Source organism: Glycine max, chromosome 1 (genome assembly GCF_000004515.6).
Source record: "Glycine max cultivar Williams 82 chromosome 1, Glycine_max_v4.0, whole genome shotgun sequence".
Lineage (NCBI taxonomy): Eukaryota > Viridiplantae > Streptophyta > Magnoliopsida > Fabales > Fabaceae > Glycine > Glycine max.
Window position 1 is genome coordinate 25,603,593 of NC_016088.4, and position 72,089 is coordinate 25,675,681.

Sequence of the window (72,089 nt, forward strand, 5' to 3'; positions counted from 1 at the left end):
GAAGACAACATCAGAATGAAGTTGTACCAAATTCAACATTAGAATGGTGTAATAAAGAACTCTTAAGAAGGAAAACATCATAATGATGTTCTAAAGATGAAACTAGAATCAAGATGGAGAGAGACTCTAAGGTGATCACGTCGAATAGTGTGTTATGTTTAAGATCATGAAGGATCTATGAATCAAAATGATGAAGCAAACATGTCTTCCATATGAAGTCACAAATAATGAAGGCTCATCAGAAGACTAGAGTTAGCAACATCAAAATTAGATACGAAGAAATATAATGTGTTCCATATGCAATCACATTCATAGAGGGCTCATAAGAAGACTAAGGTTGACAACATCACATCTTCCATATACAGCCACACACACTTAGGGCTCATTAGAAAAACGATGTTAATTGCATTTGAAGATACAACATGTTGAAAGTTGAGATATGTCCCTGAGAGAATCTGATTGGAACACCATACTGAAGATTCAAGAAACTTTGTGAAATTTGATTTATATATGATTGAGCGTATTGTGTTATTCTTCTTCTTTGAAAAAAATTTCTTTGTATGAAAGAAGTTAATCTTTTTCTTCTTTTAATATGACATTATTCCTTTTCTTCTTCTCTAAAAATGGCAACACATACTTAATTTTATTTTTAACTAATAAAAAATATTACTCCCACACATATAATTTTTCTCATGCATTGGACAAGCACATCACTAGTTACTCTTAGTTATACTTTATGTTAATTTTATTAGAGTTTAAAATAAATTCTTAAGATCAAAATCACATAACTATCAAAATGTCTCTATACCAAACAACACACAGTAAAATGATAAATAAGAGTTGTAAATTTTCAGGGTGTTACAATGTAGATGTAAACTTAAAAACTTTTTTTTCTCAAAGATGGTTGTATTCTCAAAACAGATTTCACAAAGGACTTAGAAAACAAGATAAACCACAAACCATATAATGTTGAAAAAATAGTTTCACAAAAACTAGGTTTTAATAGGTATCATCCAACAGCTTAAAACAATTTTCACAAAACATATTTTTGTAATAGACTTGTGCATCCACGATGTTTAGAAATAAGCACAAGAGAAAACAAGTATAAGTTGAAAAAAGAAAGTATGAACACTTAATTTATACTAGTTCACTCAAACTTTTGTGCTATGTTCAATTCTCCTTCAAACCCTTGAAAGATTCACTAATCAAAATCTAATTACAAAGTATTCTACCCTGTCACTTCTGGCTACAACAAATATTCTCTAGATCACTTTTGTTACACCTTTAATCTCCTCCTGAGATTAAAGAACAACCAAGTATTCTTAGTCACTAAGCTAGTCCTAGTTTTCCAAACAACAGTTTGAATGAATATAAATTATTCAACTCTCAAGGAGAGGGTATACAATTAAGATCACAATAAGTTTTGCTAACCAAATAATAACTTTCTAAGTTCAATTGTATTAATTGTTCAGTATATTCAATAGAGTTTCAAACCTTCGGAATTCTCATAATACTTCATTCTTTTTTATGTGCTCTGATCTTTTATCTATAGACTTCAGAAAGATATTCGTTGTAGGATCAATGCCTTCTAAAAGTTTAATGTTATCTTGTAGCTAGAAAAAAGTTCATACATGGTAGCTTGGGATAGAGAGAAAAAGGGGACAATAGTTTTCTATGTAGCAAATTTCTTGTCTCCACTACTTGTACTAAGGCGCCTTGGCAAAGAATATATTCCTTTTGTGTTTGTTGGGTACACTCTATAAATTCAAATGTTAGCACTTCCAAATAACAAGAGGAAAATACAAATAATTTAGATATTTTAGACCATGTATCAACCTCATTTTGTGCACATTTTTATGAACTCATTAATGGACGTTAACTAACTTAAATATATAACTTTAGTGCAAGTTAGTTAGCTCATTTTGGACATTCAAAGAGACATGACATATATGATGCTGATTTTCACAAAGTTTTGGATGCTTGTTTATATACAACAGTTTGAACGTAGGTTTGTTCTTTGATAGAACAAGTTCCAATGCTTTGGACGCTTAGAGATGTTATCATATGAAGGGATAGAGTTCAAATTTCATTACCAACTTTGGTTTGGATGATTGGTTTCCTAGAAAGCTTAATGAAATCCATTAGTCTATAAGAACTTATGTTTCAAAACCATAGATATTTTAAGGGTTTGACATCATCCAATGTATTTGGTTCTAACAAAATGGATTGAGTAGAGGTATCATACTCTTCAGCGCTTGATGATCAAAAGCAACATGTGGTTTGAGAGTGTGCTACAAAGATATCATTTAAGCCCTTAGATATTCATGTGTAATGCATGGTCCATGAGATAGGGTTCTTTCTGCTTATGGTTTCTCTTTATAAATTTTAATTATAGACCATGAAACACCAACAATAGGAACTTAGATAACCCATGCAACAATTTGTAGTTTGAATTCAACCTCCAACGGCTAGCTTCAGAACTCTATATAATGATAAAATTCAAAGGAGAAATTTGCAAGAAAGGAATGCCAAAAAGAGAGGGTAAGGTAAAAAAAGAGTCATATCTGTAGAAGTGTATGTAAGCACCTTCATACAAGAAGCCTTAGTAAAAGGTATCCCAAAAGGTGTAGCAACAATCCCCTAGATTAGAGTGAACAAAGCAGGTGTTATGTGAGTCTAGTAGTAATTGCTACAAAAGGTGTAGAGCCTGGAGAGGCTTTTTGAAAGAATGCTCAGATAAAGCATGAAGACGCTTTTCAAAAGAATACTTAGAGAATGTTGAAGTGAGCATGTAGAGGCTTAGAGAATACTAAGTGAAACTTGCAGAGGCATAGAATATTGGTTGGGTGTTACCTGTATAGGCAATTAAAGAATAATGAGTGGTTAGAATACTGAGGTTGTAGGAGCCTACAGAGGCTTTAGGAGAGAAATAATTCCTTAGTCGATTGCTTGGTATTAGTGGAGAAATGCTATATATGTAGGTACAGTACATAGCCCGAGTTGGAGTAAACCAATATAAATCCTTCGTGTGATGTGTCCTTTATTATTGCTTCTCATTAGTTTTAGTTGTTGCATGCATGCTTAGTTATTTTTTTTGGAAAACCTTATTTACGAAAGATATACTCTGATATTTTATTAAAAAAAATTTACAAAAGAAATATTAAGAGAAAAATGAAAACCAGCTTCTGTTATACAACAAAATATGATATTTTAAGAGTAACTTTTGGAACAATAATATTTAAGTTTACTTGAAAGTTTTACTTTGATTTATCATTTTATCCAAGTACTTAAGAATGAAAAACCTTGCTCCATAGTATTTTTCTGATTCCCAAGTAAGAAGCTTAAGAAACAAAAATAAAAAAACAAGCATGTTTTGTGCAATCCCTTGTCATCGTTCAAACTCTCTTCTAGTGACCAACTAATCCACTTACTACCATCATGACGTAATTGGATTCTTTTCGTGCCTACTATATAACAGATCTATTATTTCCCTTGTTTGCATAATAGCCAACTTGGAAGGTTCGTTCGCCCTTGCATTCCTTTCTCTTGGAATATGGCAAAACTTGACTACCTTGAACCTACTTTCCATAGCTTTCACTTCTGTCAGATATTTTTGCAACAACGACTCCTCGACCTGGTACATGCCATTTACCTACGACACTACAAGTTTAGATCACTACACACCTTGATCCTTCTTGCCCTAAATTCTTCCACCATGGACATTCTAGCATATTCGGCTTGGTTATTTCAAGTTGGAAACGTAAAAGTGAGAGTCTGCTTTGCCACCAAGTCATCTGATGATTCCGAAAGTATTCTTGCTCCACTACTCTTGTTGTGAGTCAATCCATCCACGTAAAAGGGTTAAATTGACTTCTTGTCAATGTTCTCAGGTGTTAATTCTACAACAAATTTGGCTGACCTTGTGCGTTCATGGCTTGTTGAGGTTTGTAAATAACTTCGTCTTCTAACTATTTTATTGGCAATGCAACCATTCTTCCGATGAGGTCTTGTCTATGAAAAATTTGTCGGATCGGTCGATCCTAACAATAATCTGGTGGGATTGAAAATATTGTCTCAACTTTCTTATTGTTGTGATTAAAACAAATTTGCTCACACTGCTTGTTTTTCATGATCATGTCATCGACATACACCTCTAAGTTCCCACCAATTTGCTTCTCAAAAATGTCATTCATCATGCTTCATGCATTGGTTCGTGGCACCCATGTTCTTCAACCCGAATGACATTAGTTTACAACAATGATTGGCCTTTTCCATCATATAAGTTGTTTTCTCTTCATCCTTTGGATACATAGGAATCTGGTTGTAATCCGAATAGCAACCATAAATTAAAGTAATTGGAATCGTGACAATTTGTCAAACAATTGATCAATGTTAGGTAGAGGATAGGAATCCTTTGGACTTTTAAGTCCATATGTCTACAAATCCTCCATTTCTGAACTGTTTTTAACTTTATACTAGGACCACGTTCACCAGCCAAGTCATGTATTTAATTTCTCAGATAAATCCTGCTTAAAGCAAGTCTGAAACCTGTTTCTTGATCTCCTGTCACCTTTCCAATTCCATTTTTCATCGTTTGTGGCATACCGGTTTAGCTTCAAGGTCAACTATCAACATATGATTGAAAAGATTTGGGTCAATTCCTAGCATATCAACGGATTTGATTCAACACAACTATACTCAATTTCTAAACGATCAATCCACCACACATCCCAATTACCTTCTACAGCTCCAATATTTATTAAAATCAATTCTACCCAACTTTAAAATCAACATGTTCAAAATAACTTTTTAACATACTCTAAATATAAATTGCTGAAGAAATCAAACGAACATTTTACCGTTAGTCTGAACCTATCAATTTGTGACATGAATTGTTAGCTAAATACTTGTGATTGGACGCTAGGACATTTTAGCACAGATGTTCCATGTTCATACAAATGCCATAACATTATAAACAACTAGCTTCCAAAAATATACCCTCCGTTAGATGTGGGGAAACTAATCAAAAATTGAGTTAACTCATGAAGCCCCGAAACTTATCAAAAATTGAGTTAACTCATGAAGCCCCCTCCACCGATGTTTGTTGCTCCTTGTGATGAAACTTGTCCCTGAGAAACCAGCTGTGACCGCCCAGGGCCTTGACCAAAGGCTTGACCCATTCCTGCCCCAACCATCTGTTGCTGCTGTGGCTGCAGTTGCTGCAACTGCGGAAGCTGCTGCTGTTGCTGTAGTTGTGGGAGTTGTTGAAGTTGAGGCAGCTGCTGCTGTTGCTGGAGTTGCGGAAGCTGCTGCTGCTGGAGCTGTTGCTGCTGTTGTAGCTGAGGAAGTTGCTGCTGCTGTTGCAGCTGAGGAAGCTGCTGCTGCTGCTGCAGCTGAGGAAGTTGTTGTTGCTGCATGTGAGGTAGCTGCTGCTGTTGTTGCAACTGCGGAAGATGTTGCTGTTGGTTTTGCATCTGCTGGTGCTGTTGCTGCTGCTGACTCGACAATTGCGGCTTAAATACGACCATATCCTGCTTGCATTCAAGGCTTCGAGTAAATAGGCAAGGTATAATTGATCCATAATTATAAAAGAGCCAAAAAACAGCAACCAAATGTTACCCCAGGAAAAAGCATCCCAATCAAGCGGAAGGCTTTGTCAGAAACAGATAGTAGCAATGTCTGTGATGGTAATTGAATAACTGCACACTGAAATCGAACAACTAATTCAGTACCACAAAAAAATACCTCCTTGCAAGAAATGAAATCAATGGTCCGCAGGCAGAGAAATTTTTCATATAACAGTGTTACAAAGAAATTAAAAAATTATAAGGGTAAGACCCAACAGTCATTAAGTATTTCTACAGATAAGTGTTACAGGAATCTAAATGAAAACCGGAAATTTGTAAATATACTATGTCCAAGATGTAACTAGATATCTACGAATACTTCAACTGATATGAAAATGGTCCTTCCTAGAGCTTATGTCTGTTGCCAACACTTTATGATGAATTGTTAAGATGCACTCAAAATTCCTTCTATAGGTGAGGCTATAACATATTTGAAGGACACATTGATAAGGGATTATTAATTGCAGGTTTCAGCATTGTTACTATAGCTTACACCTTTTTTATCTTGAAATTTTTCATGTTGTATAATTTCTAGACAAATCATAAACGTGGAAAAATAGTTGACTTTTATCTGTTTCACCTCCCCAAAAAAAATGATTAAACTAATATCTGGCTTCTATATATTTCACAGGTAATCAAGGAGGGGGCAGGTGAAACAGATAAAAAAAATTCACAACACCTGCTGAAATCTGTGTTTGAAACTAGACTAATTCTAAGGTGCACAAGTAAGATGGATCTTGTATGGTGCACAAGTAATGTGAGCCATTGGATTTATCGAATCTTTATTACCATACCATAAAGCTCCTTTACAGGATTATTTCTTCTTCCAATACTTTCTCTTTTGCCTTCACCTTCTTCTTCCCTCACCACCCCCGCCATTGCTACTACCATGTCGTCTAGTCCCCTGAAAAGCCACCACTGTGGACTCCATCGACTTTGGTCTCTCCCCGCTGACAGCCTCTAGTGCGGCCAAAACACATGATTCATAACAGTCTGAGAACGAGTCGCGCGTTTCAACAATGCCACCACCAAGTTTCTGAACTGGCATTACAAGGCCTGGCTCCTCCCAAGTTTGGACTTCACCACTGGTTCTCTCTCCGCCACCATATGACTGTTCAGATCCACAACCATCCACCTCTCTCAGAACTCACTGCCCACGAAAGATTGTGTTCGATTTCTGATTGCACAACATCCCCGATCATGTCTCCGATGCGGTGATGCATGTGTAAGTCAACGTCACATACTTCCAAATGAACTCGAATAATACCTTCAATGCTACCTAGATCGTATAAATCTGTTTGCAATTACTTATTGTTGTTTACCATCAAAACATAGACACTTCTATCTTCAATTTAGTTATTTTTAATATAATTTTTTAATCCCCCATATTTTTGAAACAGAAACATTGATTAATTTCTACTTCCTTTTGTGTTCAAAGATTGAAGTGTATTGAATGAAAATAAGATACAAATATTTTGTTCAATTGCTACTGCTGCTGGCTGCTGCCTAATTGGTTTAGTTTGGTTCACTCTTGCATCTTTTGGTTTAGAAATTATGAATGATGTTGTTGAAAGACCACTTAACGGAGAAGGAGAAGATGGTGGAGGCAAGCCAGAGATAGAGAAAGGGTATCAGTCTCACCCACTCTGACAAAGCTATGTATGTCATCCTTTTTTTTTTGGTCAGCAAACTTAATAATATATATTAATTGAGTACCAGAGGTACTAACAGTACAAGTATCAATCCAGAATTGAGCTTAACATAGTTTGGCCAATCTGGAAAAACATTTAAATAATACAGAAACATGCACTGCTATTCTATCCTGTTCTATTTAGGAACCCTGCTCTGATGTTAGAAGACCAGTAGTTGTAGTGCATATTAAATCCCTTCTCCAAATTTGTAAGCCACGTCCATAGTAGGAAAATTGCGTCATCTAGAATTCCATTGACATTTAGTGAGCCATTTGAGAAGATAATATTATTCCTGTGCTTCCAAATGGTCCATGTCAGTGCCATCCACCACCATTTCCATCTACTAGATCTCATTCCTTCTGTCATTCCATAGATGTGTTGAAGAAAGTGTTGGCTTGGTTGGTTTGGGAAAACTCCCGATACGTTCACCCATGACAAAGATTCCTACCATATTGGGAGGATCTTGCTGCAAAAGAAGAATAAATGACCTGCACTTTCTTCCTCAATTCTGCAGAATGGACATCTTGAATCTCCAAGCTGAATGTGACGCCTCCTCAAGTTTTCTCTAATTGGTAGTCTGTCTCTTATGAGTCTCCATGCAAATATGATAATTTTAGACGGAAGCTTGAGCTTCCACAGCTCCTCATACACTCCATCTTGTTGCTGATCAAATGAATCCCCCCTACACACTTCGTAAGCAGATTTAGCCGTGTACTGTCCATCCGGTTCCACCTTCCACACCCATTGATCTGATTTGTGAGGTTGAATTGGGTGGCTTGTAACAGCTGATAAAAATGACACCGCCAAATCTACTTCGCTATCAAATAATGGTCTTCTCCACCTAAAGTCCCATTCCCAACCTTCTTCTTTGAAATCCCCCATCTGCTGAATTCTTTTATGCTGATGATTAGAAATGCTGTACAGCCTAGGAAACCTTTCAAGTAAAGACTCCTCTCCCCCCGTCCATACATCCTCCCAAAATTTGAACTTATCTCCACAACCAACCCTCCATTCAGTTGTATTCTTCCATATCTCTCCATTATGCGATTGATTAAACACTAGCTTTAGGTCCCTCCACCATACCGATTCACCCTTCCCTCTAGATATTTCACTTAAACCCCTCCAACCTCCATATTTCGATTCTAGTACCCTAGTCCACAACTCCCCTTGACTATGAAATAAGTTCCACTTCCACTTGCCCAGCAGTGATGCATTAAATACATTGATGTCTTTAACTCCTAGTCCCCCATGTTCCTTTGGCAAACAAACGGTTTCCCATTTGACCCAAGCTATTTTGTGTTGCTCCTGGTCTCCTCCCCATAGAAACCTTCTTTGCATTCTGACTAACTTATCCACGACCTTGTTTGGTACCCTGAAAAAAGAGAAAAAGTAAATAGGAATGGACGTTAGCACTGACTTTATAAGAGTCACTCTCCCCCCAAAAGACAAGTGTCTTTGCTTCCATTTCGCTAACTTTCTCTCGCACTTAGAAATAATAGGGACCCATGTCTGATATGATCTCGGATTTGCTCCAATAGGAACACCAAGGTATGTGAAAGGGAACGTCAACATGCTACAATTGAGGTACTCAGCTGCATCATGCTTCCATGAGTCCGACACCCCAAAAGCACCAAAACCACTCTTAGCAAAGTTAATTTTGAGGCCCGATACTAACTCGAAAGTCCTCAGCATTGCTTTAATTGCTCGCACATTCTCCATTGATGCCTCTCCAAAGAAAATAGTGTCGTCCGCATACTGGAGAAGACTAACTTCCACCATGTTTTTACCATTGTTTGCGAAGAGAGAGAAAGACAGGCCTGACTGATTTGCTTTTTTTTTAATATTATAAAATCTCACTTTGATCAAAAGGAAGTGCATGTGAGTAACTTTTTAATGACTAAAAACTTAGAATCAAGTGTGCCTGAGAACATGTAGACCATATATTCATCCCAGCCACCCATTTGAATCCAACGGCTCATGTTACTTGTGCATGGTACAAGAGCCATCTTACTTGTGCACCCTAGAATCAGTCTTGAAACTAATATCTGGCTTCTATATGTTACCGCTGCACCAGGTCTCACCCTCATAAATAATGTATAAAAAGAGAAAGCTAGAGTATTGAGTATCCAAATTGATAACAGTGAGGAGAAAAAGACGTGCTGAAATCTGTGTTTGAATTACACAATAGGGGCTGGATCATATAGAGTTTTTGAAATAAATATAGAGATCACAAATATCCTAACCAAGGTTATAAAATCAAGATTTAAATTGTGAATTACCAACATAATTTGACTCATTAATCAGAATTTGTATCAAATCAAATCGCATAAAAAATAACTTAAAATATACCATATATATGATTTATGTTCAATGCAATAGTTTTAAACAAGAAATAGCTAAAGCAACTTAACTATAAGTCTCATGAAACAAAATTATTGGTTATATCTAAGTTTGTGAAGACTTTATTTTGGAAGAATGGAAAGAAAGCAATGAGATAATCAAAATATCAAATAAAGTGCACACAATGAATGAGTGACAAATAAAATAATGGAATAATCAAATAGAATAAATTTAGCAGTGTTCATTCAATTTCTTTTCTTTTGACAATCTAAGCTTATACGACTTTTCAATCAGGGCTGTCCTAAGCATAAGGCGGCACAAGCCCTTGCTTTTAGCACCCCCCAATAAAAGTTATTTAGTATTAGTATTGATAAATTATATTAATATCTTGTCCAGTGTAGTGGAAACTAGGAGTGTTTTTTATCTCGGTGAATGGGGTTTGAACCCTGTTAGAGGAAAAAAGCATTTTATTTTTTGTATGATTCCTAATTTTTTCTGTATTCTCTCTCACTTAAAAAAATAATTACTCATTAATTTCAATTAAATAGGCTGTCTCTTAATATATCAACTGTCACCAAATTTGGCCCATAAAACATTGCTAGATTGGCTATATCCAAACTCACTCTCTTTGTGCATCTTCAATACATCGTTGACACACATCTAACATATTTGTTATCAAATTACTCATCACGCATCTCAATATCTCATCATCTTCCTTGTTAGACAATTGACACCAGTATTTTTAAATTTAGCATGGATCAGCTAATTGAACCGGTCTGACCAGAAACCAGATCTATAAGTGATTTGGTTTAGTAGCTGGATCAAATATGTATGTGACTCGATAATAATGATAGGAATCTGCCCAATACTGGGAAACCTCTGAAGGTTTACACACGTAGGCCCCAAGAGGGCAACAGAGTCCGTTCAGAATTAGTGTTGCAGTGCTTTGTGAGTGGGGGGAATCAAGTTAGTTAGAGGAGTGAGAAATCAAAAGGGGAATTCAGTTACATGGGAAAGGGGAAATCATTGTGGGAATAGGGAAGATTTGGAATGAAATTGGTAGTCTAGAGAACAATTCTCTGACTTGGGGAAGCTTTGCATTTATTTTATTTTGTGCTTTGATACTTTCATACTCTTTGTTGCATTGACCTCTGATACAATACGTATCAAATAACGTGATCAAACCAGTAACCACTGCATTTTTCATCCAAGTAGACTGGGAGTACTCATTTCTCGACACATTCCAAAATTTGTTGCAGTGGGAAGCTACGCAGTTAGTCACATTTCGCTGCAGTGGGTCATGATTTCTAAGTTCACTGTAGTGGGAAGGTGTATCAGCCACATTTTTCACTTTCCAAGTTCACTCTGCAGTGAAAAGGTGTCACGTGAATCCGGAGTACGAAGCTTGGGAAGTTCAAGACCAAACGCTCCTTGTTTGGCTCCAATCCATTCTTTCAAAGTTTGTTCTCTCACATGGCTCGAATCACTCCTATCAGGTTTGGGAGAAGAATCACGAGTATTTCAGCCTTCACACCAAATCGATGGATGAATACTACCTTCGTAAGATCAAAGGTTACGTTGATGAACTCGCCGGTGTTGGGAGTTCCGATTCGCCATGAGGAATATGTTGACACACTTCTGGAAGGTCTCCCGTCTGATTATGCGCCAGTGATCTCGGTGATCGAAAGCAAAAAACGGACTTTGTCCAATGCTGAAATTGAAGCTCTGCTTTACGGTCACAAGACTCGTCTTGTTCACTACAACAGAGACACTCAAGTGCTCACTTCTCCATCCTTGAATTACACTCAAGGTTATTTGCACTCAAATTCATACAAATCTGGTGATTCTAGCGGCTCTAGGGGAGTGTATGGCTGCAGCAATGGTGGACTTGGCAATCCTTCTGACCGTGGTGTTGGTCACAGTGGTTCCGGTAGGGGTTGCAGTGGTGGCCGATTTGCCAACTTCCACTGCCAAATCTATCTCAAATATAGACATACTGCAAATGTCTGTCATTTTCAATCACTTACTTTCTTTGATCCTACCACACTTCAACCCATTCCTCATTTGTCTATTTCGACTAGATCTCCAAACACTTGGATTAATCCTAATTCCAAGACTGTTGCTCAACCAACCAATCAACCCAGTGCTATGCTTACAAACTCATCCTCTTATGGCAATGGTCAAGCTAGTTCCACCTGGATTCCAGATTTTGGAGCTAGCTTCCATGTGACTGGTGAATCACAACATATCAAACAGTTTGCACACTTTGATGGACCTGACCAAATCTTCATAGGAAATGGTGAAGGATTAAGTATCTCTAGTGTTGGTTCCTCCTCCTTTGTGTCTCCTAATGACTCTCATATAACTTTCAAACTTCACAAGTTATTACATGTTCCTTCAATTTCGAAAAATTTGTTAAGTGTGAGTCAGTTTGCTAAAGATAACTTTGTTTTCTTTGAATTTCATCCTTACTTATGTCTTGTGAAATCTCAGATGACCAATAAGATCCTTCTTCAAAGTGTTGTTGGTGTTGATGGCCTCTATTCATTTCATAACATTAGGCTTCAAGATCACTCTCCTCAGTTGTTGTCAACCTCCATCTCTACTTCAATCCCAGCTCCTACTGTTAATAAAAATTCTAGTGTAGCTTCCAGTTCTGTTATTTCTCCTCCTAGCACTGTTAGTCTTTGGCATGCTAGGTTAGGCCATCCCAATAGTCAAGTAATGAAGCTAGTCTTCAACCAGTGTAATATTTCTTCATCTAATAAATTTTTTTCAGACTTTTATGCTTCCTGTTGCATGGGAAAGTCTCATAGGCTACCCTCTCATTCTGGTTTCAAGTATTATGTATCTTTTATTGATGCTTTTTCCAGATACACTTGGATATTTCCTATTAAAACTAAGGCTGAAACTACTTCTGTTTTTCAAACTTTTAAATCCTTGGTTGAACTGCAGCTTAATACTAAAATTAAGAGTGTTCAGTCTGATTGGGAGGGGGGGGGGGGTGAAAACAGACCCTTTTTTGCTCTCTTAACCTCCTATGGTATTTCTCAAAGACTGATTTGTCCCCAAACTCATCATCAAAATGGTGTGGTTTAAAGAAAACACAGGCATATAGTTGATTTGGGCCTTACCTTGTTACATCATGCATCTTTACCTTTTACAGTTTTGGGACTATGCCTTCACTATTGCTGTCTATTTAATTAATAGACGTCCTACTGCTTCCCTCAACTTTGATATTCACTTTGTCACTCTTTTCAACAAGGATCTTGATTTCCAATTCCTTAAAACCTTTGGATGTGCCTGCTTTCCCTTGTTGAGGCCTTATCATACTCAAACTTAATCTTCGTTCTCAAGAGTGTCTGTTTTTGGGGTACTCCTCATCTCATAAAGGTTACAAATGTTTGTCTTCAACTGGGAGAATTTATATCTCCAAAGATGTTTTGTTCAATGAGCTGAGATATCCTTATTTTGATCTATTTCCCTCTTCTTCTAGCTCAGTACAAAACCTTGACTCCTATTTCAGTCTTGATCGTGACCTGTCTCCTCCATTTGTAGCTCCTACACCCCAACCTTCTCAAGTGTCTTCCTCTCACTCACCATCTGTTCCCTCTATTCCTCCTGGTTTTTCTTCTATCTCACGTCAACCCTCATCTGAGTCTACTTCTATTCATCCTCAATCATCAAATACAAGGTCTCACAGTGAGTCTGTACCAGCACCAACATCAATCCCTACTAACACTCATCCTATGCAAACTAGGTCCAAGTCTGGAATTCATAATCCTAGCCTACATCCTTCACTGTTCCTTGCTCATTTTGAACCCAAGACTGTCAAAGAGGCCCTGGAAAATTCAGATTGGTCTACAGCTATGCAAGAGGAGTATGATGCTTTACTGTAAAACAGAACTCGGGACTTGGTTCCCCTACCTCCTAATAGGCAAGCTATTGGGTGCAAATGGCTTTTCAGAGTAAAAGAAAATGTTGATGGTTCTATCAACAAGTTCAAAGCCAAACTGGTTGCTAAGGGGTTTGTTTCATTAGGTTCATGGATTTGATTTTCATGAGACATTTTTTCCTGTGGTCAAGCCTGTCACAATTTGTGTTATTCTCACTCTTGCTCTTTCTCAAGGGTGGGAGTTATTTCAGTTTGATGTCAACAATGCTTTTCTTAATGGGTTGCTTGAGGGATATGTATTTATGACTCAGCCTCCTAGTTTTGAAGTTGCAGATAAATCCCTGGTCTGCAAGCTTAACAAGGCTCTCTATGGCTTAAAACAAGCCCCAAGGCAGTGGTTTCACAGGTTAAAATCTACTATACTTCAGTATGGGTTTGTGGGAAACAAATGTGATTCTTCTCTGTTCATCTACACACATCAGGAGCATACTGTCTATCTTTTAGTCTATGTGGATGATATCATCATCACAGACAGTTTTGTCTCTCTTATTCGGCAGCTAACTTTCAAACTAAACATTGCCTTCTCTCGTAAGTAACTGGGTCATTTGGATTATTTTTTGGGACTAGAGATCAAATATCTTGCTAATAATTCTATACTAATGACTCAAAGCAATTATATTCATGATTTACTTCACAAAACTCATATGGCTGAAGCACATTCTATTTCCTCTCCCATGGTTTCTAACTGTAAATTGTCCAGACATGGTGTTGATCTATTTCATGACCCAACTCTCTACAAATCAATAGTGGGTTCCTTGCAGTATGCTACTCTCACTAGACCTGAAATCAGTTTTGTTATTAATAAGGTTTGTCAATTTATGGCTAGTCCTCTGGACTCTCATTGGGCAGTGGTTAAAAGGATCTTGAGATATCTCAAGGGTACTTTGTCTCATGGTTTACTTCTTCAGTCTGCTTCTATTGTGAAACCTTTGGCCTTTTATGCTTTCTGTGATGCTGATTGGGCATTTGATGTGGATGATAGGCGTTCCACCTCAGGGGCTGCCATCTTTCTTAGTCCAAACTTCATATCTTGGTGGTCTTGGAAGCAGAAAATCACCCAAGCCCAGTACTGAAGTTGAATATCTCAGCTTGGCTCAAACTTCTACTGAATTGACTTGGATTCAGGCTCTTTTAACAAAATTGAGAGTTTCCTTCACTACTCCTGTTCTTTATTGTGATAATCAGAGTGATGTATCCATTACTCATAATCCAGTGTTCCACAGTCGCATGAAACATATGGAAATAGATGTCTTCTTTGTGAGGGAAAAGGTTCTGGCTAAACAGCTTTCAATCCTGCATATCCCAGCTTTAGATCAGTGGGCTGATGAACTGACCAAGCCTCTCTCTTCAGCAAGATTTGAAGTTCTCAAGGACAAACATTCTCTGAAACCTGGTTCTATAGCCACTACCTTGCCCCCAGGAATGGAAATGGACAAACCAGTCTCACCAAGTCCTAAAGCTGTTTTGGCAACTCAGAAGTCTAGTGTTCCGGTGCTCCAGTGCAGGAATGGCTCATTCTGTGGAAGTTTCAACCAGTGGAGGAGGCCACATGGGAATCAACAACTTCGATTCAGGCTAAGTTTCCTTCTTTTAGCCTTGAGGACAAGGCCAGTTTTACAGCAGGTGGAATTGAATGGAATCGGCCCAATAGTGGGAAACCTCTGAAGGTTTACACACGTAGGCCGAAGAGAGCAATAGAGTCCACTCAGAATTAGTGTTGTTGTAGTGCTTTGTTAGTGGGGGGAATCAAGTTAGTTAGAGGAGTGAGAAATCAGAGAAGGAATTCTGTTATATGGGAAATGGGAAATCATTGTGGGAATAGGGAAGATTTGGAATAAAATTAGGAGTCTAGAGAAACATTCTCTGACTTGGAGAAGCTTTGCTTTGATTTTATTCTGTGCTTTGATCCTTTCTTACTCTTAGTTGCAGTGACTTCGGATACAATACATATCAAATAATGTCATCAAACCAATAACCACTACATTTTTCATCCAAGTAGACCGGGAGTACTCATTTCTCGGCACATTCCAAAATTTGTTGCAGTGGGAAGCTACGCAGTCAGTCACATTTCACTGCAGTGGGTCACGATTTCTAAGTTCACTGTAGTGGGAAGGTGTATCAGCCACATTTTTCACTTTCTAATACAAAACAGATTCAACAGTGAAAGAAGAAAACAAGGAAACGAAGAAAATCAGGGGAATTACTCAATATTGATTAAAGGCAAAATGAAAAACTACAATAGAGGATGAACCCCCTAATGTCCCAGAGCTATGCTCCGCATAGAGAAAAACTATTCTCCCTACCTTTAAGCAAAAACTATTCTCGCTGTCCCCCTCATCTAACCAACACCTCATGATAAAAAGCAATAAACCCATAACAGAAAATATTTCTCCTGTCTCCTCTAACAAACTCACAATCCCCTTTTTCCTAATTTGCCCTCTTCTTCCTACGAGTGTAGACAATCCACTCCCTTGGGCTTTTTAATGTCTCATTTGCCAATGGCTCCTTAGGCCCAATGATCCCCTGATCCCTATCAATACCTCCTCCTAAAAACAACTGCTTGTCCTCAAGCTTCAATTCTGGAAATTGACTTCTCATGAGCACTTCATCCTCCCAAGTAGCCTCTTCACTTGGTTGGCCTTTCCAGCTCACCAACCATTGAATTACCCTCTTCCCTCCTTTAGAAACCTCCCTGACCTCTAGCACAGCCTCAGGTTCAGCTATTGCCACAGTTCCTTCTTCCAAATCAAGCAATAATTCAGTCTCCACAGGGTACTCTCCATGTGCTTTCTTCAGTAACGAAACATGGAATACCAGATGAATTCTTGATGTTGCTGGCAATTTCAGACGATAAGCTACCTCTCCAATTCTTTCAAACACTTCATAAGGCCCATAATAACGAGCACATAGCTTTGGATTGGTCCGGTTTTTCACCGATGCTTGCCTATATGGTTTCAGCTTGAGAAAGACCATATCTCCAACCTCAAAACTCCTCTATGTTCTGCGTTTATCAACCTGATGCTTCATTCTCTCCCTGGCTCTCTCCAGATGGATTTTCAGCTGTCTAAGGATCTCATCACGATCCTGTAAATCCTTAAACACAGCTGCCACTCGAATTTCTCCAGGCACACTTCTCACTAGAGCTGGTGGTTTTTGCCCATATACTGCCTCAAATGGTGTAATACCAATGGACTCATGATAGGTGGTATTAAACCAATATTCAGCCCAAGATAACCACTGAACCCAACTCCTAGGCTTGTCACCGATAAAGCATCTGAGATAAGTCTCTAAACACCGATTTGTTACTTCGGTTTGACCATCCGTTTGCGGATGATAAGCTGTACTCATCTTCAACACAGTTCCTTGGAGTCTAAAAAACTCCTTCCAGAACACACTCATGAACAGTGGATCTCTATCACTAATTACAAAACTAGGAACTCCATGCAAACAAACCACTTCCCTTATGAACAATTCAACTACTGTCCTCGCCGTATAAGGATGCTTCAGTGGAATAAAGTGGCTATACTTGGATAGCCTATCCACAACTACCAGGACAGCTTCATACCCTTTTGAACGAGGTAACCCAGTAATAAAATCAAGGGAAATATCTTCCCATATTTGTGCAGGAACTGGAAGTGGCTGTAGTAAACCCCCAGGAGCAGTGGTGAGGTATTTTTGTCGTTGGCATATATCACAATTTTGTACAAATTTCATCACATCCCTCCTCATGCCAATCCAAAATACATTCAAGGCTAATCTCCGGTAAGTTCTATAGAAACCCGAATGTCCACTTTGGGGTGTAGAATGAAATTCCTCAATCAACATAGGGATACGGCCGCCAGTGTTGTATTGCTAACCAATTTTGTTGACTCCCTGTGGTTATCCGCTGTTGCAATAATTGTCTCAAACTCTTTTGATCTGAATAAACTACAAACTTTCTTCCTAACAGATACGGCCGCCAGTGTTGTATTGCTAATGCCACTGCCATCAATTCTTTTTCATAAGCGGACTTAGCTAAGTTTTTGCTTCCTAAAGCTTTACTAAAGTAAGCTATAGGCCTACGTTCCTGCATCAAAATTGCACCAATTCCAAGTCCAGAAGCATCACACTCTAGCTCAAATTTCTTTTCAAAATTGGGTAAGGTAAGCACCGGGGCTGTGGTGATCCTTTTCTTCAGTTCTTCAAATGCGATCTAGGTTTGCTCATTCCATCCAAAACCATCTTTTTTTGTTAATTCTGTCAAGGATCTTGCCACCTTCCCATAATCTTTAATGAATTTACGGTAGTAACCCGTAATTCCCAAAAATCCTCGAACCCCCTTCACATTTTTGGGTACAAGCCACTCCACAATGCTCTTGACCTTGTTTGGATCCACTTCCACTCCTTGTTGTGTGATGATATGCCCCAAATACCCTACGCTCATTTGGCCAAAGCTACACTTCTCCTTATTGGCATACAGGCAATGCTGCCTCAAAATTCCCAGAACAGCTCTTAACCCCTCTATGTGCTCCTCCCATTCCTCATGATACACCAAGATATCATCGAAGAAAACCAATACCCCACGCCTCAGTAAGTCCCTAAACACTTCATTCATAAGGGATTGGAATGTCGCAGGAGCATTCATCAAACCAAATGGCATGACAAGATACTCGCAATGCCCCTCATGTGTTCCAAATGCTGTTTTTGGGATGTCCTCCACTTTCATTCTCACTTGGTGATAACCTGATCGGAGGTCCAACTTGGAGAAATATTTTGCCCCATGCAGTTCATCCAACAATTCCTCAATAACCGGAATCGGAAATTTATCTGGTACTGTTGCCTTGTTTAAAGCACGATAGTTGACGCACATCCTCCATTGGTTACTCTTCTTTTTCACCAAGATGACAGGGCTTGAATACTCACTTTGACTATGCCTTATCCACCCATTTTCCAGCAACTCCTTAACTTGCCTTTCGATTTCATTTTTTTGGTGATACGGGTACCTATAGGGTCGTACATTCACCGGTGCTTCTCCTGGCTTAAGAGTAATTGAATGCGCCTTCACCCTTTCTGGGGAAATACCTCTAGGTTCCTGGAATACATCATCAAATTCCTTCAAAATCTCCTCCAACTCTAGTCGCTTCTGCTGGTTCAACTCACCATCCCTATGTCCCTTTTCTTCATTCAGAATTCCCTCAAGTGATGCCAACAATGGTTCCTCACCCGCAATCCCTTTCAACATCTTTGACATCCCACCTTCTTTGAATTTCATGATCTTTTTGGACCAATCAATTGTCATCTCCCCCAGTGAGTGCAACCAAGACATTCCTAAAACAATATCAATGTCTCCCAACTCGAACAGGACAGCATCGATCAGAACATTACCAGCTTCTATCTCCACACAAATGTTTCGACAAATTCCACAGGTGTCAGCCTTGTGACCATCGCCCATTAAAATCCTCATCTTCTTTGTATTCTCCCATTACCAGCCAAAAGCCTCCACCAACTTCTTCGATACGAAATTATGGGTTGCCCCACTGTCCACCAAAAGCACGACCGGAATACCACCAACGGTCCCTCTAATCTTCATCGTACTGGGGAAATCTCGATTGTCGGTGTCCAAGCCTCGCAAGGTCAACACACTGCATTTCCCTTCCAAAACGACATAATCTTCATCACTTCCCTCGTCGTTTGGAGTCTCCTCTTCCTCACATTCCACTTGGATTTCCTCATTCACCAGAATAAGCTTGAGTTGCTTAACGGGGCACTAATGGAGTGGCCCAAAGGGGCCACCACACTTAAAACATAACCCTCTTTTGCGCCTATCCAACAAGTCCTGGTAGGCTAAATGCTTACCTCCCCTATCACGAGGCCTATTAAAATTTCTTTCTACACCCCCTCTTTCGCATATGGACCAGGCTCATTAGTTCCCACCTAAAGGCCCACACCTTTCAATCCTCCATGGCCCGTGTTTGATCCACTATGCTGGGATTTCGGCACAAATCCGAAACCTCCTCCTCCTCGAGTGTCAACACGCGTTTGCCATCCACGCGACCCATGCGCTAATTCTGCCTCAAGCGCTTGCGTCGTATTCATGAGGCACCCACGCGATAACGGCGCTGCCATGTTCAGACTCCTCAGACGAGCACGAATGTCTTCTCTCAGACCATTCGTAAAGTAAGCAAAATACTGCCCCTCCATCAACCTTGGTACTTGAGCAACAAAGCTCTCGAAGCGTCGAATGTATTCTTCCACCGTCCCAGTTTGGCGTAATGACGTCAATTGCTCAAACACCGTCCCTTCCTCGATTCCACCATACCTCTCCATCAACTCCCTCTTCAGATCCTCCCAAGTCAAATCTTCATAATCGTTCAACAATGAATTAAAGAAGTGGATGGTACCCCCTTCCATACAAATCTGAGCAAGGCTTACCTTCAAAGCTTCGCTGGTATTCTGGACTTGGAAATAGATTTCTGCACGAGAAATCCAACCGGCTGGATCCTCACCGATGAAGGTTGGTAATTCAATCTTCTTCATTGACTGACGAAACTCGTTCAATGCGTCCCCATCTAATGTTATCGTTCTGAAATTGGACTTCTCTGCGTCTCCCTTGGCCCCCTTTCCGCGTGAGTTTTTTCCCACAGAACTCTCGCCATCTTCTGGGTTATCCTTCCCAAAACTTTTGGTGAACAGATCCATCAATTTCTCTTGATTCGCAGCAATAGTGTCTTGTTTGGTGTTCTGTTTCTCCGACTGACTTCGCAACACCTCAACGGAAGCCTTGAGCTTCGAAATCTCATTCTCCAATGATGCAACGCGACCTTCCATCTCTGGCTCGCCTCCTGCTGGTTGCTTACTGCTATGACTTCGTTTTTGTGGCATTCACCGGACTTTGTGGAACTATCCAGCAGGTCGGACCAATGATACAAAACAGATTCAGCAGTGAAAGAAGAAAACAAGGGAATGAAGAAAATCAGGGGAATTACTCAATATTGATTAAAGGCAAAATGGAAAACTACAATAGAGGATGAACCCCCTAATGTCCCAGAGAGAAAAACTATTCTCCCTACCTTTAGGCAAAAACTATTCTCGCTGTCCCCCTCATCTAACCAACACCTCATGATAAAAAGCAATAAACCCATAACAGAAAATATTTCTCCTCTCTCCTCTAACAAACTCACAATCCCCTTTTTACTAATTTGCCTTCTTCCTACGAGTGTAGACAATCCACTCCCTTGGGCTTTTTAATGTCTCATTTGTCAATGGCTCCTTAGGCCCAATGATCCCCTGATCCCTATCACTTTCCAAGTTCACTCTGCAGTGAGAAGGTGTCACATCCATGCCTACTGCCTTTAATCTATTGGAAATTGAAAAAATACATTCACCAGGAATCGAACCCACCCACCCCACGCAAGACAAAACTAGGTTTCACCACTAAGACAAGTAGTTAATATATAATTAACAAATTTAATATATATACTATATTTAATTATTAATGGTATTATTATACTAGTTCATGCGATTCAACCATTGATTCACTAGGCTTTTTTCTTATTTTTGGATTTTTGGTAAGCTAAGCAGTGACAATAAAAATTTATAATTGTTTTTTTTTTTTTGTAGACTGCAATACAAGAGCCAACTCAAATACACATTGAAACAATGACTCAATGATATTTTGTCTTTCTCCTACAACCATTGTAGTAAGCACTCCTTGCCTGTTTCATTTCATTTTTATTCCTCTTGCTAATTTTATAGATTGTAAATTCAAGCAACAATAGAATGGTATTGTGACTTAAATTTCTTCTATCTTTCAGAAGCAAAAACTTGAAAGAAGACATCAAGGGAAAAACTTCAGGAATGAATTGACATTGTGACTGTGAGTTAGAAAATCGTTTAGGAGAAGGGGAGCTTTACAGGAAAGGTAAAAAAAAATAGAAACACCCAAAGATAACATACCAGCTTCTTTTCCTGCAGCTGACCAAGAAATCCATGTGGGTTCATTGCCCGAAAAACTAGAAAATCTGCCTTTCCTACATATTGTCTAGCAGCAGAACAAAATGTTAAGGACCATACACACCCATACACACAGTGTGAAAGAGAGAGAGATGAGCATGACAAAAGTTGAAATAAGGAATTACTTGTTATTCATGTGGTCCTGAGATATAAGCCGAACTATTTGCATTACAGGGGGCCAGTTTGCTGCAAGTCTGAGATCAATTAAATCAATGTTAGTAAATCCAGAAAATTAATGAATTTAACAGGACATAAAGCATCTGATGATGATTCACTCAGATAACGATGTCAATATCAATAAATCATGGACCCTGACAAACATAACAAAAGATCTAAATTGATAATCAAGAATAGTATAACATTCTTCCATTGTTAATCTGTCAAGAAAAAAAATAGACATATAATATCTTTTATATTCTAAGTTGACATTTTTTAATTTCCAAAAAAATTGAATCTTTTTTATACACAAGTGTCGTTTACGTGTCCATCCATATGGAGGTATCAACTCAAGTATCCAAGCGCACAAAAATAATTTCTTAATTAAATACTTATTGAGAAGTGTCTAACATGTGTCATAAAGGTGTTTTGGAAACATGTGACACTCCAACAATTCAAGCAAGAGAAGTTTTGGTATGAATCTTAATCCAAGTTAATTTAGCATGTGATTGATAAAACTGAATATTTTAGTACACAATTTATTTACTAAATTTTTGGTGAAAATGAATCTCAGTACTGAATCAGTAATGCTCAAAATTATGCTTTTAAAATGCTGCATATGCATTAATTGTGTCAGAGTCACTAATGAAATAGTTGACAATGAAGGTTTTACAAATTTATTAAGGGGCACAGACAAAGGCTGCAAGTATAATAAAAAATTTATGACTCATTAGAAATCAATAATGGCATGCATTTAACAACACGGAATCACTTGGCCAAAAAAATTTCATTTTTACAATAAAGCTGAATTTCAAGCACACAAAAAATAATCATCCTCATAAAGAAACATTAATGGCTTTATGAAACAAATAATACAGCGAAATCGTAAACTGCAAAAGTATGGACACAAGACAACATCTATTTTGTTGTAAATGTTGCCTTATCGAAAAGCATCCATGTTGCCCGTAAGCCCCCTTCATAAAAGCTTTCAAAAAAATAAAAGCTTTTTGACAAACATTTAGTATGCTTATGTCTAAGATTACCATTTAATAATACGAAGCACACAAATCAAGAACAAGGGTTACAACACATTTTTCTGTATTATAAAAGAATTTATTTAAGACGGGAATAACAAAAACAGATAGATCAGGAATCCACCAAAGAGCATCCAAAATAACCATAATTATCAATCTCAGATGACACACATAGTGACTGACCCTAAAAGTGATATATCGGTATAAAGCATAGCAGGATGGCCACTATTTAGAATTTTTATATACAGATACAGATTAAATAATTTATACTATATACATATTAATGCTCAGGCATCAAATAAATAATCAAAATTCATGGCATATTCATTATTAACAACAAAAGGCCATAGGTTTTAAGTAAAACATACAAATAAATAACAATAAAAATCAAGGAAACAAACAAATTTCTAAAGATTCAAATACAAGACATTAAAAATTCAACAAAAAGTGAGGGTGGGTGTTGCTCAGAGAAAAGAAAAGAAGAGGTTGAGGGTTCAAAGCTCAGAAAAAAGGTGATTCCGAGTAGACAAGATAATGATCAGTGGGTGTGGCCGGAAATAGTATTGGTCGCACAAAATAGAACGGTGGGTGGATGTTGGTTGCACAGTGTAGGTGTTTTTAAACTACAGTTGATAGAATTCTCAACTTTAACAACCCCCCCTCCCCCCCATTCAAAAGAATGATGCTGTTTAAGGGTAAAATTGGGTTTTTCCAAAAATATCAATCCAATAGCTGCTACATACACTATTTTGGCTGCAATTGTGGCCACTACAGCTGCTGGAACTATTAGGTATAGTTGATAGCTGTTCCAAATATTCCAAAATGCACTGTTTGAGCTAATAAACCTAGACAAGTATTCTAACTTTCACCAGTTGGTGTTGGGGGACTGAGCACTGGTCAAATGGCACATCTATGACTTAATACCTAATACTTGATTCAAACCAAATAATCAACTCAACAGCAAATAACAACAATAATTTTAGAACAATATTGTAAACTTCAACCACTCAATATTTTCTAAACTTTTGAGAAGAGATTAAAACTTCTTGAACTTACGTCTCAGAGGCGGAAGAATTCCTGTAACCCTGTTACAAAGAAATTATGCATCAGGATCATACAACAAAGAGCTCAACAGTTGCTACAAAATTACGTCAATTTCTATTGTTAAAAACAAGACCAAAAAGGCCATACAGGGATATTAAAATAGACTGGTCAAATTAAAAACAGAAATAAATAAATCAATCTCATGATAAAATTATTTTATCATGCATTTAAGAACATACTTCAAGTTTGGTGATAAATACTGGCTGTCCTTGTCTTTGTCCAGACAAGCTTCCCTGCACAAATTTAATTATTAAATATAAAGAACCAATGCACAAGTATGCTAGACAATCCAAATAATTGCCACCACTTAAACCTCCCAATTATTCTTCAATTTATAATTATAACCAACATACAGTATAAATATGATGATTAATAAATTTCTATGTAGTATTTTATGACTTAAAAAGATAATTTTAATGAGATATTAGAAAAAGTTCTATTGCTAATTTAAGGTATTTTTAAAGAACTAAGGAGCTAGGAATCATTAGTAGTGGACCCTAAGCTAAGGGTGTATTAGACTAAGTGTAGTGGTGTATAAGCAAGAATAATATAAATACATGGTAAGGCACATTGTTAGCAAACCTAACCGATAAGTGGTAATTATCTGCCCTCAACCACTCACTCTTAACATTGTGACAAAGCATTGCATTTAAACCAATTTCTCATTAAAAAACATAACAGGTTGACAGTTAGTCTGAGGAAAACTTCTACAAATAATGATTATAATCAGTCATGTAAGTCAGCTAATTAGCTAGAACTAGCAGATTTTTTCACATAACCTCCAATGTTGATCTTGCTCATTTCGACCATAACCTTCTGTATTCTCCAGCCTGAGGTGTACGATTTTTAGATGAAGTGCTAGCCTTATTTAAGCATACGGTTTAATAGAAGAAGTGTTAAAAAAGCATAGCATGTTACAATTAATTATATTTATTACATATAAAATCATTCATGCAGTTTAACCTTTGCGGTAGTTGTCATCTATTATGTCAAGCAAATGTGCTTCAGCCACACATATTTCTATGCTAAGTCAGTGTTTGAACTTTGAATTGGCTTATTTTTTGTGTTCAAAACAGCTAATAACAAAAACTTACAGATAAAGCATTTGAATAAAAAAATAAATAAATAAAACAATTATTCTCCCCAAATTAAATCAAAACAAAAATACTATTTCAACTTATTTATTAACATGTAATCTGTTCTCTCGGTTTTCTTATAATTTCTTGCTTCACTTTAAAATTTTATCATTCACTCCTTGGTGCTCCAAATTTAAATTTCCTCAAGGTCCCTTGGTTTTTGGATAAATTTTGTTACTTGCAGGAGAAAAGAAAAATAAAAATAAAAAATGGTCATTGATAATATGATAAGCATAAGCATAAGCCACACATCACCAAGGTGTACACCCGCAAACAGCGAGCAAGAGAAGCAATAACCATGGACCACCAACAGCAAGGCACACAACACCCAAGGGATGCAAACCACCCAACAGTTACGACCCACCCAAGGAGTGCAAACCACCCAACAGTTACGACCTACCCAAGGAGTGCAAACCACCCAACAGTTAAGACCCACCCAAAGGGTGTCAACCACCCAATAGTTATGATTCACCCAAAGAGTGCAAGGTCAGAAGATGTGAATCAAAGGGACATGACCCTTGGGAACAGTCACAACCATTCAGAATAATTGTGTCCATTAGATGTAGTATAAATAGAAGTAAACCAGAATGGGAAAGACACTCGGAAATTAGGAAGAATTTGAATTGTGGAAAGACAGGCTCTCGAAAACCTGTGTAATAAAATATCTCAAATTATCTATAAAAACTTCTATTTCATCTTTTCATATCTGTTCCATTTTTATCTATTCTTATCAATTTGGTATCAGAGCACCGATTCGGTGCTTGTTTTCAATAATGGTGACAACTTGATCTAATTCTAAAAATTCAAACACAATGGAGAGAATTTTGGCGATGCTAATGGCGGACCGACAAAACCGAGATGCAGAACGACAACAACTTAAAACACATTTTACGCGCCTAGAAGCCATGATGGAAAATTTGTACAAGCATACAGATGATGGCACACCCAAAGGTTCCGTCAATAGAGAAGAGACACCCAAAAACCACACTGGCGAAGGAAAAACAGAACGATGGAGAAAATTGGAAATCCCCATATATGATGGGGAATCTGATGCTTATAGTTGGATAAATAAATTGGAACGCTTCTTTCAAATGAGATATACTAGAAGAAGAGAAAATTCAAGCAGTTATGGTGGCGCTAGATGGAAAGGCGCTATCTTGGTTCCAATGGTGGGAGACTTGCAATTCTGATATTGGATGGGACGATTTCAAAGTTGCCATTCTTGAAAGATTCCAAACTTCAGTCACTCTCAACCCTTTTGCTGCCCTCCTTGCACTTAAACAAGAAGAAACGGTGGAAGAGTAAGTTGAGCAATTCGAAAGGTTTGCAAGAATGCTGAAGAATGTTAATGAAGAACATTTAAAGGACATTTTTGTGAACGGATTGAAGGAAGACATTGGGGTAGAAATCAAACTCCACGAACCCCCCACTTTATCAATCATGGTCAAGAAGGCATTAATGATCGAGCAGAAAAACAGAGCAATTTGGAAGGTGGGACCAAATGTTGCTTCAAACTCAATTTCAAAAGTCAATACCTCTTACCGAAATCCATCCTATACAAAGACTGTTACTTATGGTATGAGTCAGAAAGGTGGAGGAAAAAGTAATGGCCCTTCTAATTCAGTACATCCGTGAACACCCCAGAAAACAGCAACCGACCCAAAGGATTTCAAAGATTAACCGAAACAGAGCTTCAAGATAAGAGGAAGAAAGGCGAATGTTTTCGCTGTGACAAAAAATGGAGTACCTCTCATGTATGCAAAAATAAACAACTTCGGATAATGTTAGTAACAGATGAAGATGATGTTGAAGACTCCGAAAAGGAACCCGAACCAGAAATTGGAGAAACACCCCAATTATCCATGAATAGTATTGTGGGATTTACTTCTCGACGATCCTTAAAGGTTTGGGAAAATATTGATGATCACAAAGTTAAAGTATTGATAGATTGCGGTGTCACCCATAACTTCATTTCCAAGGAACTGGTGGAAAAATTACAATTAAAGGTGGATGACACTCCATCATATGTGGTAGAAGTTGGAGATGGACACAAAATTAAATGCAAGGGAGTATGTAGAGAAGTTCCCCTGAAAGTGCAAGAAGTACCGGTACAGCAGCAGTTCTTCTTGTTTGGCCTCGGAGGCATAGATATGGTTTTAGGTATGGAATGGTTAGCAAGCTTAGGAGAGATTAGAGCCAACTTTGAACAACTAACGCTGGTCCTCAAGATTGATGGCAGAAAGGTGATTATAAAGGGAGAACCCGAACTTTTAAAGAAAGACGCCTCACTTAAATATATGTTGAAAGCTTTGCATCAGGGAGAAGGGTTCCTTATCGACTATCACCACATTCAAACAGAGATAGATTGGAAGGATACAATTCTGCCAGAATTAAAAATGTGCTACATGATTTCCCCTCCATTTTTGAACCTCCAAAAGGACTTCCTCCGCAATGGCTTCAAGACCATGCCATTCACCTCAAAGAAGGAGCCCAAATACCAAATATCAGACCATACAGGTATCCTTACTATCAGAAAACAGAAATTGAAAAATTGGTTGCTGAAATGTTAGAAGCAGGAATCATTCAATCGTCCACGAGTCCTTATTCCAGTCTTGTCATACTAGTTAGAAAGAAAGACGGCAGTTGGCGGTTTTGTGTAGATTACAGAGCTTTGAACAAAATCACCATTCCCGACAAATTTCCCATCCCATTAATTGAAGAGTTGTTGGACTAGATAGGAGGGGCTATTGTATTTTCAAAGCTAGATTTAAGATCTGGATACCACCAAATCAGAATGAAGGAAGATGACATTGCAAAAATCACTTTCCGCACACATGAAGGCCACTATGAATTTATGGTACTTCCATTCGTACTTACTAATGCACCTTCTTCTTTTCAATCATTAATGAATGAAGTTTTAAGGCCAGTACTCCGAAAATACGTTTTAGTATTCTTGGATGATATCCTAATATATAGCCCTTCCATGGAAGAACACAAGCAACACCTGCGAAATGTATTGACATTATTGCAACAAAGTGAATTAAAGATCAACGGCAAGAAATGCTCCTACGGAGAGCAAACTTGGAATATCTAGGACATGCTATTTTCGTTGGAGGTGTATCCGCAGATCCTCAGAAGTTGGAAGCAATAACATTATGGCCTATGCCCAAGAATGTCACCAGCTTAAGGGGATTCTTAGGCCTTACTGGCTATAACAGGAGATTTGTTCATAATTATGGAAAAATAGCTAAAAGGATTAATGAAAAACTCTCCTCTCGGTTTTATGATCCTTTCCAGGTGTTAAACAAGGTGGGTGTTGTTGCTTACAAGTTGGATCTTCCATCTCATAGTAAAATTCATCCAGTCTTTCATGTCTCTCTCCTCAAGAAAGCCATTGGTGACTCGTTCCAGTCCCAACCTTTACCACCTATGTTATCTAAGGATCAGGAATTACAAGTTCATCCAGATTCTGTTTTAGATATTCATGAATTACAACCTGGCAACGTGAAAGTTTTAATTCATTGGCAAAATCTCCCTCCCAATGAAAATAGTTGGGAATCTGTGGCTAAATTACAAGAGGTTTTTCCGACTTATCACCTTGAGGACAAGGTGAGTCTTTTAGGCGGGGGTATTGATAAGCATAAGCATAAGCCACACATCACCAAAGTGTACACCCGCAAACAACGTGCAAGAGAAGCAATAACCATGGACCACCAACAGCAGGGCGCACAACACCCAAGGGGTGCAAACCACCCAACAGTTACGACTCATCCAAGGGCTGCAAACCACCCAACAGTTACGACTCACCCAAGGGGTGCAAACCACCCAACAGTTACGACTCACCCAAAGGGTGTAAACCACCCAATAGTTACGACCCACCCAAGGGGTGCAAACCACCCAACAGTTACGACCCTCCCAAAGGTTGTAAATCACTCAAAAGTTACGATTCACCCAAAGGGTGTAAGGTCAGAAGATGTGAATCAAAGGGACATGACCCTTGGGAACAGTCACAACCAACCGTAATGATCCGCCCAAGGGGAGCAAGGTCAGGAGATGCGAATCAAGGGGGCATGACCCTTGGGAACAGTCACAACCATTCAGAATAATTGTGTCCACTAGATGTAGTATAAATAGAAGTAAACCAGAATGGGAAAGACACTCGGGAATTAGGAAGAATCTGAATTGTGGAGAGACAAGCTCTCGAAAACCTGTGTAATAAAATGTCTCAAATTATCTATAAAAACTTATGTTTCATCTTTTCAAATCTGTTCAATTTTTATCTGTTCTTATCATAATATCGGTAATAGAAACACAGTTACCAACAAAAAAAAAAATCACCAACAATGGGTTCCCCAGGCAAACAGTTGAGTATTGCCTCTCATCAAGTTTTAGATACCATTTTGTGATGAGAGAAAAAGACACATGAAAAATCTGTTATTTGACACAGCAGAGGCACTATATTATATATTGTTCATACAATAATTACAAGAATTCTTAATATCTTAACTTGTAATGACTATAATTATATTTACATATATTCCAACTATCCGCATTCATGGAACCACCTTCATATTTCTCCATATATAATGCATGATCGTATGTCCTCACAAAATAAGAATCTTGGACAAAGACCGTTATACCAAATAAATAATGCAAAAAGATAAAGTAAAGAAATCAATGTACTTACGATAAATAAGAAAAAGATAGTTTTGTCTTAATAGTAATATGTTGAACTACAAAAAAATGTGGGGAAAATGAAAACACAGCAAGGATGTAGAGACAGTAAATATTAATGACATAGGCTTAAGTTCTCAACATCCAATATACTCTAAGATAACAATAGCAAGAAAGATTCAAACAAGAGATGCCAAATGTTGCTGTAGGAAAATCATGATAAAAAGAGCAATGCACTAAAATAGAAATAGAAATCTGGAAATAGGTCCAACTTTTCCCAAATTGAATGTCCATTAAATGAAAGTTAAAATTGATGAAACAGTAAGTGCCAGTCATGATTTGCCCACCTCATTACACTAACATTCAAATACAAGCATCAAAAGAAATAAGAGAAATAGCACTTGGTTATTCTCAAGACATCAAATGATAAGCAACTAGGATGCCATATTGGTGCCAAACAAAATGGATTAATAATAGAAAATGGTGAAATTACCTTTTCATATTAAGTTAAATTTATACCAAACAGACTGAAATTTTCAAGAGAAAAAGAAAAGGATAATGCTGTAAAACTTAAGTTTGACAGGTGAACTTCAATGTAAGCTATAGGAGGAAGTGAACATACCTCCCAGACCTTCACATATTTGGATTGTGCTGATTGCATACCACCTGATGTCTGTTGTGACAAAGGCATATTAGTTGCGGCATTGTTCACAAGTGGCTGCATACCTGATTGTACAGGTTGAGACATTCCTGGAGTAGGAATCATCGTGCCAGTCCCAGAAGAAACAACTGATTGACCAAGACCACTCATTACATTTTGGTTCATGTTAACTCCACCTTGCACCATTTGGGCCCCTGAAAGGTTTCCTTGGCTCATACCGGACACCTGTTGTCCCATACTAACAGCCCCTTGAAGATTACCCAATGGTTGTGAAATCCCAATGTTCGAACTTGAAGACAAATTAGAAGTGTTTGAAGTTAATGAACCGAGACCTGAGTTTTGTCCAACCTGTGCAGGACCAGTAAGAGGTCCAGAACTAGTCATTGATGTTATTCCTGACTGTCCAGATGAAAATACATTTTGAGCTGCAGGTACAGAAGATGTCATCCCACTAGATATCATGTTTGACATGTGCATGGCAACAGGAGTCTGACTCATTGACGGAAGTCCCATAGAGGTTCCACCACTTAAGGCAGCAGAGTTCATCACCTGCCGTGCTATAGAGAGATTGTTCAAAATGTTCACATTTGCTTGAGCAGGATTCACTGGACGAAGGGGCAGCATTGACACTGTAGGCTTCGTATCCTGCGCATTTTCATTATTTGTTATAATATCTTGAGAAACAGAAGATAGAGAAGACGTCTGCAAGCTTGGAACTCCTTGACTAGTACTAGTAGCACGAGGAACTGACGAATTGTGAGGAAAAGCAGGTCCAGATACCATGGAGGCTACAAGAACTGGCTCCTAAAGAATTATTATATAAATCCAGGATCATTGGGAAAATCAAGTCAGGAAAAAATAAAAATAGGTCCCCATAGTTTAGATATAAGTTAATAGTATAGTCTCAAGGATCTTAGGTTTACCACTTTTACAGTAGCAGGAGCCACATTCCCAGCAGGAACTGGTTGCCGGTTTGGAATAGATCCATTAACTAAAAATCCATAGAAAATTCATGTTAATTATAAAATAAATCCTCAACCAGAACATCAACAAAATAAGCCATTTACGTTTATTATAAACTGCTGACCAGTGACCAACTAGACAAGACAAACTATAGTACCCTAAAGCAATGTAATGCAAAGATACATGCAAAATTATTTTTTTGGTCAGCAAAGATAATATATTATATATAGAGAGTACTAGAGGTACTGAAATACAGAAAGGAGGTTACCAAGGGAATGGTTCCATAATCAGACAAAATAGTCTGAGAAGGAACCACTCTATAGAAACCAAAGAAAACAAAACTAGTAGCTACTATGGTCTAGATTCCTATCCTTGATTACATCGAAAGCCTTCTCTAATATTTGAAGACCATTGATTAAAGTGAGATTGAAAACCCTTCTCTAAATGTCTCAGCCAAGTCCATAATAAAAACACTGCATCCTCCATCATTTTATTTGCATTGAAGGTGCTGCCAGAGAAAATAATGCTATTTCTGTGCTTCCAAATGGACCATGTCAATGCTAACCACCACCATTTCCATCTAGTCGCCATCAAGCCTTCATACGATTGATGCATGTGCTGGATAAAGTGCTGTCTTGGGTGATTTGGGAAGACAACCACCATATTCACCCAAGACAAGGATTCCCACCAAAGCGGAAGTACTTTACTGCAGTGGAAAAATAGATGACTCGCGCTCTCCTCGACGCTACTGCAAAAAGGACATAAATGATCATTCAGCTCTACGTGTTTCCTCCTCAAATTATCTTTGGTTGGCAGCCTATCATTGAGTAACCTCCACGCAAACGTAGTCACTTTAGATGGGACTTTGAGCTTCCATAATTCCTTAAATGCTTCAGCTGGAGCCTCCTGTGGTATATCCTTTCTAAGCACACTATAAGCACTCTTAACCAAGCACCTTCCACTGATATCAGCCTCCCACATCCACTGATCCTCAATGTCATTCTGAATTCTGATCCCCTCCACCTCTTGAATAAATGCAACCGCCTGATCTATCTCATTGTCAAATAGTGGTCTCCTCCACTTGAAATCCCATTCCCATCCTGTTTCTTTGTATTCTCCCATATGCTGAATTATTCGGTCTTGCTGAACCGATATATTGTATAGCCTTTGATATTTCTCTAATAAACAAATGTCTCCCCCTAACCAATTATCCTCCCAAAATTTGAATTTATCCCCTCGGCCCACCTTCCATGATATCGGAGCATTCAACAGCTGCCCCTGTTGTGGATGTTGAGATACATTCTTCAAGTCCTTCCACCAAGTAGACTCCTTATTAGCTCTCGGTGCTTCGCTTAAACTCCTCCAACCGCCATACTTTGATTCAATTACCCTAGCCCACAAGTCCCCTTGATTTTGAAACAGCTTCCATTTCCATTTGCCCAACAAAGCTGTATTGAAAGACCATATGTCTTTAACCCCCAATCCTCCATCTTCTTTTGGCAAACACACCTTGTTCAAACTAATCCAAGCAATTTTGTCTTGCTCAGATGCGCCCCCCCATAAGAATTTTCTTTGTAGTCGCACCAACTTTTTCTCCACCTTTTTAGGGACCCTGAAAAAAGAAAAGAAATATATAGGAATGGATGTTAGCACTGAGTTTATAAGGATCACTCTCCCCCCGAAAGACAGATGTCTTTGTTTCCAAGCCGCTAATTTTCTCTCACATTTAGTAATGATAGGGTCCCATGTCTGACATCTTCTCGGATTGGCCCCAATAGGGATGCCAAGGTATGTGAAAGGAAAGGACATCAAGCTACAGCGAAGATAACTGGCTGCATCTCTTATCCACTGGTCCGACACCCCAAAAGCCCCACAACTACTCTTAGCAAAATTAATTTTTAGGCCCGATGCAAGCTCAAAGGCCCTTAAGATGGCTTTAATTCCTCTAACATTCTCCATGGTTGCCTCCCCAAAAAATATTGTGTCATCCACGTACTGTAGGAGACTGATTTCCACTTTATTCGTTCCTGATAAGAAACCCCTGAATAGCCCTTTCTCTAAAGCATTGGTCATCAAACCATTAAGACCTTCGGCTACAATGTTAAAAAGCATGGGTGATAGTGGATCTCCCTGCCTAAGCCCTCTTTGGGGTATAAACTCGGATGAAGGGCTTCCATTAACCAAGATCGATACCAATGCTGATTTTAGGCATCCAGCAATCCAATGTATCTATTTTGCACAAAAACCCATTCTTCTCATCATATAGAACAGGAACTCCCACGACACTGAGTCATACGCCTTCTCATAATCAACCTTGAAGATAATGCATGGCTTTTGTCCTCTTTTGGCTTCCTCCACCACTTTGTTTGCTATCAGCACACTATGAAGCATGTGTCTGTCTTCAATGAATGCTGACTGTCGTTCATTTATGAGGATATGCATAACCTTCTTCATTCTGTTAGACAGGACCTTAGCAAGTATCTTGTAAGTACATCCTATGAGTGAGATAGGTCTGTACTCATTCAACAATTGTGGATCCACTGTCTTCGGGATTAAGGCTATGAAAGAAGCATTCAAGCCTCTAGGAAAAACTCCATTAGCATGAAATTCATCAAGGAATCTTAGGAAATCAGATTTAATGATATCCCAGAATTGCTTGATGAACTTAAAATTGATTCCATCCGGGCCCGGGCTTTTGTCACTACCACAACTCCATACCGCCCTTTTGACCTCCTCCTCCCCAAAGCGCTCCACCAACATGTCATTGTGCTGAATGTCAATGGTCTGGAAACGGATGCCATCTAGTGTTGGTCTTGTGTGATCATTTTCTTGAAACCGCTGCATGAAGAACCTCCTTACTTCCTCTTTGACCATTGCTGGCTTCTCTATCCACACTCCATCAACTAGCACACCATTCAAACAATTAGACCTGCGCCTAGCATTGATCAACAAATGAAAGAATCTCGAATTGCAGTCTCCCTCCTTAATCCATTTGGATCTCGCCTTTTGTCTCAACAATGACTCATGTGCCTTGGCTGCCTCCCACAATTGTTGCTGAAGTTGCTTTCTAAGTAGTAACTCATTATGATTGAGCTGTCTTTCTTCGGATTCCTCTTCCAACCTATTTAGATCTTCCTCTATTTTCTTGTATTTACTGTAGGTGTCTCCAAAATGTTCCTTATTCCACACCTTAATCTTTGCTTTGATGGCTTTAATTTTCTGTTTTATCACATATCCCCCCCAACCACTCCATTGATTAGATGACCAGTTTTCCTCAATCAATTTCTTGAAGGACTTGTCTGCAAGCCAGCAGTCTAATATTCGAAAAGGCTTTGGACCCCAATCGACATTGTTGGATCTAAGCAATATAAGACAATGATCTGAAAAATTCCTATGAAGCGCGATTTGGTAGGATCCTGGCCATTTGGATAACCATTCAAGGGACACTAAGAACCTATCCAGCTTGCTCTTCACCTTGCCATTTGGTTTAAACCAAGTGAAACTCTTTCCCACCCAAGGCACTTCTTCAACTTCCATCTCGTCAATCCATTCATTGAAATCCCTAATACTGCCATCCGTTGTCCCCCCCTGAGATGTGCTCACTCTCTCTGCTGCTACCCTTATATTATTAAAATCCCCCAATACACACCAATAACCTCCAGGATTTTGGGTTTTCAATTGTTTAATCCTCTCCCACAACAGCCTTTTATCTTGAAGACTACAAGGCGAATAGATATTAATTATATGCCTTGGTTGTGACTCCTGACACCACTTGCCTGTTACCATTATAAAGCCTGCTCCTGAAATCCTGCTTTCTACTTTGAACAATTTCTCATTCCAAATACAAAGAATGCCTCCAACTGCATTAGAAGAAGGATATGACTCCCAGCTGAATCCTGGGTCCCCCCATAACACCTGACACATTGATCTCTCTACACTCTCCTTTTTTGTTTCTTGTATGCACAGCATGTCTATGTGGTGCTCCCTGACCAGCCTACGAATTCCTGGCCATTTAACCCCCCTCCCTAACCCTCTTACGTTATATGATAGAATAATCATTGGGCCTGTCTCTTGATCCCCAATCTCTTACTTCCATTTCCACCATCTGTTGAATATAATCCCTTTGTGAAGTTCCAGTGGTCATCCCCAAGTCCTTGATCATACTCCAAATCTGCTCTACATCTTGATTGTTAGCTGTTTTTTTATTTTCTTCATCTGACCTTGCCTGTGTTGTGAGCTAATGTTTCTGCGGTAATTTGCTTAGCTGAATCCCTTTATTTGTTTCTTCGTTTTTCTGCTGAGTTATAGTTGAAGGATTGCCTGTTGTGTTTGTGTCATCCCACGAAGAGAGAGCCATACTTTTGTGGGCTAATTTCTTTTTGCCCCCTCCTTTACAAGAATACACCAGCCAAGAATTATTTGGGCATGATGTGTGGCCAACTGGGCTTGCTTTCTGGTGAACAAATGTTTTTGGGGGGGTGTAAATATCACAGCCCAAGTCCATTTGCCTTTCCACCTCCTTGTCACGTGCCTTATGTCTCCCATATTTAAAAGTATCAGGCTCTCCAACGTTCATCTCTGCCTCCACTTTTCCTTTTTCGTGATTGCTCTCTCTGATTTCACCAGAGGCATATCCCCCGTAGTCACTTATTTCCCCAATTTGGTGCACGGCGAATTTTGTTGTCTCCCATCCCCCTCAACTTTGGCTCTGAACCCCTGCAACATAGGGTTGCACAGTGTCAGCTAGGCATAATATCCAGCGGTCAATGGCTTTACCCGCTGGATCCGGACCCAAGCTCAACCCGTCAGGCCCTTGCGCTACGACCATTCCATCCGAGGTCGGGCCATCGCCGTCCGCCTGGTTTTCCGCCGTCCCGTGCCCCGTAGGCAACTGTTCTTCGTCGTCGTTACCCGTTTGGTAATCCAGAGGTTCCTGCATGGTGTCATCCTGCCGAGTCGGTGACTCCGCGAGCTGGTTCCCCGCGTCGCTGCCTTGCACGTCGACGAGTGTCGGTGGGCTTGTCCCCGCTGACCTACATGGTCCGTTTGTTTCAGGCGAGCTTTCTTCCTCCTTCCCTTCCACCGACCTCGGCGCGTCCCTGCTGGGTTCGCTGCAAACACCCATTCTGTCCTTCAATCTCAGTTCGTTCCACCACGATGGCGGGACATCTCCTAGAAGCATTCCGACATCACTCTCCTCCGATTGAATCTCCTCAGATGAGCTTTGGCCATTGCTTCTCCTGTGCTGGCAATTGGCGCAAGATTTCCCATTTTCCTCCACTATGTGTACCACGTGTAGTTCTCCTCGAATCTGGACATTGACAGTATGTTGTATGAACGGCTTCCACGGTGTTTTTATTAATATTCTTGCCCTGTCCAACCTTCTTAGCTCCTCCACATCATCATCTGCGTCCACCATGTCACCGATGGAGGACACTATCTGTTTAATATGCTGCATGTCCCACGCTATCAATGGTATTCCCCAGCACTGAACCCATGTCAAACGATAACCAGGACGCAGCTGTGGTGTCCATTTTTCCACTGAGTAGAACAGTTCACTCCAAGCTGCATCTTCTTCCTCCATCACATTCTAGGCTTTTTTGTCGGTGAGACCGAGGAGTAAAACCATATCATCCCCAATGTATCTTGGAGATATGGTTTCATCTATGTCCCATAGCATTTCATCCTCTAGACTGTCAAACATGGCCAAATTTTTTAATCTCCCTACCCAAGCCCCTTTGAGCCATTGTTGCCCTGTCGCCGGAATATCTAGGCTCACTGATGACGTCGAGATGCAGCACCTGCTGTTCTCCTTAGCTTGGGTCCACCTCTGCTCTGTTCTTGGGGTATGCCTCCTTACTGCCTCTGCATATGACCCTTGCGAGAGCTTCATATTTGCTACTTGCTTCATTCCCAGGTACACGTCTCTAACCCCTTCTGTGTGATGCTGGCCCTCCATTCTCCCCCTAACAACTGGTTGTGAATTTACTCGATGTGTTCTGCCAAATTTAGGGGTGTTGACGTACATCTTTAACCCTCCAAAAACCATACTGTCCAACTTCTTTTCCATCTGATGAACATCTTCCACCCCTTTGAATCTAACAAAACCGTATCTCCTTCCATTTCTGTTTCGTTTCGGAGAGATGAAAATCTCCCTCACATCTCCTGCCTGCTTGAAATGGTACCACAAGTCTTTTTCCGTTGTGTCTTCACGGAACCTTGTAAAATAGAACGAGATTACGTCCTTGTGCTCTCTCCAGTTAGCTCGCTGATAGCTGTGTTGATGTCCTTCCCATTTCCGATCAATGATCAGACTAGGACCCGTCGTCGTTCTCTCTCTAGCTCTCTCTCTCCTCTCTCTTCTATTCCTAACCCTCTCCCACCCACAGTTTCTCTCTCTACTTTCTCTCTCTAAACTCATTCTAACTTTCACCTTTTTTACATGCAAAATTAAGTTGCTATTTAAATTATGCATGTGATGTGAAGATAGAAATACAAATAAACCAAGCAAACTATTATATTGTAGTACATGACACTGAAAATGTGTTGATTAAAGCATGCATATATAAATGACCTGGCATAGAAGTTGGGGGTGCCTCTGTAACTGGTGTTACAGAAACAGCATCTACTTTAACAGGACTTTGATTTGAAGGCAAACTTGTGATCCCAGAACGACTCAAAGCACCCCAGGCTTCCCTGAAACCTTCAGATATTAAAATAAGAAAATGAGGGGTTTTAGCCTCAAGTGGTGAATCAGCTGCTCTATTGTTTCGTTTTCCCTACAATGCCAAAGGAATATGATCAATATTATGAAAAAAACTTAATAGAAGTAAAAAAAAAAAAGTAGAAGTTTCTCTTAGAATATTTACAAAATATCTCATTGGGAAAATTATTAAAAGACAATGGTTTCTTTCAGTATAGATTACCTTATTAGTTTATTCATTTAATTCAAATTCAGAACTTAAAATAAAAACAATTTTTCAATCTATAAGACTTCACAGCATAAATGTTTTGTAACTCAAAATTCAGTGATGAATTTTCAATGCCGAATCAAACACACCACTACTTAATGTTAGACAGCATGCACATAACATTTTTTGTGTGCCACCATTTTAAAAGTGGATGTTGAAAATCAAGATAAAATAATGTATATTTATTACATTTATTATTAGTAGGAAAGTAGGATTTGTAGGAAAGTAGAATATGATTTCGAGGAAACAAAAATCCTCTTTATCAGTATTTATTGTAATGACCTCTATAATAGAGTATCAGTTGTGTACTCAGACACACAAGTTTTAGGCAATCTGAAAGAGTAGGAGTGTGTCAAAGGAGTCAGAATGAGGGCAGCCTGAAGGAATTCAATGATTGGATTGCTGACATGGATGTTGAGGATGTACCTAGTGTGGGCAGAAAATTCACTTGGTACAGACCAAATGGGACAGCAAAAAGTAAAATTGATAGGGTCCTTGTCTCGGCTGATTGGTTCTGCAAATGGCAAGACAGTATTCAGATCATATTGGATCGTAATTTCTCTAATCATTGTCCAATCCTGTTGCGATCCTCTTCTGTTGACAGGGGACCCAAGCCTTTTAGGTTTCTTGACTGCTGGTTGCAAGATAAATCTTTCAGGACTGCTGGATGGACAATTCTGTATCTGCCTGGGGGGATAAGTCCTAAAAGAAAAGTTTAAGAAGCTAAAGCAGAGACTAAAAGATTGGAATACAAATCACTTTGGAGATGTTCTCTCTCTGACACTCTCTCTTCGCTCTCTTCTATTCCTAACTCTCTCCCACCCACAGTCTCGCTCTCTTCTAGAATTCTGCTTTGCTGATCCTCTTCTCTGCTCCCCAATGTCACCCCCAATTGTTGGATCATTTCCCACATGTTGATTGCTTCCTGGGCCTGTGCAGTTTCTGTGTTTGCCTCCTCTTCGAAGTCCTTGTTGATGTCTCTTGTCTCACTGTTAGGGTCATTGCTTCTGCTGTCTGCCTGTGTGTTATTTGGTTGCTCCTGGTTGGCATTCACTTGCCCTGCCAGCCTTTGGTATCTCCTATGAGACCAGCTCCCACTAGAGTACACCTGCCAGTTACAACTCACTTCATTGTTATTTTTAGGGGGGGTGCGGCCCAATTTAATTGTAGGTTCATTTAGTATAACAGATGGCTGGCCCAAGTTGGGCCCATATTGCAATGCCATATTCTTTTGTCCCAAGCAGTCTCCTATTTCATGTGCCACATCAGCTACAGACACCTGCTTCCCTTTTGTTGAGTTGTTGTCTCCTGCATAGTCACGTGAAGGCTAATGAAGCTGCCTCTGTACACCGCTAGTCTCCCCCTTCTCTCTTTGCCTATTTTCGTGAAAGACACCAGCCTGAGACTCGTGGCTGTTGAGGTAGCTTTCCAAAGGTGGGATCTTTGCTGCATACGCCTCGATGTTTGAGTTGACCGTTGCCTTGCCATTCCTTCCAGTCATTAACCGCGGAACTTCAACATTATCCATCAGGTACCCATCGTCCTTCCAACCAATGGTCATTCCGGTCAATATCCTCTCTCCGACGCCGGCATTTGGCACGGTAATGTTGTGTGGGGAGTTGGGGCGCTGGTTCGGCGCCGTGGCTCGCGGAAGCTCTTGGTTTGCACCCGCGAACCTTGTCGCTCTTAGGAGTTCATCTCCTGCGAGGCTGTCGGAGGATTCTATTTCCTCCGACGAGTCACTGTAGCTACTGCCCTTGATATGGTTTTCGCAGGTCATCGACCCGCACTCCTCGACGACATGAACCTTGAAGGTTTCACCGCTGATGTGAACTTCAATGACGTTCTTGATCGCCGGCGTCCATGGAGTCCTGATGAGGACTCGTGCCCTATCCATTCTCCATTTAGTTTCGACGTCATCGTCTACATCCACAATATCTCCCATAGTCCCGACAATCTTCCTGATACGATTCCTATCCCAAGCTTGAAGCGGAATACCCCAGCAGTGGACCCACACCGTTCTATTTCCCATGCGTATGTTTGGCTTCCATCTCTCCAACGAGTAGAAGGGAGATGTGGTTCCATGCAGTCCACCATTCATGACTCATTCCGCTTCGTCTTCAGTCATTTCAGGTAAAAGGACTTGATCGTCCCCTAAGTATCTAGGGGCTAAGTCCATTCCCAGCTCCCATCTTAACTCCTCCTCCAACCTTTCAAACATGGCGGGGTTGTTCAGTCGTCCGACCCACGCATCCTCTAGCCACTTGGTTTCTTTTGTGTTCACGTGTAGGTATACTAAGGAAGTGTAGCTTTCGTCTCCTTGAAAATGTTGCTTTTGATCCTTTCTTCGTTGCTGAGTGATGTTTTTCTTTCTCACAACGTCCGCATAAGATAGTGGTTTTCTCTGGCGTTGCTGTGTGGTTCTCTGAAATCGTGTGTGCATGTCTCCTCCTTTGTTCTGTGGTTGTCTACCCATGTCTTCCTGTGTTCGTCTCTCTCGATCATACTTGGGAATGTTGACAAATAGCTTCATACCTCCAATGACAATGCTATCTAGCTGCCTTGTCAGCTGTTGTATATCTTGGACCCCTTTAAATCGAACGAAACCATATCTTCTTCCATTGTAATTCCTTCGATTGGGTATGAAGATTTCTCTCACATCACCCCATCTTTTGAATTGCTGCCAAAGTTCCTTCTCCGTGGTATCGTCCGCAAACCTTGTAAAGTAAAATGAAGAGATGTCTTTGTGATCTCTCCAGTTCACGACAACTGCCTTTTGCTGTACTCTTCCTCTGGTCTCGGCATATCCCCAATGGGGTTTCTTTCTGAGGCTTACACTGTTCCTCACATCTCTCTTACCTCTACTCGTCACTCTTACCCACCCATTGTCTCCCTCCTCACTCTCCTCTCGCTCCTCTCTCTCTCTCATCTTCTCCCAACAACCTGTTTCCACATTTCAGCAAATTTTCTAACAAAGAACTTTCTGGTCACCTATCTTGCCACTGTCCTTGTCCGATGTGTTTTTCAGCCAACGCCTTCTACTCACCACTCATTTTCTGACGAAGAACTGTCCAGTTGTCAACCTTGCTATCATCCTTTTCCATCATGTTTTCTGACCACCGCCTTCTGCTCACTGCTCATTTTCTAGCGAAGAACATAAGTTATACCAAATCCCATCACTTGAATCGCTTTTTCAAGAAATAAGTTACATTTTCAATCACCTATCCTGCCACCGTCATTTTTCAACATGTTTTTTGGTGACTTTTTCATGTTTTAGGTACCGTTATTTTGCATTTCTGCTCAAGTTTTCCTCTCCACAGATGCATTGGCCCCTATCTTTATCCCAGATGCACTGGTTTCATCCCTAGTTTCAAGTTTTAAATAATTTGGGCCTCCAATGTCATTGGTTTGAAGCTTCCGAATGTGGTTCTTAGGAAGGTCGAAACTTGTTTTGCTTGCCATAAATGGTTGATGGTTATTCCAGCTCTCTGGCAAACAATACTCCCCGACTTTGCTAGCATCCCTGAGTTGTCTTTCAAACCATTGTTTTTTGGTGGAACTCTATTTTTAATTTTTTTATGTATTATTTGGGAATAAATATTCTTGTAACAAGCTGGGAGCTTAGTAAGCTTCAGCTCAAGGGGGAGTGCTGAAAATCAGGTTAAAATCATATACATTTATTATTAGCAGGAAAGTATCATTTGTAGGAAATTAGAATCTGATTTTTGAGGAAACAAAATATCCTCTCATTATTAGTATTTATTGTAATGACCTCTATATAATAGAGCATTCGCTGTGTACTCTGACGAGGTTTTTAGTCCATCATACACCTGTTTTCTCCTATTTTAACATTAGACAAATAAAGACATTAACATTTTAGTAGATGAGAGATATGCCATCCTTACCGCATTGTAAATGGTTTTAATCTTGGGAAGTTGTTTTGGGCAGATGACTGACAGGGAAATAGAAAACTGCATGCAGAAGATCCCACACCATCAATCAAAGTGAACAGACACAAAACAAAAACAGAGTTCCATTGAAATAAATAAAGAATACCTGAGGAAATGCTTTAGCTACCGCTTCAGCATCATATAAATGGCTCCCTGAGTCCAAGTCAATGGTTTCACTCTGCTCTAGGTTTTGTGGTCGTGGAACGTAAACTGGTGTCTGCAACGGATAGGGATTACTTGCAGCAACAAGGATACAATGCTTGTGCATATCCACACTCTGCTGATTAGGGGCTCCGCTTTGAGAGATCCAGAGCATCTAAGCATTCCAACATTGAGGTGTGAGTATCCAAATTCATCTTTGAGGCCAAAGAGATGCCCATAAAGTTTCTACTTTCTAAATAACAGTTTTAAGTTATGTACTTTACTTTAGAAAAACCTACTATAGATTATGAACAGTGGAGTATGAAAGGCATATCACACTAAAATTGCTAAAGACTTTACACAAAAATGCATTCAAGCTATCATAAAATATCCAAAATAAGTGTATGGAGATCTAAAATAACTGTACAGAGATCCAGTTATTAGTGTATTAATTACATGAGTAGTGACACAGAGAGGCATTAAAAGAAATGAATACATCCACTGCATAGACTAGACTATCCATAATTGGAAAAGAAAAGCTCGAATTAAAGAAAGTTGTAGCCTCTACAAAGTAGTAGCCTCAAAACTCAAAGAACAATGCTTCAGACCATCAATCAAAAGGGAACTAACAATTACAACTGTTTAACATTTGTTTTAGTTCATAAGGGAGTTTTTCTTCTCCAACAAGAAAAGGCATTCGATGGCTTTGATGCATTAGAAAGAGTTTTGGGAGAAAGAAAGAGATAGCAGTACAAAAGGTTGCAGGATAAGAAATCCCCAACAAAGACAAAAAAGGAAGGGGGGAAATGGAGTCAAAGTAGGGGCTTCTAAATTCTAACACCTTCAGGTGAGGGGGCAAAATAGCACACATCATAGTAGTTAATACTCAATAGTGCACTATAGCGGGATAGCGGATCAGAGCAGGCCTAGGCCGTTATGGGTTCACATAGTGTAGCAATTTTCAATAGCAGCCATAATGGCAGCAATAGGGGGCAAAATAGCAGCACTGCCATGATATAGGCTTCAAAAATCCTTTTTACCCCTGGAATCTTATTTTTCTGGGTAAATATTCCACACAAATTATCTTTGTTTTGACCACTATTCATGTTAGATTTCATCTTAAAACCAATTGGCATTAAGTAAAATTGGCCTACAAATATATAAGTTGCACCCCGAGAGTTGAGGCAGGCAATGTGGGACTTCCTAACACCCCCCCACCCTGCCTGCCAGAATAGGCGACTTTATAAGACTATTTTTTATCTTGTCCTCTATTCTTTCTTCTTCCTTTAGACTTCCCAGCTCACATTCGGCTAATTTTTTTTTTTTGTCTAATTTGGTATGTTCTTTTTCTATTAATTTTACCAACACCTTTCATTTTTTTGACAGAATTACTATGTTTTTATGACTCCTATGTTGATGGTGATTTTGTGTGTGTAAACTGTGACTTATTATTTATCATGAATTTCTTTAATTTTGGGCTTTTTGTTTTTTTTTATTTTTGAAAATTTATATAAAAAACGAAGTTTTTTATATAAGCATTAGTTTGTATTATAACATTTAAAATAGCAGCCATCCCACTTTCTGCAATCCCACTATAGCGTTTTCAAAGTTAGCTGCTATCCAATATTGACAACTATGCATAAGATAAAACAGTGCGTCGCTCTGTTTTTGACATGAAGCAGAAAACAGTGCGTATGTGCTCTTAGCACATAGTAACAGAAAACAAAATGTGTATGCACAAAGTAAAAAAAAAAAAAGTGTGTCCCAGCACTCTGTACATGAAAGAAAAGAAAAAGAGTATTACGAATTAAGAAGCAAAACAAAAAGCAATACAAAAATAATGACACTTTAAATACCTAAATAAAAATAGAAAAGCAATAGAAGAAAAAAAGTTTAATACGTTTATTTTGCTTTGTCCATAGTTATTGGGAAAGAACCCCAAGTCCCACATCGGCCAGAGATAAGGCCAAGATAGAGTATATAAGTGGGGGCAACCCTCACCTTACAAGCCAATTTTGTAGGGTTGAATTAGACTCAAACCCACATTCTAAGAATAGTGCAGCCCAAGAAAATAGAACAGAGCAACTTTTGTCGGTTGTGTTATTGTATATGATATTTAAATAGTTAAAGATGATAATATATTTGAAAATGGAAGTCTAAAATGTATGATAAATATATCTTGTGAAATAATACATTTACATATTAACTATAACTTATCTTAGTTGTAATACTATTTTTTACCGGAAACTACGAAGCCCGGAAAAACTAAGCTTGGTAACTTGATCAATATTGGGGAAAAGATATTTACCAACACAACAACAACAATAGGAGTCTTATTTCATAAGGCGAGGTCAATTACTTTGCACAACGCCATTGAGCTTGGTTTAAGATCAAATACTTAGGGATATTATTCACCATGAGATCGCTTATAACAATTTCCTACAATGGTCTTCTAGTTCTCCCTCTACCCCTTTTCACCGGGTTATAAAACATGCAATCTACTATCCTCACTAGTTTCAAACCACCATGCAGTAACCAGATTTACAGAAACAATTTTATACATGCAGTACCCACATTCTTATGACAAAATAGCCAGTGACCCTTATGGTAAATAAAGTTAACAAGATGACCACAATGTTTTTTTCATGTAAATTTTTTATCCATATAAATTTTCATTACTCAGCTCTAGTTCAACCCATAGTTATCAATGTTGGATAGCGGCGAATGGTAGCCAACCCCAAAAAACTAGTGTTATATATTGGAAAAACCCATCTTATAAGAAGGGGACAACCCTCACCCTATAAGCTAGCTTTTGGGGTTGAATTAGACTCAAACATACATTCAAAGATAGTATCAAAGCCTATTCTAGATCCATTAAAAGAGTCACCCACCATATTATCCATGTGCCAAGCCCAAAAGTGTTGGGCATGAGAGGATGTATTGGGAAAAGTCCAAGTCCCACACTGATTAGAGATAGTACCAAGAAAGAATATATAAGTGGGGGACAACCCTCACCCTAGACCCAAATCTACATTCTAAGATTATATAATGCATGGCGGAATGGCCACTAAGACAGATAGTATAAATAAATAATACTATACATATAAATACTCAAAAATGAATTTAAAAAAAAAAACTCAAATTCATGATATACTCATAATTAACAATAAAAGGCCATATAAGTGTAAACAAAAACATAGTAAATAACAACAAAGGTCCTTGACATGGTGCCATAGCCTGTCCACTGCCACACAGAGGAAAGGATGGAACATAACAGAGGGTATCGAGAGTACAGGGCTCAGAACAGAGAGAAGAGTGAAGGGTGGTTGTCACCAGAAAACTGCTCACATTCCACAACACAGTTTTCAATGGCCAAAAAGGGTTTTCAAAACCACTATATAAAGTTGTACTATAAACCATGTAGATTGTGGCCACAAAAAAAAAAAAAACGTATGACGAATCAATTTTTGTAGCTGCTGATGCCTGATGGCCACTCCACCATGATAGCACTGCGAAGGTGCTATTAATAAATATGGTTTGGCTATAATGAATATTGTGAACATTCCAACTCAGCTTGTTAGCTCAAATTATATTAAGGAGATAAATTGGTATAAATGAGCCAATATGAACCAATCAAGCCAATTTAGCTCCTGAACAGTTCATTTGATCAGCTTCATTAAATTAATTTAGTTCAAATACATTCATGCACCAATAAAACTGCACAGCAATATCACTATCACTGTGATTCACCATTATTTCAGCTCAAATACTTGAATATTTTGTGGTTAAAACTTGTTTGTCATGTATTCAACTATTACTATTGAGATATAATATGCATTTCCAATAATTAGACATGGGGAAATTTCCAAGTACCATAACACTCACTGTGATCCAGACCTTATCCTATATATCCCAAATGTCGACCACATTCCATCTATTGCATAAGAATATTTTGATCAAAATAAATAAATCCAGGACATGGTAAGCAAAGAATCCAGGACCCATTTTGTAGAGAGAGAGAATAACAAATAAAAGGAAACAACATACAGGAATGATCAGAATGAGATATGTATATCAAAGTAACATTGAAAGAATATAAGCAAACAGGAGTCTAAATCTAGCCATCATGCATACCATCAGAGCTTCAGAAAGCCCTTCAGCAATTGCTGCATCATTAAAACCACCACCATTAAAGGGTATAGATGATAGCCACAGGAAGAAAACATCTGGGTCCCTGGTCCAACCACTCCGTTGCACAAGGCAACCTGCATCCAATAATGCTCAACTAAGTAAGTATACTCAATAGACTAGTCAATTGCATATAAATTCGCCAGTGTACAGCCAGGCAGAATTCAAGTAGCACATTCCAAGAGATTGTACTTTCAATAAATGGTGGGTAGATAAACTTTGTCAACTTTCTAGTTTAACTTCCAATTAAGAAAAACAAACAAACACACACACACACACACACACACTCTCACACACAATGCACAAATTTTATGTTTAGAAACAAAACATCCTTCCACACACACAATTTGCAGAAACTTTATATTTTAAATGTTTTTTTTCCTTTTTCCTTTTTTTTTAATAGGTAAGGTAAGAAGTTATTTGAAATGCAAAACAGGTGTAGATAAAAAAAGAAAATGAACTGGTGGCACGGGATAGCTGAACAACATTAGTTCTAAAATTTTGCCAAAATTTCAAAATGAACAGCTTTTAAACAACAATGATTCATGTAACATGAAAAAAGAAAATTAGCAAAACCATACTAGAATAACATCCATGAGTATTATAGGTGACTAGAGCAAACTCCACAATGGAAGCAGAAGATTTCTGCAAAAGAAAAGGGAAAACATAAGATTAATGGATGAACCAGAACCATACGATCACCCTTCATAAGATAGAAAGAATATCGCATCTTTTTTTTTTTTTGAACTGCAAATATCATTTATATTGATAACTGAAAACTGAAAGTACCAGAGGTACTACAGGTTATATATATAAATTACAACAAAAGTAGCCATATAGGCACCCAGCCAAACCATCACATACAACCAGCCCTTCCTAAAGATTTAGATAAAAACTAAAGGCATTGCTGAGGACCACTGTGTGAAAGGGACAGTGAAGTCCTTTTCCCACCCTTTCAGCCAGGTCCACATAAGGAAAAGAGTGTTATCTGCCAATTTAGAGATATCAAAGGATTGGTTTTGGAAAACAATATCATTCCTGACTTTCCAAATTGATGCTGTAGCTGCCAGCCACCAGATTTTCCATCTTCTACCAACAGTCCGATTTCCTACAGTAGGAGCATGTTGAAGGAAATTATCCATTGGTCTACAATGGATGGTCCTGTCTTCCTTCACCCAGGATAGAAATTCCCACCACAAAGGTTGAATTTTGTCACATGTGAAAAATAAATGGGCAGCGGATTCAGGGTTGCTGTTGCAGAAAGGGCACAGGTCATTATTAATAAGGATTTGCCTCTTGGCCAAGTTGTCCTTAGTGGGAAGTCTATCCCATAACAATCTCCAAGCAAAGGACAGTGCTCTCGGGGGGATTTTGATATCCCAAAGTTGCCGGAAAGCCAGGTACTGGACCTCGGAAGACTGCTCATCTTTTAGAAGTTGGTAGGCCGATTTAGTAGAGAAGTTGCCACTAATATCAGCTCTCCAAACCCAGGTGTCATTGAGATTGCTATTAAGCCTAGTCCTTGAAATGAGATCAATGAACTTGGAGGCAATTTCTGTCTCATGATCAAACAGGTTTCTTCTCCAAAGAAGATTCCATTCCCAACCATCCTCAGAAAAGGATCCCATATCAGCCGCTGTATGATTTCTTTGAGAAGAAATTGAGTATAACAACAACAACAACAACGCCTTATCCCACTAGGTGGGGTCGGCTACATGGATCAACTTCCGCCATAATGTTCTATCAAGAAGAAATTGAGTATAACTCTGGAAATTGATCTTTGAGAGGGAATCCATCCTCAGCCCAAGCATCTTCCCAAAACAAAATTTGATCACCCCTACCCATCTTCCAGCAGAATTGTTTCAAGACAGCATTCATATTAGGATCTTGGTTGAGAGCCTTTATATCAGCCCACCAATTGGAGAAATAGTGTTTGTGATGCCCCTTGTCCAGTCCTCTCCACCCCTGATATTTGGAAATCAAGATCCTATTCCACAGCTGGTCTGGTTGGTTAAACATGAACCATTTCCATTTGATTAGTAGAGAATTATTTAAAATTCTCAAGTCTTGGATCCCCAATCCTCCTGCATCTCTAGAAGCACAGCATTGTGTCCAAGAAATCCAAGCTATCTTCTTCTCATCTGATTTCCCTCCCCACAGAAATTGTCTTTGGATGGAGGATAACCTATTAATGACTGTTTTAGGGGCCTTGAAGAAGGAAAGGTAGAACAAAGGTAGAGCTGTTAAAACAGCCTTAATAAGAGTGAGTCTGCCAGCCATGGATATGTTTCTCTTATTCCACCTATTCAACCTATCTTCAAATTTCCTAATTACAAGATCCCATATCATCCTTCTTTTGGGATTAGCAGCAATTGGAATTCCTAAATAGCTGAAAGGAAATTGAAGCAAGGCGCAGTTAAGATGATTTGCAGCATGAAGATACCAATCTTCTGTTTGCCCAATAGCTCCAAATTTGCTCTTAGCAAAGTTAATTCTCAAACCAGACACCAGCTCAAAACATCTTAGGATACCCTTCACAGTTTTGACATTTTCCATAGATGCTTCTCCAAAGAATATCGTGTCGTCGGCATATTGAAGAATGTCAACAGGCACCTTGTTGCTTCCCACCAAGAAGCTAGAGAAACACTGCTTTGACACAGCTTCCCTCATGAGACCTGTCAATCCTTCAGCCACTAGATCAAATAAAAGAGGGGCCAAAGGGTCCCCTTGTCTCAACCCTCTTTGAGGTTTGAATTCAGCAGTAGGACTGCCATTCACAAGGACAGATATGGAAGCTGAAGTAAGGCACCCCCTGATCCACCTAGACCACCTCTCAGGAAATCCCATTCTGCTGAGCATATAAAAAAGAAACTGCCAAGAGACAGAATCGTAGGCCTTCTCGAAGTCCACTTTGAAAATCATGCAAGGTCTCTTAGATCTCCTAGCCTCCTCGACCACTTCATTTGCCACCAAAACTCCATGAAGCAGCTGTCTCCCTTTAATAAAAGCTGTCTACCTCTCATCAATAATCTGAGACATGATGTTTCTCATCCTATTAGCCAGCAATTTGGTGATAACTTTATACATGCAGCCTATGAGGGAGATAGGCCTGAAGTCACTAATGAGCTGGGGATCCTTTATCTTAGGTATCAGAGCAAAGAAGGAAGAGTTGCTTCCTTTAGGGAAAGAAGCATTAACATAAAACTCTGATATAAACCTAAGGAATTCAGGTTTTAAGTCCTCCCAAAAGAATTTAATGAATCTGAAGTTGAAACCGTCTGGCCCCGGACTTTTATCATTTCCACAGCTCCACACAGCACATCGCACCTCTTCTTCTTTAAAAGGTTCAATCAAAGAATCCCTCTGAATATGAGTTAGAACATTGAATGAGACTCCATCCAAGTTAGCCCTATGCAGCTGGGATTCCTGAAATCTTCTCTGGAAATGCTGCAGTATTTCAGCTTTAATGAGGTTAGGGTCTTCCACCCAACAGTTGTCAATTGTTAACCCTCTCAAGTTATTTCTTCTCCTGCTGTGATTAATTAATTTATGGAAATAATTGGAGTTGCTGTCCCCCTCCTTTATCCATCTGCTTCTGGACTTTTGTCTCAAGGTGGATTCATAGAAATTAGCCTTGTCCCAAAGCTCAGCTTGAAGCTTTTTCAGCAGCTGAACTTGTTGCTCAGAAGGCTGGGATGGCAAAGAGTTCTCCAATTCATTCATCTCCTGCTGGATTTGATTCACCTTGGTACACATGTCTGCTGCATTCTCTTTACTCCATAGCTTCAGTCTAGCTTTTAAGATCTTGAACTTATTTTTTAAAACAAATCCACCCCATCCGAAGAGCTGGTTGTCAGCCCAACAGTCCCTCACCACTTTCTGGTACTCCTTGTTGTTGAGCCAAGCATCAAAAACCTTGAAAGGCTTTGGACCCCAGTCGATGCTTTTAGATTTCAAAATTATGGGGCAGTGGTCAGAGTAGTTCCTTTCTAAATTACATTGGGAGCTATCTGGCCATTTATCTAACCACCCATCACTAACCAAGACTCTATCAATCTTGCTTTTACAAGATCCATTAGGCCTGACCCAGGTAAAAGGCTTTCCCATGCAAGGTATGTCCTCAACTTCTAAATCAGCAATCCACTCATTAAACTCAGCTATGGTACTGTTATCAGAATTGCTGCGATTGCATCCCATTCTTTCTGAAGGATGTCTAATGCAATTGAAGTCCCCTAGAAAACACCAACTTGAGTCTTGGGATTGAATCTTTATGTTTTTTAAATTCTGCCACAGCTGTCTCTTTCCTTGGAGGTCACAGGGAGCATATATGTTAACCACAACCACCCTATGCATGTCAGGCAGCCAAACTCCACCTAGCATAATGAAGTCTTTGTCCATAACCCGAGAATCAACCTGAAAAGTATTAGGGTTCCAGGCACAAAGGAGCCCCCCAGCAGGATTGATAGCAGGTTGCCAAACCCAAGCCACGTCAGATTGGCCCCACAAAGATCGACAGCAGGCTTCATCCAAAGCTTCTCTCTTAGTTTCTTGAAGGCATAACAGATCTATTTTGAATTTCCCCACCAACTTCCTGATAGAGGTCCATTTAATTCCTCTACCTAACCCTCTAATGTTGTAAGATAGGATATTCATCGCAGAATCTTCCTATTCCCCAGCTCCATAGCCTCTTTCCTGTCCCAATACTCCATATTAGCAAAGCTGTGAATACCATCTTCTTGTTCCATATCAGCAGCTTGAACACCCAGAATCTTCGCGAGACACCATTGCTGTTTGGCCTGTTCTATGGCTTGAGAATTACTTTCTGCTGCATTTAGTGGAAGTTGACCTTTCTCAGAATCGTCAGATTTAGGACCACTGTCAATCAGCCCACTAACATGCTGCTGACCAATGCCCTCCTTTATCAAGTTTGGTTCTTCAGCAACAGGCTCAAGAGATATAGCTCTTGCTGATGCGTTTCGTTGCCTTGAATAAACTTTAGAGAACATATCCGGGCTTTCTTTAGATAAATGGGCCTTAGATGGATAAATATTCTTGTTGCACCCCTCAGACTTTCCTATTGGGCCCAACTTAGTACTTGGGCCACTCTCCAAATGAAGTTGCGTAGACAATTTATCTAGGTGCAGTCCCGTAGCCACTTGTGCTGCCAAGCTTTCCCCATTTAAGTTAAACGCCTTTTGAGGACTTCCTTCAACATTCAAAATGCTTCCCGAAAGATCTCCATCCTCCTACCATGACCCAGCTTTTGCCTTAGTCGAGGTTTCCTTTTCCGGTGCTTCAACTCCTGTGATCTTCTCTGTCGAGTACTTAGCAGAGTCAACATTAGCTAAAAGGGGAGGCTGGGACCGGTTATGGTCATCTCTAACCGCTGACTTCTTCCTGCGGGTGTCGTCAGAGGTATTATTACCCGTCAGACTAAAGTGGGTAACGGTACCTTGGCCGAGACCACTGGTTATATCGTGGGACCAGTGGTTCGAGCCGTGGGTCGTCTTCTTCACAGATAACTCCGGCGAGAACGAGAACGTCGTGTCGGAGGCGTCGTCGTCTGCTCCGTCATGTCCGTCGTCGGATGGAATCTCATCAGTCCAATCATCATGCACATCGTTCCGCTTGTACCTCGCGTCGCCATCTTCTCCGATCTCCTCCACCATCCAAACGTTATGGTCTATGTTCCCTAGGCGAACAGTGACTAGCTTGGTAATCGTCGGCGGGAGTGGGGTTCGGACTAACAGTCGTGCCCGGTCCAAACGTCGGCGATCCTCGGTATCGTCATCTGGTTCTATCACGTCACCGATACATGCAACAAGCTTCCGCATGTTATCAGTATTCCAAACCTCAATCGGGAAGCCCCATAACTGTATCCAAATGACCCGATTATTTGGTTTGAGTCCTGGTCGCCACTTCTCTAGAGAATAGAATATTGATTTGCCACCGTCCATCTCCGATGATATGATTTGTTGGGCTGTATCGTCGGATAATCCGGTGAGCAGAACCATGTCATCACCCAGAAATTTGGTACGAACGTTGTACCCAAAATCCCACGATATACGATCCTCCATGCTCTCCATCGCCATAGGTGTTTTTAGTTTCCCAACCCAAGCCCCATTGCACCAGTAGTCGTCGTTGTCATTGGTTGGGATGGAAAGTACGAAAGATGAGGCTACGTCTGCCACCTTACTGCCTGAAACACCACCCTTAGCCGTCACCTCTGCGTATGATCGCATTCGAGGTATAGAGCCTTCTTGTCGGCCTTTGTTAACGTTTTTCTTTTGCTCCCCTCCTTTTGTGATGATTGACTGCACGACTTGAGTTCTGGTTGGTCTAATTGGTCTGGCAAATCTGGGAATATTAACAAAGAGCTTCTGGTCTTTGATGAAGATGTTATCCAGATAAACCTCCAGGCGTTTAACATCCGACACTCCTTTAAACCGCACGAAACCATATCTTCTTCCATCCTTATTGCGACGTTTGGCGATATATATCTCGCGCACATCCCCCCATCTCTTAAAGTTTTCCCACAGAGTTACTTCATTAGCTTCGTCAGGGAAGTGAGTAAAATAAAAGGATGTGATATCGTCCTTATATCTCCAGTTGGGATAGTGCTCTGATGGCTTACTCCTTGTACCATGGTTATCAGAAGTTCTGTGGGTTTCTGCGTTCTTCTTCCGTGCTTTCGCTGATCTCCGACTGATGACCTCCGTCCATTCTCCTTCCTTCTCATACCTGTCATCCTTCCTATGTTCGTTATGCCAACCCCTATCCTCAGAATTCCCCCTTTGTTCACTATCACTCCATCTTTGTCGTTGTCTTCCTCTTAATTTCCCATGAGACCGTTGATGATCTCGTGGCAAGGAATGAAGTCTAGCATGTCTCTGATCTCCACCTAGCAATCGCTCCCTCGTTTTACCAGTGATCGTCGTACCCTCTCTCGGACCATCTCTGTGTCTCGCTCTATGGCTATCTCTGACGCCGCCACACTATCTGTCTCTATCTCTCTCTCGCTCTCCAGCTCTGTCTCTCACTTTCTCACTCTCTCTCTCTTTCTCTCTCTCTCTCTTTCTCTCTCTCTCTTTCTCTCTCATCTCTTAATGTAATTATGGGTAAGCAACTCAGCATTGCTTACATTACATGCCAAATATGAAGTGCAAAATCTCAATCTCAGCAGCTTACCCTTTCACCTAGTGAGCAGAAGAGTTACCTTAGAGAATGAAGATGACATCAACAAATGGCCGACGCATTTATCAACAACTTATGCAATATGATTACAATAAATTCACTTCTGACTTCTCTAAACAATCAATAATGACCTAACAAACCTTTTTCTGTTAGTAACTAGTAGTATTAATATATATAATTGAATTTTGGCACATCAAGAGAAACTTTAGGCTAAAAGCATACCTACTTCTATTGACAGGCAATTAGGAAAGAATATGTTACTCTGAAGTCCATGAAAATAACCAACACATATTCACCAAAATAAGATACAAGACAACTAAAGCAGAAGCGTGCAGCGAAATATTAGACAATAGTATTTTCTTTCATTTTTGCCAAAGATTGTGAAATTTTCATTAAAGCAAAATGTATTACCTGCCCAGTTGAGTCATTTCCACCAAAACATCTGCACAAATACCACAATAGATTAAAAGAAGTGCTTTATATCATCTATGACAGTAAACTGAAATTTACATATAAAAAAATGGAGCATTTAGGCATAATGGTCAATGCATGTTTTGTATTGAATTCCAAAGTCCTAAGCAGGTGAGGAACAAAATTAGCTATGATGAGCTAAGATTTCTGTTGAATTCCAATTCCCAAAATATTTTTACAAGTACAAGACTAATAAATATATTGTCCTACTCTTTGGTACTTGATCAGACACCTTTACCTATTTAGCATAGCAGCCACTTTCATTCAGAAAAAGATGATTCGGATTTTTGAATTTTTGGTGAATTCAGTCTTGTCACTTGTCAGAGTTACAGCAGTTTCTGTTGGGCTTTCGGCAGAAATAAGGAGGATGACTTTATGCCCACATGCTACCTATTGGTGTATTTGATTGCAAAGAATGTTTGGATATTTTAAGTGTTCTACCCTATCTCAAGACTTCTTGTAGGGCAGGATTGTCTTGACCTTCCTTTGATATTCTGCTATGGCCTCTATCAAAGAGCCTTATTATAATGGTAAATATTTTTGTAGGAAAAGGAAATTTTATTAGAGAACTTGAAGAAAATACATCCCAGGTGAGGATAAGAAATCCTCCAAATGAAAAAAGACAACATAAAACAAAGACAAAAAACTTAAGAATGTAACAAGGCTGACCAATGTCTCTACATCTTAGTAACAGCAACCTTGTTGGAACAACCATGATCTTAAGCAACAATCAGGCAAATAGAATCTAAACCATAACAAGGACAAAAGGTCAACCCTAATAATAAGTGGTCATTCTGCTCCGACTAAATACACCAAACGACAGCATAAACAGCACACTTCTTTTTACTTCTTTTTCTTTTTGTGCCACGGTTAGGAGGATATTTTTAACACCTTCTCTTTTAAATGGTCTTCTGCATAACAAACCTTCAATTGCCGTCAATGAAAAAATAAAGGGTGCTACCAGTTGCCTATGGTTCAAGAGGACCTTTTCTAAGAATATACATCTTGTTGCTTGGTTATTTAATAATATTTATATTTTTGTGCAGCAGTAAATATTATAATCTCCTTTTTCATATGCAAGTATAAATTATAAACAATATGCTTGACAACGTTTTGCTTTTACAGCATGATTAGAAACCAATTATTGCCATGGCTTTTGTTTTAAATATTCTTTTGAGCTAAGAAAACTTGTAATGACTACCATTAAGGATTTGAGGATTGGCTCAACTGGTAGGATCAAATAGCATTAACAAAAAGGCATGGGGTTTGATTTCATATGGCAATCCTTCATTGGTAGGTCGTCTATAAGTACCACTTAAATCCCTCATTGAGGCTTGTGGCATGCCCTAACTTTGGAACTGGGCAACCCTCCCTATCCCAAAACTTATTAATACTGCAATCTAATCCGGTGCTAGAGGGAGCAGCATACAAAACAAACACATCAACCCCAAAATCAAAAGTATCGTACTCCTAGAAACTCGAACAAAACCCAATTAAGAAAGAAAGATGGTTCCTCAATAATCCTGCAAAAAGATTATCAAATTCCCCGGATAGACCTCTCACGTGCATATAACCCAAAAAACAAATCAGAGTTTTTCATTGCCACTAATGGTTAACACTAAACGTTAAAACTCTCATCCAACTTCACCAACACAACACCTACGTAGTACACAACCTCAAATCTCGAACACAAACAACACATCAAAAAATAAAAAACAGGGTTTCATCAAGGGCAACAACATCTGTGTTTTTTTTTCTCATTTTTCTCACTTGTGTATTTTTCAAAATCAACAACAATCCACCAACAAGAGCCACACCAAAACCAAAGGCTTAACTAACATTAAAATCAAAACCAGAACCTAAATCCCTCACCCCCAACACACCAAAAAGAAGAAAAAGGAAAAAAGGAAAATCCCTAATTTTGATTTGATCAAATTGAAAAACAAAATTAAAAATTAAAGGAATACCAAAATTAATATTAAAATTGAAAGAAAAAAAATGACAAAGAGAAAGAGAAGAAGGAGAACCTGATCATCTTGTCGAGATAATCCATGAGAATGGTGTCCCAATAGGGTCCCATAGCAGCGGTGCTTTCGACGGCAACGATGAGCTGTTTCTCCGCCATCTCGAAAGTGCTAAGGTTTCGATTTGCTGTGTCGCGTTGTAGGGAAAGAAAAAGTCTTTGGTCTCAAAATCTCAATTTATGTGAGAAATTGAATACTCTCACATGCAGAATTGGAAAAATAGAAGGTTACATTCAATTATTCAAACGGTTACCATAATAGTGAAACGAATAATCAATAATCACACACACTTTCCTTTTTTTTCTTTTTCTTCTTTTGAGAATTTAATTTTTTGGATGAATACGGTCGCCAGTGCAGTGACCAGCACGGGGAGTGTTTGACTGCCCATTGTTTGATGAATCTCAAAAGTCGTTTGTGTATAAAGCTTGTTTGTTGTTTTGTTCTGTTTGTGTTGGTGACTGATGTCATCAAATTGGTAACTCGTATTGTTTTTCTAACCAATGTTATTGCAATTGGCTTCATTTATTTATTTTTATTGTCTATACCTATTCGGTAACAGGGATTCTCGCACGGCAGCAAGAAGATAAGGTGAAATTATGTACTAATGTTGTGTTTAAGGTCAAATGGAGAACTGAAAATATGGAGCTTTGCTGGGACAGAAAATAGGGAGCTCTATGAATGCTCAAGGGACAAAGACAATCTAAAGTAAAATTGGAAAATGAAAGAGACTATGTAACTTTTTTGTTTGAGTAAATTATATGGTTGTTTGAGATTGGACATAATTTTTCAGTAATCTTTTTTATAAGAGTATGTGATGTAATATTGTTTAAATGAGGAGTTAGTATAAAATTTAAAGTTTCGTTTCAGTTTCGATAATTGATAGAAATTATATTCTTATTTATAGAATTTTTTGACAGCACATCTCTTCTAATAAAATTGGTGGTTTAATTTTAAGAAATATGATCAAAAGGTTGAAACAATTGTATGACCCAAATTATAACTTAAATAAAAATAAGGATTAAATATGTTTTTAATTTTTAAAAGTTAGTGTTTTTTAATTTTTGATTCCTCTAAGTTTATTTTTTTCATTTTAGTTTATATAAGTTTGTATTTTTTTAATTTTGGTTCTTATAAGTTTTTTTGCTCGTTTTTAATCCTTGTAAGTTTATATTTTTTAATTTTGATTCTGGTAAGCGCGAACTTAAAAAGATTATAAATGAAAAAAATATAATATTAAAGGCACTAACATTAAAAAAATGCAAGCTTAGAAGAATTAAAAATGAAAAAAAAAACTATAATAACTAAAATTGGAAAGACGTCCACTTATAAGGACTAAAATTAGAAAAATAAACTTATAGAGATTAAAAATTAAAAAAAATGCTAACTTACAGGGACAAATACATATTTAAGCTTAAAAATAACATTATTCTAAAATTAAAATTTGGGCTCCTAGTTAGCATCAAAACAGTCCATTTATTACAATTAAAATCAGTCCAAAGATACTTAAATAAAATTAAATAAAAAATAGTGCATTATTAGGTTAGGCCTTCTTCCACTTGAAGCAAGTGCACCATCTAGAGTTTTCTACTCTCACTTTGGCCTTGAGATTGAAGTGTGTTTGATCACCTTTAAATGCTCTTTAGGTCTCTTTACTCTACCCCTCATAGAGTGAAGAGGAGGAGTTGAAGAAGTTAGAGAGGATTCAAATTACCAAGGAGGCACATAATGAAAGAGAAAGGCGGAAGCGTTAATTAAAGAAATTGTGATCAAACTCAATTGTTGAATTTACTTTCTCTTGTTACTTAGTTAAGTGTTGGTTTTTTTAGGATTTCATTATCATAGTATCAACTTGTGGGAGCTGTTACAACTTCTAATTATTCTATTTTTTTCTCAAAATTATTAACCACTTAGGTAAGTGTTAATTAGTTAAATGTTGGTTATGTTAGGATTTTATGTAAAAAATTTAAAACCTTAGTTCATGATATAACCACGAATAAATTATTCAATAAGTGGAAGGGTACACAAAAACATACCTCTTATAGGCATTGCTATCAAGTTTTATACCATATGCTCTCTTACAAGTAAAAATACATAGCATATTACTCTTTAGAGATAGATAAAGATCTTCTAACCTTTGTCTTTTTTGAAGTGTGTGAATCAATGGAACATCACAAGCAATTTATAAGCAAGACTAGAGACCCATCCACCTTATTACCAATACCATAACAACCTTGATTAGTTCCTCCATTAAGAATAATAAAATGTATATTATGGCTATTGTAACAAGTATTTTATTATTATATAATAGCTCTTCATTATCAAGCAATCTATATCCTATATTATAAAATAGAAGTATAGGAAAAAGCCTATTGTGCCCCTGCTTAGAAAATTGGCACGTGTCCCTTTGTTGGGTTTATGGTCATTTTATTGCCATTTTTGTTTGTTGCTCAGCAGCAACACGTGTGTCTAAAAAATGCCTTACGTGTTTGGTTTTTTGCTCAGAAAGCAAGTGTTGTGCCATGTGTCTGATGCTAAGCTAGCTTGCACTCTTTGGTTGGGCACGTGGTTTGGGTGTTTTGTGGAATCTGGTTGGCTGTTGTTGTGTCATTTTGGTTTGTTTCATTTTCGAGTTGGAAACCAAAATTGTTTCTTTTCTCTTTGCTTGGTTCTGGATTCCAAGGTGTGAGGTTTTTAGTATACTGAGCATGGTTGTCTTTGCCTTCGGTTTGTTTTCAATTTTCTTTTTGCTTTCCAATTTGGTTTTGCTCCGTTGCTTGGCTTGGCTGTGAGAAAAAAGGTAATGTTTTTTTGCTGAATGTTTTTGCGTTCAGTTTGTTGTCAGTTTGTATGTGTGTTACCTTTTCCGGGTGATTTTAGAACTCTTTTTTCATGTTTTTCTGAGTTTGGTGCTTTGTTTTCTAACTTTTTTGTTGTGCATGGCTGTGATTTTACAACTTTTCTTTGGTTGAGGAGTTTGTTTTCCAGTTTGGTTTTACTCAGTTGTTGGGTTTGGCTATGAGAAGAAAAGGTAATGTTTATGTTGTGGATGTCTCTCTTACCTTTTCGCCCTATTCGCTTTTGTTCATTTTGGTTTGTTCTTCAGCAGCAACACGTGTGCGGTTTACATGTTTGCTTTTTTGCTCAAAAAGCAAATGTTGTCCCTTACGTGTTTACTTTTTTGCTCAGAAAGCAAGTGTTGTGCCATGTGTCTGATGCTTAAGCTAACTTGCACTCTTTGGTTGGGCACGTGGTTTGGGTGTTTTGTGGAATCTGGTGGGCCGTTGTTGTGTCATTTTGGTTTGTTTCATTTTCGAGTTGGAAATCAAAACTGTTTCCTTTTTCTTTGCTTTCAATTTTCTTTTTGTTTTCCAGTTTGGTTTGGCTTCGTTGCTTGGCTTGACTGTGAGAAAAAAGGTATTGTTTTATTGCTGATTGTCTTTGTGTTCGGTTTGTTTCCAGTTTGTATGTGTGTTACCTTTTGCGGGTGATTTTAGAACTGTTTTTTTGTGTTTTTCTGACTTTGGTGCTTTGTTTTCTAACTTTTTTGTTGTGCATGGCTGTGATTTTACAGTTTTCCTTTGGTTGAGGAGTTTGTTTTCCAGTTTGGTTTTGTTGCATTGCTGGGCTTGGTTGTGAGAAGAAAAGACAATGTTTATGTTGTGCATGTCTCTCTTACCTTTTCCCCCTGATTTTAGAACTTTTTTTCGGTGTTTTTGTAATTTTTATTTTTTGTTTTTTTTATTGAGTTACGTTTGTTTTATAGTTTACCTTTGGTCAGTTGTTCGTTTTGGGTGCGAGGAATGAAAGTTATACTTTTGTACCCATGTTTGGGTTTGGGTGAGAGAAGTTGAGCCTTAACTTGAGTATGGTTGTTTTTTGTATGCTTTGTTAGCTTTTGTGTTAATGCATTCTTATATGTTTGTCGCCTTTTTTGTTAACTCTGTTTACTCACATGGTCAGGTGTTTATTTTTATCGATTCATATGCAACTTGTTTTTTTGGTCACAGGTTGTTAACTTTGGTTCCCCGTTTGGTGCCAATTTAATTTTTCCCCCTTTGATTATATGCTTGGTTTTTAATTGATGTTCTGTTTTCCTTGGTGTTGTTGTTCAGGGTTTGCGATATAAAGTTATGGCATGTTTTCCTGATAAGATTAAGTTGATAGATGGATCAAGGGAAACTCTTAAGCTTTTTGTAAGGATCACTGATCTTTGGTTCATTGGGATCCCTGAAAAGTCTAAACAAGCCGAAATGGTGGTTGTTGATTCTGATGTATGTTTTTGGCCGCTTTTTTATTATCTATATCCTGTATTATTGACCATTCAATGAGGTATTTATATACTTTGTATATTTTAGGGAGATGAAATCCATGTTGTTTGCAAACAAGATCAGCTAAAGTCTTGGAAGGATGATTTTAAGGAAAATTTGACTTATGTGATGCATAATTTTAAAGTTATGAAGAATGATGGAAAATTCAGAATTTGTGATCATGAATATAAATTATCTTTTATTGGAGTTACTGTTGTTAGGCAATGTAATATGGAACACTTACCTTTTAGGAAATTCAGATTTGTTGATTTTTCCACTGTCATTGCTGGTCATTTTGAAACTGGACTCTTGGTTAGTAAGATCGTTTGCAATTTGTGCATTGATTTTTATTAAGGTACTTATGGCTTTTCAAATAACATGCGTTTATCTTGTGGTTGCTTTAGATGTCATTGGCGTGGTTGATGAAGTGGTATTCCGATATGTCTCATAAAATACAAGGGTTGTTTTCAAATTAAAGGATTTGAGGTTATGTTTTAGGATTTAAGTTTTGAGTGTGTGTAATTGTTATTTGTATCTGATGATGATTCGATACTGATATACTGATACATTTATTGTTGTTTGGTTCTGATAGTGGGCAGGTACTATCTTGCACACTCTGGAAAATTACTGCTTATAGTTTTTGTCTTATTTGAATGAGGTTGAAGATGAAAGACTCATCGTTATTCTTTTGACACATGCCAGGATCAAGGAAGCCCAGGGTCAGTGTAATGTGAAATTTCTCAATTGTCATGCTTACTAAATAATGTTTTTTTCGGGTCTGATCTACAGGATCATATCCGCTGTCAGTTAGTAATTCTTTCAGGGCGTCTAAACTCATGATCAACGAGCTTGTGCTGGAAATCCAAGAATTCAGAGAAAGGTATTTTGACAATGTGTTACTTTTGTGTTTGTAATTTGAAACTGTTAAATATGTAACTAATCTTTGCTGGGGTTTTGCATTTGTTCTATTCTTATAGCCTTTTAGATTTAGGGATTGAGGTTAGATCAGTTTTGATGCCTATTGGACAAGGGAGTTCATAGGTTTCAGGGTCATCTCAATTATCATCAAAAGATGTGTTTCTATCAAAGGCTGAAGCAAAAAATATCTCTCAAATAAATGCCATTTTCGAGGTGATGTTCTTATTCATTTGTACCTTCTCTTTGTACAAAATCTAATGCCCATTTTTGCAAACAGGAAATTGTTTGTGTTACTATCGCCAAGATTACAACTATAGTGATGGACAACTATTCATGGTGTTATTCGGCTTGCTGTCAATGTCACAAAAAAACTAACATAGAAACTGTGCCATTCACATGTCCATGTGGCAAAGACAATGACCAACTTGTACTAAGGTCATTGATTCACTGCTTAATTGGTATGACCTTCATCAACTACTTTTTCTTATACTTGTATGTACATTGGCAGGTATAGAGTTGAAGTGATGGTTAATCACAAGGGCGAACAGACCAAATTTTTGCTCTAGGACCGTGAATGTGCAGAGTTAATTGGTCAATCGGTGGATGAAGTCAACAGGCTCAAAATAGAAGTATGTTATTGTATTATCAAGCAGTGTTTTTTTATTTACAATCAAAATTTGTTAGGTTGCTATCCATTTTGATTGTTCATTTTAACTCATTGATTTTTTCCCTACAAGGATGGCGATGTTGATTTAAATGCCTCTCCTCAGGCACTAGATAGGCTATTGGGTTGTTTCCTTGCATTCAAAGTTAAGGTACAACCAAGGTTCAGGAATGTTGTTGTTCTTAAATATTCAGATGAATTAGACTTTATCAATGTTGTGTTGGATATGCTTCCCGATACTGAGGTTGTCTTTTGTCAAGTGTATTTTAGTTATTGTGACTGTATTGATATATTCCATTTGTTTCTTTACTCTCAATCCATATATGATGCAACCATGTTGCAAGACCGAGAGTTCAATACTTGACTCGACCGACCCTACAGAGCTTGAATCTGTAAGCTAACATTGTCTTTTTCTATTTTTCCTGGTGTATCTTGCGATGATGGCAACAAAATTTAGCTCACTCATCAATTAATATTTTATGCAGCAATCTGTGTCTGTTACCGTCGATGATGACCGTTCAATGCTTGACTCGGCTGAGCCTACAGAGCTTGAATCTGTAAGCTACCGTTGTCCTTGTGTGTTTTTCCTGGTGTATCTTGTGATGATGGCAACAAAATTTACCTTACTCATCAGTTAATATTTTATGCAGCAATCTGTCTCTGTTACCGCCGATCATGACCCTCTTCTCAGGATTCCATTGACACCAACTAAGCGTGTATCTTCTGATGATGATGGACACAAGAACTTTGAGATTTCACCTGCCGAAGTTTCCTCAAATAAATTAGCGAAGCTTTGTCAGCCTGAATGAATTATGCTATTCACAGGTTGTGTTGAATGTTTTTTTTATCATCGTATGAACAAATTGTAATATTTGCCCTCTGGCACTTTTTGTGGTTTTTACACTCTTTGGATGTGCCACGTGGTTGGAACATTAAGTACTGGGTGTTTTGTAGAATCCCATTGCTGTGTCATTTTGGTTAAGCTCATTTTGCACTTCAAAACCAAAACTGCCCCGTGGCACTTTTTGTGGTTTTTACAATCTTTGCATGGACCACGTGGTTCAAACATTAAGTGTTGGGTGTTTTGTTGAATCTCATTCTTGTGTCATTTTGGTTAAGTTCATTTTGCAGTTTGAAACCAAAACTACTTCTTTTCTCTTTGATTAAATGAAACAATGGTTTTTTTGGGGTTTGCATTACTCTATTTGTTAATGATGTTATGAAATTGCAATATGTTCTATTGTTGTCAAAATCCTGATCAACCTAAACAACTCAACTTAACTAATGAATTAAGGTTTTTCTTTTCTCTGCTGAGTACTAACTAAGGAGAGATTCAACACAAGGATTATTTCGATTCCATACTATTACGAAATTGCAATCTATTCAATCATTGTCAAAATGCTTATCTATGTAAACAAGTCAAGATAACTGATGAATTAAGGTTTTTTTTAGGGAATTACACAGAAACTAAAACATAAGTTGACATTTACCAATTAAACTCTATTTTTTGGCTACTTAAACATTAATTATCAGTCATTACAATCAGCAGAATAGATTGACATATTAAGAAATTTTAAAAACTATCTAATCCTATCTTTATTGCTATTGCACAGCTAACCTTGAAATTTAATATAATCACTACTAACTAAAGAGAGATTCAAGGCAATGATCATTTCAATTCCATTAGGAATGAGGATTCTAAATATCACATATTCATCAATCAAAGAGAGATTGATTCTAAATATCACATATTCATCAATCAAAGAGAGATTGGACAACGTTTGATATCAAAGTTTTCTACACTGGCAGCAACGCCTGTCTCTAAATGGAAATGCAATAACTGCTATATACTAAATTTTTCTACCGTGCATCTTTAGTTGTAGTTTTGCCTTCTAATTTTAATTTCATGCTTAACTTTCTTTTTTATTGCAACAACTCTAGATTTGATACTTGTCATCTCTTCCTCTGTGCCAAAAGAAATTTGTTTATTAATTATCAAATCTATTATATAACAATGTTTAATCACATTTAATCCACCAAACCCAGATTTGATATTTGTCGTTTCTTGCTTTATGTCAATTAAAATTTATTTATTAATTTACCCGTGAATCTTTAGCTGCAATTTTGGCTGCTAATTTCAAGATTTGATACTTAGCATATCTTGCTCTATGCCAAAAGAAATTTGTTCATTAATTATGAAATCCATTATATAAAAACATCTAATCACATTTAATCCACCAAACCCAGATTTCATATTTGTCATCTCTTGCTTGATGTCAATTAACATTTGTTTATTAATTTACAAAATATTCCATCTTTTGTTCGAAGCTGAGTTCTAAATTCTTTAGCTCTAAAGGTGTAGATCAATCACATAGCTGATTCTACATCAAGAACTTACTCCTCTATATAGAATATCTTTACATGTGAGTCTGATCATTGTTACATGGGTCATTTGCCAACGTACTTAAATTCAACTTCCATCTTTAATTTTCTCTTTATTACACAACTACACATTTGGAATTCCTTTGATGTATAATTTTCTCTTTGTGCATTTCAAAACTTTGTGGTGGTGAATTGATATATCAAACAGCTTCATCGATATCAATTGCAAACATGCAAAACGATACACATGCAAATCCATCTACCTCAGCTAAATCCAGGATGAATAGGAAAACTATCCTGCAAAAAAAAAAAAAAAGACTCAGCCTGACAGACCACATGAGACAACTATAGATTCCACTCTGAAAGATATACAATGTCATGGTGAGAAATTATAAATAAGATGTTTTCTTTTAAAAAAAAACATTAGTCTGTTCAATTTGACTTAATTTGTCTCTATTCTTAAGTCATGACAGCTGATTCATTAGAGGATATGAATTCTGAATCTACACAAGGTACAATGATAGAAAATCCTTGCTCCATTTTTTCCCCAAATTTTAATTATATCTATGATATCTAACTCAAATTGTTACAACATCTGATTCTAATTTTTTGTCTGAGGATGAAAATTGCTAATCCAACACTAATGAATATGCAATCAACACTGAAGGTAATAATTATAGCTTTGATATAAGGTTAACGATATCAACTGATATGCTTTAAATTAAATTGTACTATCTCATTAAACAATTTCAGGCTATTCTGATTTGGGTGATCAAGCCATGCAATGTAGGCATTGTAATGCAAAAATGTGATATAATAAAAGAATTTCAAAAGATAAAAATACAACAAGTCCAAAATTCAGCTTATGTTGTGGAGATGGCAAAGTTGAACTTCCATTATTACAAAATCCACCAAAATATCTTGAACGACTTTTGTTTGATGATAATGCAACTAATAGTAAAAATTATCAGCATAACATACAGACATATAACATGATGTTTGCCTTTACCTCTGCTGGTATTAAGCTAGACAAATCAATCAATGAAACTAGAGGACCTCCTATAATTAGAATTCAGGGTCAACCATGCCATCGAATAGGCAACTTATTACCAATGCCTGGAAAACAACCGAAATTTGCACAATTATATATCTTTGATATGCAGAATGAAATTGAAAATAGAATTAATACCATGAGGTAGTAGTTCTTTTGTTTCTTTTATTATCAAATATGAAGAATTTTGATTGGGAAAACATGTTTTCTGACACCAATGGATCTATTTTTATATTATTTTTTGCAGCCAACATGCTGCAATTTAACCAAACATTGTTTCAACTTTAAGTCAAATGCTGGATGACCACAATGTCCATGCAAAAAGTTTCAGAATGGCCAGGGACAGATAGTCAACTAGATAATGTAAAATTGAGATTGATAGCTGGACGTGAAAAAGATGGTCGTACATACAATCTCCCAAATGTTTCTGAAGTTGTTGCCCTGATTGTTGGTGATTTTGATGCAGACTCAAGAAGGGATATTATTGTTGAAACTCAAAATGGAGAATTACAAAGAATCCATGAATTACACTTTAGCTATCTAGGACTGCAGTACCATTTACTCTTCCCTTATGGTGAAGATGGATATAGACCTGATATACTTCACCGTTCTATATCTAGCAACAGAAAAAGGAAGAGAAATCATCTAACAATGAGAGAGTGGTTTTCTTATAGACTGCAGTCCAGGTCAAATGAAGCACAAACTTTGTTGCATTCTAAAAAACTATTCCAACAATTCATTGTTGAAGCACATACCATGGTTGAGTCTGAAAGACTTAGCTACATCAGGAACAACCAAAAAAAACTTAGAGTTGACAAGTATTGTAGTTTACAAACATCATTGGATGCTGGAAGCAGTAAAGGCTCATCTAAAGGAAAAAGAGTGATTTTGCCTTCAACCTTTGTTGGCAGTCCACATTATATGGATCAACTTTACTTTGATGGTATGACAATATGCAGTCATGTTGGTTTTCCAAATCTTTTTATTACTTTAACATGTAATCCAAATTGGCCTGAAATCCGTAGAGTACTTGCACCTTTGAATCTAAAAGCAACAGATAGACCAAACCTTATTTCTCATGTTTTTAGATTGAAGTATGAACAAATGCTTTTTGACTTAACAAAAAAACACCTGCTTGGAAAAGTAGTCGCATGTGAGTTTGCTATTAATGTGGTTCTTAAACTTATACATTTGTTTATTACTTTTCATTTTTCCCTCATATGATACAACTATGCAGAATTTCTATATTACTATTGCACTATTAATACAATCAGCTAACAATTGTAGATATGCACACAATTGAATTTCAAAAAAGAGGACTTCCTCACGTGCATCTATTGCTATTTTTACACCCAGACAATAAATATCCATCTTCAGATGAAATTGACCAGATAATATCAACAGAAATTCCTTCACGTGAAAATGACCTTAAACTCTATACATTAGTGCAAAATCATATGGTACATGGCCCATGTGGAATTCTACAATCTAAGTCCCCATGTATGAAAGAAGGAAAGTGTAGCTGTTTTTACCCTAAAATGTTTCAGCCTTAAACTGTTTTAGATTCAAATGGCTATCCAATCTATCATAGAAGAAATGATGGTCGTACAATTTCAAAGAATGGAGTTATTATTGATAATAGATATATAGTACCTTACAATGCAAAATTACTGAGGAAATACCAAGCACATATAAATATTGAATGGTGTAATCAAAATACTTCCATTAAATATCTATTTAAATACATAAACAAAGATTATGACAGAGTCATTGCTGTTGTTGTTTATGATGTTAATGGTGCACTTGAGAATCCTATCACTCAAAATGATGAGATTAAAGAATATGTAGATTGCAGGTAATATTAATTTAACATGAATACTTAATTTACTCATTGTTTCTTTAATTAACTTTTTTAATTATGAATTTTTTATGGCAGATATATTTCTCCATGTGAAGCTACTTGGAAATTTTTTTGTTTTCCAATACATGCTAGAAAGCCTGTTGTGGAGAGATTACATTTTCATCTGCCAAGGCAACACAATGTTCTTTATGAAGAAGATGATGATATCCTATCAAAGCCAAGCATTACAGATTCAAAATTCTTAGCTTGGATGAATAGCAACAAATGTTTTTCAGAAGGTAGAAATCTTACTTATTCATAATTTGTTTCCAAATTCGTGTACAACCAAAAGGCTAGATCATGGAACCTCAAAAAGAAAGACAATACAATTGGTAGGCTAATATGGGTTCCACCAACCACTAGTGAATTATTTTATCTAAGAATGATGCTTACTACATGCAAAGGACCTACTTCATTTGAGGATATTAGAACAGTTGAAAATGTTCTATACCCTACATATAGAGAAGTATGCTTTGCAATGAGTTTTTTGCAAGATGACAGAGAATTTGTGGAAGCAATCAAAGAAGTTAAGGACTGGGGCACAACTAATTATTTGAGAAAATTATTTGTCTTAATATTATTAACAGGTGCCATTACTAAACCTAAAGAACTTTGGAATCAGACATGAAATTGGTTAGTTGAAGACGTTGCATATCATTATAAAAAAACAACTTTGAACACAGGTTAGTTATTATCAGTTTGTAACTTTGTATGTTGAATAACATCACAGATAGCCATTGTTTAACTATTTTCTTTATCATTTCTTAGAATTAGACATTGATGATGACCAACTTAAAAATTTAACATTACTGGAAATTGAAAAACTTGTACATGCAAACCAAAAATCACTCAAAGACTATCCTACAATGCCATATCCTGAGGGTGCAAATCCTGCATGGTGTCTAGAGAATAGCTTGATATTATCTGAACTTAATTACAACAATGATGAGGCTAGATCAGAATTCGAAAATCTTTTTTCATCTATGACAGGTAATCTACCAATTCATATATTATAAATTGCATTTAACAAAGTTAAATTTCATCTGTATCTTCTACTTTTGCATCTACTTATTCTTCATTTGTATCAAATCTCAACTTATTTTTTATTCTAGATGAACAAAAACAAATTTATCAAAAAATTATGCAAGATGTCAACAACAATGAAGGTGGCATGTTTTTCCTATATGGATACGGAGGTACAGGAAAAACATACATATGGAGAACATTAGCAAGTTCACTAAGGGCAAAAAATCAAATTGTGATTATGGTTGCTTCTAGCAGCATAACTTCTCTGTTATTGCCAGGAGGCAGGACTGCCCATTCCAAATTTAAAATACTTGTGCCAATTTTCGAAGACTCAACATGCAACATACTTCAAGGAAGTCAGCTAACAGAATTGTTAAATTAGACAAATCTGATAATTTGGGATGAAGCACCCATGACTCACAAATTTTGCTTTCAAGCACTTGATCAAAGTTTAACAGACATTATTAAAGAAAAAAAATTCGAATCAAATTTTTGGAGGCAAAGTTATTGTATTTGGTGGAGATTTCCGACAAATTCTGCCCGTCATTCCAAGAGGAAGTCGTTCAGACATTATAAATGCAACAATCAATTCATCATATCTCTGGCCTTCCTGTGAAGTCTTAACACTCACCAAAAACATGCATTTACAAGGCAATGCCTAATCAATTGATGATCAAGAAACTACTAAATTTGCAAAGTGGATTCTAGATATTGGAGATAGAGTTATTGGGAATCAAAATGATGGATATGCTACAGTTGAAATTCCTGAGTATCTACTGATTACTGAAGATAATGACCCCATTGATGCTATAGTCAGATCAACATTCCCAGATTTATATCAACACCACAATAATCCTAAATTCTTCAAATGTAGAGCAATATTAGCTTCCACCAATGAAACAGTTGAAGAGGTCAATGATTATATACTTTCCTTGATTCCAGGTATTTATGCATATCTAAAACTTACAAAAACTAGCATCTATTTAATATTTGTCCTCTATTTAACTTTGCATGCTAACTGAAATAAATATAATAGGTGAACACATGGAATACTTAAGCTCTTATTATATAGAGAAATTAGAAACAATTGACAGTTGGCATTTCCAATCAATTACCACTGATTTTCTCAATTCACTAAACACATCTGGTCTGTCAAATCATTGTATCAAGATAAAAATCCGTAGTCCTATAATGTTGCTAAGAAACTTAGACCAAACGCAAGGCCTGTGCAATGGTACTAGATTAGTAGTTACAAGACTAGCCAAACATGTAATTGCAGCTGAAATCATTTCTGGCAAAAATCTTGGCCATAATGTTTACATCTCGAGAATGTCAATGTCAGCTTCACAATTACCATGGCCTTTTAAACTTTTAAGAAGGAAATTTCCAATCATGCTATCTTATGCAATGACAATTAACAAGTCTCAGGGCCAATCACTTTCTATGGTTGGACTTTATTTGCCAAAACCAGTCTTTAGCCATGGACAATTATACGTTGCATTATCAAGGGTCAATTCAAGGCAAGGATTAAAATTTCTTATTCATGATAAAGACCAAAAAAATATGACTTCTACTACCAATGTAGTTTTCAAAGAGGTTTTCAAAAATCTTACAAGGTAACTCTAAATTTTGAAACAACAAATTGTACTATTTATTGGCAACAATTCTTAACTGTTATCTTACTCATGTACATTCTAACATACAACCAAAGATGACATCATATATCACAATCTTAAATTTTACATTGTCAGGTATGTAATCTTAATTACTAAATTAATATTTTCCATTTATAATTTCATTTACTTAACTTTCTTTTAATAACCTTATATTATTAACCCATTTAGAAAGATATCCATAACCTCTGAATATTTAGCACTTTATCACAGTTTAGCATAGTGTTATCACCACTTTAAAAATGTCTTTTACTTAATTAAACAATGCTGGTCATATTCAATTGCTTTGTTTTATAGCCAAATCATAGAATGACCGCCTTTCATCCACAAATAACAGCTACTACAAGTGAACTACAATCAAATGACTTCGATATATCTGAGCCCAAAGCATAGAAATTTAAACAAGAACTACCTTGCAAATTCTTACTTTGACATTTACCTGTAAATATTCTGTTTATTTTTCTCCAAAACATAGAAATTTAAACAATTGAAGTTCAATAATAAAGTATCTAGCGTTCCAGTAAGCTTAAAATTTCTTTTTGTTTCATCTGCTACTCCTTATATGATAATTATTCTTTAAAGAATATTTATCAAATTTTCCTTGCACTTTTGTGCCACTATGAAAAAAATTCACTTATGCCAATCGTGCAAATATATCAGATTATGCTGCATATACTCCATTGGTTGAAAACAACATCATTTTTATTTTACAAAAAAAAACTACATTAAAAAAATCCAGTTATGCAGCATGACATAATTATTTTTAAAAAAATTGCTATATATATGATTCAGACATCATATGATTAAAAATAGAATATATATTCAAATTTGCCCCCTCTCCAATACTTTAAAAACCAAATCCTAAGAAGGAATTCTATAAATTGGGTCAATCCTCATATCCAGCCCAAAAATAATTCTAGACCGTTAATGCCCCACAATATCAACTGTGTTAACTTTCTGCTTTTAACAAAAACTCTTCAGTTACTTGGCACCTGTTCAATTCACAATTATTCACTCCACACCTGTTGACAACCGTGCTAAATTTAAAAGCAATGATCAAATCAACCGTTAGTTATAGCATTGGAAACAGGCATATATTAAATACCACACTCTAGAAAACGCTATAACCTACCTTCTCCTACAAATCCTCTTTCACTTTTCTATCCGACTCCAGTTTCACGCCATCCACAAAATGAACAACACATCTTCAACAACATCAAGTGAAGTAAGTCATTCCTACTCTCTTCTTCACGCCAGACAATTTTTTCCTCCTTTTCTTCAACATCTACACTTAATCTATTAAAACTACCATATTTCTGTCATTGCAGATGAAAAATCCCATGATCGGACCGCCATTGATCATCCAATTTATGGCTACCTTCAACAACGACAAAGTCATTTTTTTTCCAATTCTTTCATTAGTATTATCGTTGCATATACATGCATTTATATTTCTCACTTTTTTTTGCAGAACATCATACAACTTCCAGCGTTCTACCATACACAATGGGCACTACAGTATCCCGAGTTTGCTCATCTGAGATATAATGGAGCCATCTACGAAATACGGGTCAGACGACACAAAGAAAAAGTCTATTTAGTAGATGGACTCAAAAACTTCAGGAAAGACTTGAAAATCTACGAGTCGACCACCTTCAACTTTTTTGCCCATGACCATCACTGCGTATTTGACATACATTTCATACCACCACTGGAGCGGCAAACTTGTGGTAGGCAGAGGCATTCATCCAGAAAGCATATATGGACTGTTCGATTTACTCAGGAAATGTTGGATGCTCCTGAATCCCTGGTAAGTTGACTTTCATACATTAACCTCTTTAAACATATTTTTAGCAGTTTAACAATTTTACTTTTTTCTATCTACAGAAATTCCCG

The 72,089-nt window shown here is 37.8% G+C and overlaps 1 protein-coding gene across 2 annotated transcripts; it reads right to left on the minus strand.

Annotated features, from left to right (window-relative positions):
* Positions 1 to 4,802: 4,802 nt before the first annotated feature.
* LOC100786254 (mediator of RNA polymerase II transcription subunit 25) lies at positions 4,803 to 56,863 on the minus strand. 2 transcript variants are annotated; one of them, XM_041015629.1, is made up of 15 exons: positions 56,276 to 56,855; positions 54,189 to 54,219; positions 47,165 to 47,228; positions 46,530 to 46,660; positions 42,361 to 42,570; positions 42,210 to 42,275; positions 37,908 to 38,112; positions 31,294 to 31,361; positions 30,332 to 31,174; positions 24,079 to 24,132; positions 23,852 to 23,880; positions 21,731 to 21,799; positions 21,549 to 21,633; positions 5,620 to 5,706; positions 4,803 to 5,531 (listed from the first exon to the last, which is right to left on the minus strand). In XM_041015629.1, exons 1-15 carry the CDS (start codon positions 56,371 to 56,373, stop codon positions 5,073 to 5,075), a joined length of 2,499 nt encoding a protein of 832 aa, XP_040871563.1. In that variant the 5' UTR covers positions 56,374 to 56,855; the 3' UTR covers positions 4,803 to 5,072. The 2 variants fall into 2 exon arrangements, with proteins under 2 accessions (XP_040871563.1, XP_014629631.1); XM_014774145.3 differs by lacking the exon at positions 24,079 to 24,132 and having other exon boundaries at positions 56,276 to 56,863.
* Positions 56,864 to 72,089: the final 15,226 nt, after the last annotated feature.

Excerpts from the sequence above, each read along its gene's own strand:
- LOC100786254 (XM_041015629.1), bottom strand. The coding sequence starts at position 56,373 with ATGGCGGAGAAACAGCTCATCGTTGCCGTCGAAAGCACCGCTGCTATG. Across the intron at positions 47,229-54,188 it reads GAAATGACTCAACTGGGCAG|AAATCTTCTGCTTCCATTGT; the intron begins GTAATACATTTT and ends TTTCTTTTGCAG. Across the intron at positions 38,113-42,209 it reads TTAAAACCATTTACAATGCG|GGAAAACGAAACAATAGAGC; the intron begins GTAAGGATGGCA and ends TTGGCATTGTAG.